The sequence below is a fragment of the Ruditapes philippinarum genome, unplaced genomic scaffold (genome assembly GCF_026571515.1).
Source record: "Ruditapes philippinarum isolate M1 unplaced genomic scaffold, ASM2657151v2 ctg2323_1_1_1_1, whole genome shotgun sequence".
Classification (NCBI taxonomy): Eukaryota; Metazoa; Mollusca; class Bivalvia; order Venerida; family Veneridae; genus Ruditapes; species Ruditapes philippinarum.
Window position 1 is genome coordinate 1 of NW_026865127.1, and position 72089 is coordinate 72089.

At 31.6% G+C, this 72089-nt stretch overlaps 7 protein-coding genes across 13 annotated transcripts in view; 3 read left to right on the forward strand and 4 right to left on the reverse strand.

Moving 5' to 3' along the window:
• Positions 1-5814: 5814 nt before the first annotated feature.
• LOC132727943 (deoxyribodipyrimidine photo-lyase-like) lies at positions 5815-16097 on the forward strand. Its single transcript, XM_060713542.1, has 6 exons — positions 5815-7119; positions 7385-7469; positions 7956-8182; positions 9422-9616; positions 12326-12563; positions 14804-16097. The coding sequence occupies exons 1-6, from the start codon at positions 5881-5883 to the stop codon at positions 15169-15171; spliced, it is 2352 nt and encodes a 783-aa protein (XP_060569525.1). The 5' UTR covers positions 5815-5880; the 3' UTR covers positions 15172-16097.
• Positions 16098-16200: 103 nt separating this feature from the next.
• On the reverse strand, positions 16201-19400 carry LOC132727946 (uncharacterized). 2 transcript variants are annotated; one of them, XM_060713551.1, is made up of 2 exons: positions 18229-19400; positions 16201-17961 (listed from the first exon to the last, which is right to left on the reverse strand). In XM_060713551.1, exon 2 carries the CDS (start codon positions 17946-17948, stop codon positions 16542-16544), a length of 1407 nt encoding a protein of 468 aa, XP_060569534.1. In that variant the 5' UTR covers positions 17949-17961; positions 18229-19400; the 3' UTR covers positions 16201-16541. The 2 variants fall into 2 exon arrangements, with proteins under 2 accessions (XP_060569534.1, XP_060569533.1); XM_060713550.1 differs by having other exon boundaries at positions 16202-17961; positions 18094-19400.
• Positions 19401-19545: 145 nt separating this feature from the next.
• Positions 19546-51522, reverse strand: LOC132727945 (ceramide kinase-like). 3 transcript variants are annotated; one of them, XM_060713548.1, is made up of 12 exons: positions 51341-51522; positions 50392-50534; positions 49825-50031; positions 49451-49579; positions 47354-47417; positions 46781-46926; positions 27693-27767; positions 23389-23535; positions 22668-22857; positions 21020-21206; positions 20042-20199; positions 19546-19758 (listed from the first exon to the last, which is right to left on the reverse strand). In XM_060713548.1, exons 2-12 carry the CDS (start codon positions 50528-50530, stop codon positions 19701-19703), a joined length of 1500 nt encoding a protein of 499 aa, XP_060569531.1. In that variant the 5' UTR covers positions 50531-50534; positions 51341-51522; the 3' UTR covers positions 19546-19700. The 3 variants fall into 3 exon arrangements, with proteins under 3 accessions (XP_060569531.1, XP_060569530.1, XP_060569532.1); XM_060713547.1 differs by lacking the exons at positions 46781-46926; positions 47354-47417; positions 49451-49579; ... (1 more) ...; positions 50392-50534; positions 51341-51522 and adding exons at positions 28313-28458; positions 28881-28944; positions 29909-30037; ... (1 more) ...; positions 30869-31011; positions 32841-33089; XM_060713549.1 differs by lacking the exons at positions 46781-46926; positions 47354-47417; positions 49451-49579; ... (1 more) ...; positions 50392-50534; positions 51341-51522 and adding exons at positions 28313-28458; positions 28881-28944; positions 29909-30037; positions 30290-30540; positions 30869-31006.
• Positions 34223-35118, forward strand: LOC132727941 (uncharacterized). Its single transcript, XM_060713541.1, has 2 exons — positions 34223-34549; positions 34735-35118. The coding sequence occupies exons 1-2, from the start codon at positions 34487-34489 to the stop codon at positions 35116-35118; spliced, it is 447 nt and encodes a 148-aa protein (XP_060569524.1). The 5' UTR covers positions 34223-34486.
• LOC132727950 (uncharacterized) lies at positions 42482-44236 on the forward strand. Its single transcript, XM_060713554.1, has 3 exons — positions 42482-42835; positions 43231-43383; positions 43736-44236. Exons 1-3 carry the CDS (start codon positions 42826-42828, stop codon positions 43891-43893), a joined length of 321 nt encoding a protein of 106 aa, XP_060569537.1. The 5' UTR covers positions 42482-42825; the 3' UTR covers positions 43894-44236.
• A 4284-nt stretch (positions 51523-55806) lies between the features above and the next one.
• On the reverse strand, positions 55807-67206 carry LOC132727944 (uncharacterized). 3 transcript variants are annotated; one of them, XM_060713546.1, is made up of 13 exons: positions 67101-67206; positions 62381-62525; positions 61689-61889; positions 60988-61116; positions 60636-60699; positions 59757-59902; positions 59168-59242; positions 58715-58861; positions 58245-58358; positions 58172-58199; positions 57755-57941; positions 57179-57336; positions 55807-56989 (listed from the first exon to the last, which is right to left on the reverse strand). In XM_060713546.1, exons 1-13 carry the CDS (start codon positions 67104-67106, stop codon positions 56917-56919), a joined length of 1473 nt encoding a protein of 490 aa, XP_060569529.1. In that variant the 5' UTR covers positions 67107-67206; the 3' UTR covers positions 55807-56916. The 3 variants fall into 3 exon arrangements, with proteins under 3 accessions (XP_060569529.1, XP_060569527.1, XP_060569528.1); XM_060713544.1 differs by having other exon boundaries at positions 58172-58358; XM_060713545.1 differs by lacking the exon at positions 67101-67206 and adding an exon at positions 66689-67005 and having other exon boundaries at positions 58172-58358.
• A 3319-nt stretch (positions 67207-70525) lies between these two features.
• LOC132727939 (uncharacterized) overlaps positions 70526-72089 on the reverse strand; it is an 8927-nt gene continuing 7363 nt past the window's right edge. For both annotated transcript variants that reach the window (XM_060713538.1, XM_060713537.1), the window contains exon 8: positions 70526-71979. In XM_060713538.1, the coding sequence (XP_060569521.1) occupies positions 71227-71979 (753 nt within the window). In that variant the 3' untranslated portion in view covers positions 70526-71226. The remainder of the gene's footprint in view (positions 71980-72089) is intronic.

The following is a 72089-nucleotide window of genomic DNA, read 5'->3' on the forward strand; positions in this document are numbered from 1 at the left end:
GGCCCTTTTTTTTTTACAGACGCAAACAAATACGTGAAATAAATTGATAAATGATCACCCGAGAGAGCGAAATGTACAGGCTGCAATATTTCACAGTGATCCGTGGTGACGATATCCTACAGCATTTCACCCGATCGGGTGTTGACAGTCACAACTATCGCAGGGATGTCGCAGTGACAATTCACCCATAGAAAAATCGCGGGCATCGGCAAACTTTGGAAAAATTGTAACAGCTGTACTGCAAGTTCTGTTGTGTAGCCCATACTCCCGAGCTGTAGAGAGCATGCAAACTAACTGTCTTACAGTTTACACATTGCAGTGGATCTTCCATAATCTGCCAATGTCCTTTGCCTTCTCAACAACATGCACATAGTGACATACCGAGGGGGAAAGTTGCCTTAACAGCTTAAGGCTTAGAGTTAGATCATCAGCAGACTGGTTTTTACACAGTGTTATAGACGAGTATGTTTAAGCCAGACCAGTAAGAGATAATCTTGGATTGGTGTTCTAATTCATTGAATTCATTAAAATAATATTAATGGCTGATTTTGGATTTCATGTTGTTGTTGTTATTATTTTCTTTTTTTATTTCAGTAGACCTAAATCTATTGTGACAAATTCAAAAATGAGCAAATTAACTTCGTCAAGTTCGTGAAATCAATTATTAAGCAAAACGTCTACACTCCTATCATATTTCATCACAAAAATTTGTACACTTACTGCAATACAAATTGTTTCCGAAAACACTTAAACTTTTAAGAAGTTTTCAAAACTTCACTTCCTGTTTGAAAATGGCGGATCAAGACCGAATACTCCAGTCAGATTCGCAAACTCCTCGCAGCGGTTACTTCCCTTGAACAGTTCAGCGTGCGGTCAATTCGTCCCACGGTCAACTCGTAATCTTTTTTGGTCACTAAACTCGCAATCGGAACAAAGTCGGCTATTATCTTATCCGAAGACTGACGGAAAGGGCCGAAAAGTTGTGATTGCTAAACCCGTCCCGTTGTCAACCCTAACCCATTTTTTATTATTGATATTTTTCTGATATTTGATAAAGTTTCAGAGAAATTAAGATATATATTTAAGAAACCTAGCAAGGGAATTATTGAAATTGAAATTTACGTGTATGTAATATGGTAAAGTTGGGGTTTATCTTTACACAAAAATAATTATACTGTATAAAGCATTATCTGACAACTTGTAAACAGCTAACAGAGAACATGAAGACGTTTACATATCATTAACATTTATTGTACAGATATCTAGAACATACTAAACGCCTGATAATAGGATTAACAACATATGTGAAAAAAGAATATTTAAATATTTAGATAACGCCTGTCTAACTCTTTAAATTGAAATTCAACAATTCACGTGATAATCGTGCCAAAAGTTCTTAAAATATGTTGTTTTTTTTTTTCCAAATAATTTCAAACACTTTGTAACATTTTTTTATTTTGAAAAATTTGTTCACAATAACCGACTTGCATACATATTTAGTATCATTCAGTTAATTACTGGTTCAAAGTTTATTGGTCACTTTTTGTCCGTGCTCTCAGTGAAAGGGCGGATGGACCCTAATTACGCATATAATACACGTGCACAAACATATGGTTATTTGTCGACGGGATAATATACGGGAGTGATATCCCGGGTGAGACCCTAATTACGCATATAATACACGTGCACAAACATATGGTTATTTGTCGACGGGATAATATACGGGAGTGATATCCCGGGTGAGATAAATATGATCCGAGGTGGTGCTAACACATTATAAAATATTAAAATGTTTATATACACAATTAAAGCGTCACATTTGGAGGTTGTTTACATTTTACTTTCATCAAAAGACGCCCTACCTAGTGCAAGTCATTATCCCGGTTATATCACTTTAATAGTGTTTTACTGGAAAACGGGACAAACCAATGCTGTCGCATCCAGCTAACAAGTTAAGACTTTATTCAAGCCTTTAAAAACAAATGCAGTCCGTTGAACTTACCGCTGACTTCCTTCGAATATAAAATACACCCAAGCTATTTTGTCCTAATAGATAGCATAGGACATTTATGGAAGAATCACGTGTAATAATTATGTTTTATCCAGTTCTGAAAGTTTGGTACTACATGCCATTTTAGGCATTACAACTTACAAGACATCATTTTCTACATAAAGTTATCGTTACAAGTGCACTTGTTCTTTCTGTGGTAGCTAACGGCATGCTAATGGAGACCATTGTTGTAGACATGTCACACGGGCAGTGACCCAGAAATGAATACGATTTAAATAATAAAACTACGTGCGCCTCTCAGGTCGAGATTTTTTATTTTATTTTCTATTTTTTTCTCAATCACATCCAGTTACATTGGCGTCTAAAGAGTGAATGTGTGTATATCCCAGAATATAAACCAGATTTTTTTTCTGTCAGCTTAAAACACTTAAGCGCAACATTGAAGTAATTCGATGTGAAATTTATTTGTCATTAAATCATGAAAAAATATCAGGTTTTGTGCGATCGTAACTTTGAGCACGGACTTAAATTACAATTGTAATATAAATCCGTGCTTTGAGACGGGTACGTTACGATACCGAAATCAACTTGATTTCGGTAAAGTTACCGAAATCAACTTTTCATTACCGAAATCAACTCGTAAAAACCAAACTAGTTAAAATATTGCTATTATTTCTTCATTATTTGATGAAAAATAGTGAAATAGACTTTCAGTTAAAAAATCTATTGAAAATATTTTATTTTAATGATGTTATTAACAAAAATGTGATTATTGAGTTACTTCCCTTTGTTCTAAACAACCCGTTATGTGTTAAGCATTACCGAAATCAACTCGTAAAAACCAACTTAGTTAAAATATTGCTATTATTTCTTCATTATTTGATGAAAAAAAGTGAAATAGACTTTCAGGTAAAAAATCTATTGAAAATATTTTATTTTAATGATGTTATTAACAAAAATGTAATTATTGAGTTACTTCCCTTTGTTCTAAACAACTCGTTATGTGTTTAGCATTACCGAAATCAACTCGTTAAAACCAACTTAGTTAAAATATTGCTATTATTTCTTCATTAGTTGATGAAAAATAGTGAAATAGACTTTCAGTTAAAAAATCTATTGAAAACATTTTATTTTAATGATGTTATTACCACAAATGTAATTATTCAGTTACTAGCCTTTGTTCTAAACAACCCGTTATGTGTTTAGCATTACCGAAATCAGCGGTGAAGTTTAAATTATGTATATAATTAGTAGATAGTAGATTAGATAACTCTAGTAGAGCTCTATTTTATAGACATATTTATGTTTTTAAGTTTCAACCATATCTAAATATTATCAATCTTGAACGGTTTTGTAAAGAACATAACAATTTTCTAAATAAAATCATATTTTTAAAAAGCTATGATCGGACTATGATGGAAAAATAAAATACTCTGTAATATGAGTTAAAGATAATTATAAATTTGTACATGTTTATGTTTTATGAAGAAAAATATCCAACTTCAACCGGAAGTTCATGATTTTCTATTATAAATTTGAATACAGATATATAATTAGACTGCTCTAAAAATGTTCCATAAAAATTGTATAATGTATCAGGCAGTAAAATTGGAAATTGGAAAGTTTGTGTCTTTCTTTTATTGAACAGTTTAACTATATATTAACAAATCACTAACATATGTTATGGGGACTCTTTATTATAATATTTTTATATTTTTGTCATTTATTTAAATGTTAATACGAAATAAACAGATGGTTCATTATAATCTTTTATCTTTAACATACAATATATGTCAACTGTACCTCCTGTCTTAATTACTTCACACCTTACTTAATACAGTAATACACAGCATGTCATATCGTACAAGTTGCAACATTTCATAATTGAAATTTGTCAGTATAAAGTGTTCCATTTTTTTCATCATATAAATATATACCAGTCATTCCATAAATTTATGCTGTTTACAGATATGAAATTTAAAATGATTTCAAATCGATCTACATAAAATCATTACTTAACACTTTTTCAATAAGTAGAATATGTAGTTAAGTATCCGGGACATCAAAAAATTGCATACATTTTTGGAACAACTGATATGCATTTTGGTAATAATAATATCAAAGCACCTTCTCTCATATACCGAAATGTTTTTTACGGAAACGTTTAGCGACTACCCCTACAAATTAGTTAAAACCGGTCTTTTGACAATTTATTTAATATAAAATTATATTTTTTACCAGCTTACTAGATCTGAAATATGTATAATATAGAACTATAAAAAAAAAGTCTTTTGATATATATTATATAGGGATGGTCGCTATACATGTATGTCATTTTATATTAAACTGTAATGTATTTTTTGTCTTAATGGAGACAAGCAGCTTTAATTTCATGTAAAATAATTATTTTGGATACTTTAAAGTTTGCATGCGCCGATGAATATTAAAGGATTGCGGTTAACGAGTATGTTAATTATGTCAACTAACACCTCCATTGTCCGAGCACGTGTATGCTTGCTCCTTATTAGTAAAGGTGTTATGATGAATGGCTACCGCTACGTCTTTTTTTTTTTAATCAAATCATAATCATTGGATTTAAATTAAATACTGTGATAATTTCCAATCAACTATTTTAATAGTGATCTAAATTAGGCGGATAACTTCAAACACAGTTTTGTTTAATCTTGTATTTTGAAATCATTAAGAAACATCAAAGAGATGATACGCTGCAATGTTATCTGACTAAACATTGAAAATAAGCGATATGAATTCAAAGTTTAAAACTCACTCAAATACCTTTTTCATAGACTTCTGAAATTCATGCAAATATTTTAGGGGTTGTTCTCATCTTTGAAATGAAATCTGATTTGATTTCGGTAATGCAACACATTAATAACAAGGGAAGTAATCATGATATATAATATACATATCCGTCTATAACATCATCATTCTTTATAATTAAATATTATTTTCCTATGTTTATGGTTCAGTTTGAATGATTATATATTAATTAATTAAACAAGACCTTTGAAAATGTTTATTTTAACTTTTACAAGCCGATTTCGGTATGGTAACATATATTTCGGTTCGTGACAAATCAGGGAAGTAATATTGATATATAGGTATTTGTTTCTAATTTCATAATTATTAATTATTCCGAACTGATTTTTTGCATGAATGTCAAACTAAACCTATTGTAATATATTATAATGAAAAAAATGTAATAGAACGCTTAATTGTGATTTTACAAGTCGATTTCGGTATTGTAACATATATTTAGGTTCGTGACAAATCAGGGAATATTCTTGATATTTAGTTATTTGTTTCTAATATCATTATTAATGATTATTTCGAACTGATTTTTTGCATGAAAGTCAAGCTTAACCTATTGTAATATATTATAATGAAAAAAATGTAATAGAACGCTTAATTGTGATTTTACAAGTCGATTTCGGTATTGTAACATATATTTCGGTTCGTGACAAATCAGGGAATAATCTTGATATTTAGTTATTTGTTTCTAATATCATTATTAATGATTATTTCGAACTGATTTTTTGCATGAAAGTCAAACTTAACCTATTGTAATATATTATAATGAAAAAAATATAATAAAACGCTTAATTGTGATTTTATAAGTTGATTTCGGTAATGAAAAGTTGATTTCGGTAACTTTACCGAAATCAAGTTGATTTCGGTATCGTAACGTACCGCTTTGAGACGGTACCGCTCAATTGTATTTTATACAGGTAACTATTTCTTACAGCGACACCGACGTATTATGTAAATAAAGGACGGTAAATAAACAAACTTACATTTTATATAAGTTGGAAGTTGAGGAAAGGTTTTCAATTAATTGCTTTATAAAAATGGATACTTCCGTAGATGTTGACAATATTTTAAAAGATTTAACCACTGGAAACTTATCTGCTGACGAATGCTTCTGTATGATTCTGTCTTTGATAGGATACGATGCAGCAAAACTACATTTTGTAGAGCATATAGAAACTGTTAGAAAAACGCACCCAAAGTTGCATACCCAATTGTATAATGTTTACCGCGGCTATTACGAAAGCATAGACGATAATTTCAACCTTCCAGATAAGTTGGATTGCTCAGTGGAAAATGGCTTTTATGCCACGGATAGCAATGATGGCCAAGACACTGGTTATGATCTTGATTTAGAATTAGCTCTGAAACTCTCTTTAGAAACTGCCAACAATGACGTCGACAATCCTTCATATGCAAGCATGTTAATGCCTTCTCGTACTAAAGATGATTCAGTTGAAAATGTTAATGTCAATAGTGAAAAAGATAAAGTAAAAATAATGACATTTTCATTTAATGACTACAATAGTTCTATTAAACAAGGAGAGATTAGTCCTTTAGATCAAAGTTTATTGTCACCAAGCCAAGCTGATGAAGCAGGAAAAAGTAAGAAGAAGAAAAACAAAAAGAAAAACAGAGTTGACAGACCATTGTCTAACCCACCAGTTGTTTATTGGTTTAGGAGAGACCTCAGACTACATGATAATCCAGCATTAGTTCAGGCTGCCCAGTTAGGTGCACCTGTTCTTCCAATATTTCTTTGGTCTGACATGGAAGAAGGACCTTCCAAAGCTCTTGCTAATGGTGGAGCTACTAAATATTGGCTTCACATGGCATTACCAACTCTGAACAGAGATATGATAAATCATTACAATAACCCCATCATCTTTAGAAAGTCTACTAATTATTCTTCAGACATATTTGATATCATAAAACAGTCAGGGGCACAAACACTTGTGATGAATGATGTATATGAACCCTATTTGAAAGAGAGAGATGACAAGATATGCAAAGCTTTGAAAAGTAAAGGAATAAAGTGTGAAAGATTTCATTCGTATCTTTTGCACCAGCCAGGTGCTATAAAAACAGAGGCTTTATGTATGCGAGGTATGGGGTCTGTAACTCATTTCATGGAGTGCTGTAGACAGTCTGACCCTGAGCCTTTGGGTATACCTGTGGATCCACCTAATATTTTACCAGTTGCTTCTTACCGACCAGAATGTATTCCTGTCTCAGAACTTGGCCTTGGAAAGTTGCCAAAGAGAAAAGATGGGACGGAGGTAAATATTATGATTGTTTAAGTTTATGTAAATGTTACTTTCAGAACATGTGAAAAAGCTATCCAGCTATATAGATGTATGTAGCATACATAATGTCAGTGGTTCTACATGTACTCTGATATACCAGATTTTATATTAAAAAAGCTGCATTGAAATGAGAGTGTATAAAAGATCTGTCGTTTTCTGAAGTTTGTGAAGATAAAAATGATAATATAATTTATATTTTCCATGTTTAAATGAATTGTCTTTTTGTTTGACTTTTCAGATTGATTGGGCAAAAGTGATTAGGGAAAGTTGGGATTTCTCTGAAGATGGGGCATGGGAAGCTCTACAACTTTTCTTAACTGAAGGTATGTCCACTATGTTAGCAATATGAAGGACTAACATATATGGACTTCCACTACGGAGATTTGTTTGCAACAAATGACATTACATTTATATATATTAACTGTCTTCATTGTTTTCTGCCCTTATTAATTAAAGCTCAATGTTCAGTGTTATAGTTTGTAAGATGTGACATTGTGTCAGATTATGTTGTATTTGATTCACTTTTTGGTAAAAACAAATTAACTTACAAAATTTTTTAAATGTTAAATTTCAAAACATTAAAAAAAAAATGTTCTCAAAACTAAAAGGAGCAAATCAAACACACCTTTAATAGTTATGGTGTGTAACTAAATGGGTTTTCATGTTTAGTTTTCATCATTATTTAGGCTTTATGACTTCTTATTTCTTTGATATACTGTATTCTTTCTATATATGATGTTCCTCATGTATTTATATTATTTCACATAAAACAATAAGTTTACATTAAATTATTAACATTATAATTTAAGGAATACAAAACTATGAAAAAGAGTCATCTAGAGGTGATAAGCTGAATACATGTAGGATATCACCATACCTTCATTTTGGTCAGATCAGTCCTAGAACTGTGTTGAATGAGGGGCGATACTTAAAGTCACCAAAGTTTCTACGCAAGTTGGCATGGAGGGATCTTTCATATTGGTTATTATCAGTATTTCCAGATCTTCCTCATGCACCAACAAGACCTCAATACCAGGTACATTAATTTAAACTTTAATTTAATATATAGTGATATATACATGTAGGATATCAATTTGGTGTTATCTGTTTGGCTGCTTATCGGTCCATCTGTCTTTCTGCTTGTCAATTTGCCAGTCTTTGACTGTAGCATTAAAACTATTTAAGTTATGAACCTCAAATTGCCTGTGTGTTTACATTTAATTGAACCCAAGTACCTTTTGCATAATTTTGAGTTATTAATTTAGTTATAAATAAAAAAATATCAACTTGAAATTTCATAAATGGATAGATATCATTAGATATCATTAGAGAGAAGTGCTGTTCCCCAGTTATTGACTTTTGTTACTACATGGGCTTAACTAAAAAAGGGTAGGAGGTGCTAATAAATATAATAAATAGATCATGTATAAGAGAAGTGCAATGTTTAATAACCATAACTCTCTTTTGAATTGTTATAGAATTGTTGCCCTTTGAATTTTTCACATTTGATTATCATACAGAGTATAACTGAAAAGTATTATAGGTATTAATTTAATACTTCATTGATTGGAAGTAGATCTCATTAAATAAAAATGTATTGTCTAAGAACCATTTCCTTAACATAATTTTAGAGTTATTGCATTGTGTTGTTTTTCATAATAGTTATTTCCCTTTGTAATACTTAATATGTATTTTTTGTTTATCATTAAGTCAACATATTGGGTGAAGAACTATACATTGTAGGTCACTTGAATGTTTTAAACTTTTAGGATCTTAGTAGTTATCCTACAGAAAGCATTGCCAAAAAAATCAGAGTTAATATTTAAATCATGTTCTTTCCTGATCTTAGTGGATTTAATGAGTTAAATAATTTGAGCATAAAGTTGCATTCTTTCACTTCACTAGAATCCTTAAATTGTTATTTTTGAATTAATGTCCCAATGACATAACATAGTGTCAAAATAAAATTGTGATATTATATCTCAATGGGACAATTATTACATGTATAATAATACTCACAGGTACGTGAAGTTATTCAAATTTTTCAACTAAGGATATAATTCAATGAATTTTCCTGTTTGTACTTTTTGTAAATCATGGAAGTATGTTTTAAAGTAAGTATCAATTGTCACAATTTATATTGGGAATATAATTGTTTTAAAGAGTCATTTTCATCTATTCATCTTCATGTATGTACGGTATTTGTAGAATTATAATTTTAAGAGATAAATCATTCGCTTATGCTATCATATTACATGATTGTATGTGTTTTTAGTATCAGAGATGGAGTAACAACAAGGTCCACCTTAAGGCGTGGCAGAAAGGAAATACAGGTTATCCATTGGTTGATGCATCAATGAGACAGTTATGGTTGACAGGTTGGATGAACAATTATATGAGACATGTAGTTGCTTCATTTCTGTTATCATATCTCCATATCACGTGGGTTGAGGGATATCTGTGGTTTCAGGTAAGATTTTTTTAGCTCACCTGTCACAAAGTGACAGGTTGAGCTTTTGTGATCGCTTTTCGTCCGGCGTCCGTCCGTCCGTCCGTCGTCCGTCCGTAAACTTTTGCTTTAAATGACATCTCCTCATAAACCACTGAGCCAATTTCATCCAAACTTCACAGGAATGTTCCTTTGGTGGTCACCTTTAAAAATTGTTCAAAGAATTTAATTCCATGCAGAACTCTGGTTGCCATGGCAACCGAAAGAAAAATCTTTAAATATCTTCTTTTAAACAACCCTAAGAGCTAGAGCTTAGATATTTGGCATGAAACATCTTCTAATGAGTGTCTACCAAGTTTGTTCAAATAAAAGCCCTGGGGTCAAAATTGGCCCCGCCCCCGGGGGGTCATTGATTTTCCCTATATGCATATAGTAAAAACTTAAAAGATCTTCTTTTAAAGAACTGTAAGAGCTAGAGCTAAGATTTTTGGCATGGAACATCTTCTTGTGAGTGTCTACCAAGTTTGTTCAAATAAAAGCCCTGGGGTCAAAATTGGCCCCGCCCCGGGGGGTCATTGATTTTCCCTATATGCATATAGTAAACACTTAAAAAATCTTCCTTTAAAGAACTGTAAGAGCTAGAGCTTAGATATCTGGCATGAAACATCTTCTAGTGAATGTCTACCAAGTTTGTTCAAATAAAAGCCCTGGGGTCAAAATTGGCCCCGCCCCAGGGGGTCATTGATTTTCCCTATATGCATAAAGTAAAAACTTAAAAAATCTTCTTTTAAAGAACCCAAAGAGCTAGAGCTTAGATATTTGGCATGAAACATCTTCTAGTGAATGTCTACCAAGTTTGTTCAAATAAAAGCCCTGGGGTCAAAATTGGCCCCGCCCTGGGGGGTAATTGATTTTCCCTATATGCATATAGTTTAAACTTAAAAAATCTTCTTTTAAAGAACTGTAAGAGCTAGAGCTTAGATATTTGGCATAAAACATCTTCTAGTAAATGTCTACCAAGTTTGTTCAAATAAAAGCCCTGGGGTCAAAATTGGCCCCGCCCCAGGGGGTCATTGATTTTCCCTATATGCATATAGTAAAAACTTAAAAAATCTTCTTTTAAAGAACTGTAAGAGCTAAAGCTTATATATTTGGCATGAAACATCTTCTAGTGAATGTCTACCAAGTTTGTTCAAATAAAACCCCTGGGGTCCAAATTGGCCCCTCCCCAGGGGTCATTGATTTTCCTTATATGCATATAGTAAAAACTTATAAAATCTTCTTTTAAAGAACCCAAAGAGCTAGAGCTAAGATATTTAGCATGAGACATGTTCTAATGGGTGTCTACCAAGTATGTTCAAATAAAAGCCCTGGGGTCAAAACTGGCCCCGCCCCGGGGGTCATTGATTTTCCTTATATACATAGCAAAAACTTAAAAATCTTCTTTGAAAAAACCCAAATAACTAGAGTTTAGATATTAAGCATGAAACATCTTTAAGTAAATATCTACAAAGTTTGTTCAAATAAAAGCCCAGGGGTCAAAACTGGCCCTGCCCGAGGGGTGTCATTGTTTTTTACTCTATGTGTATAGTAAAAACTTAAAAAATCTTCTTTTAAAAAACCCAATGAGCTAGAACTTAGATGTTTTGCATGAAACATCTTCTTATGGGTGTCTACCAAGTCTGTTCAAATAAACAAATAAAAGCCCTTGGGTAAAAATTGGGCCGGGGGGGGGGGGGGGCTATATACAGGTGAGCGACCTCAGGGCCATCATGACCCTCTTGTTTTATAAATTACAGTCCTGCTTAAAATATTCTGTAACAAAATGTTTAACTTCATGTTTCCTGTACACAACTTTTCAAGTAATGCATATGTATATCAGTAAATAGTCTTCTTTAATCTTATTTACCTCATTTAACTTAAGATTTATTGAGAAACATCTTGATAGCTAAGAGGTCTCTGACTTAAAGTCAGTTGCACCTGATCATTTTGGGTTCAAATGCTGCATAGGATATTAACTTCTGTCATTTGAGAGAGCTTTCATAAAGAAGACTGGAGGTTTTTTTTTGTGGTGCCCATCTTGACATTAAGTCACAGAATCTGAGATTTAGATAATTCTCATTGAAAGTTATTTATTGCTGGTGTTAAGAATGTTTGAAATAACCTCAAAAATGATAGCTCTATTTTGGTAGTGTGAGGTATTGACTTGATTAATTTGTTGATATTGAATAAAACTACAGAAGCTGTTTGTTCTCTAATTCTCCAGAAATAGGTTGCTGGGAAAAGGATACATTAGTGAATAACATAACTAGGATTCCTTCATATCAAATAAGTTGTCAACAAGAATTCTTTGTACAAAAAGATAACAAACACATAAAGATAGAAGGGTATTTAATGATAAAAACATTTATAATACTGCAAAAAATCTCACTTTTTTTCTCCAAATAGAATGATGCTTGCTGTATTATAAATTTGTTATAAATATTTCTAACAGGTTATATGGCCATATATAAATGGTGTTGTTTGCAATATAACCCTTGCCCAACAGCTCAGGTTATATTTCCAAACAACCATTTATATATGGCCATATTACCTGTCAAAAATCTTTACAACTAACAATGTGATAATTGCTAAGATTAATTTGAAAACTGTTCACTTTATATATATATATATATATATATATATATATATATATATATATATATTATTATTATACATATTATATTCTAGGATACCCTGTTAGATGCAGATGTTGCTATCAATGCCATGATGTGGCAGAATGGTGGAATGAGTGGGCTTGACCAGTGGAACTTTGTAATGCATCCTGTTGATGCAGCCATGACTTGTGACCCTAAGGGTGATTATGTCAGAAAATGGATTCCTGAACTTGCAAAGATGCCTGAAGAATTCATACATAAACCATGGAAATGTCCACCATCTATTTTACGTAGAGCAGGAGTTCAGCTAGGTTTGTATTTACTTTAATTTATGTGTATTTACTTTTATTGGTACTCACTGAATGATATGAATTTGTGTCAGTCAATACAATGGCAGTCTTCATCAGTCAATATAATGACAATCTTCATAAGACTCAGTCAACCACTGAATCTAATGTTGAACATCAATTAAGTGTAAGAAAACACCACACTAGACTTAATTAATTTATAAACTGTTGATCAATTTGTTAAGGCAATAAAGACAAATCTGATTGTCTGGATAGTTAAATCATTTTCTAAAGGATTTTCATTGATATATTACTTATAAAGGTCCAGTGGAATCAATAAAGATCAAAATGGTAATTAAGGTTGATGTCCTGATTCAGTTTGACTCACTTCAGTTATTGAACGCCTGCAGACTTGGGAATTGGTTTTCAGAATCTTTATGCCTATTTTTAGCTCGACTATTCGAAGAATATGAGAGCTATTGTAGTCGCCCCGGCGTCGGCGTCTGCGTTGGTTAAAGTTTTTTGTAAAGTCAAATATCTCAATCATTACTTGAGATATTCAATTGAAACTTACAATACTTATTTATAGTAACAAGGTACATCATATTGACAAGTTGGATAACTCTGCCTACAATATTGACAGAATTATGCCCCTTTTTAACTTAGAAATTTTGGTTAAAGTTTTTTGTAAAGTCAAATATCTCAATAATTACTTGAGATATTCAATTGAAACTTACAATACTTATTTATAGTAACAAGGTACATCAGATTGACTAGTTATATAACTCTGCCTACAATATTGACAGAATTATGCCCCTTTTTAACTTAGAAATTTTGGTTAAAGTTTTTTGTAAAGTCAAATATCTCAATAATTACTTGAGATATTCAATTGAAACTTACAATACTTATTTATAGTAACAAGGTACATCAGATTGACTAGTTAGATAACTCTGCCTACAATATTGACAGAATTATGCCCCTTTTTAACTTAGAAATTTTGGTTAAAGTTTTTTGTAAAGTCAAATATCTCAATAATTACTTGAGATATTCAATTGAAACTTACAATACTTATTTATAGTAAAAAGGTACATCAGATTGACAAGTAAGATAACTCTGCCTACAATATTGACAGAATTATGCCCCTTTTTAACTTAGAAATTTTGGTTAAAGTTTTTTGTAAAGTCAAATATCTCAATTATTGCTTGAGATATTCAATTGAAACTTACAATACTTATTTATAGTAACAAGGTATATCAGATTGACAAGTTGGATAACTCTGCCTACAATATTGACAGAATTATGCCCCTTTGGAACTTAGAAATTTTGGTTAAAGTTTTTTTGTAAAGTCAAATATCTCAATTATTGCTTGAGATATTCAAATGAAATTTAAAATACTTTTTTATAGTAACAATGTACATCAGTTTGCAAAATTGCATAACTCTGCCTGCAAAATTTGAAGAATTATTTGCCCCTTTGAAACTTAGAAATTTTGGTTAAAGGTTAAAGGTCTTCAAAGATATTTACTTGAAACTTTACACATGCACTTAGGGTCATAATTGGAGGGTCATAATTGTATGTCACTGACCAAGTTCCATAGCTCTATCTTGCATTAAGGCTGATTCATATCCCCTTTTCTACTTAGTCTCTTGGTTAATGTTTACATGCAAGTTTTACATATCTCAATAACTATTAAAGATATTCATTTAAAACTTCACATATGCATTTAGGGTCATAATTGTAGGTCACTGACAAAGATCCATAATTCTGTCATGCATTTAGGCTGATTTTTCTTCCCCTTTTCAACTTAGAAATTCATGGTAAAGTTTTTCTTGTAAGCTGTTATCTCAATTACTACTGAAGGGTTTGTGCCCTTTTTTGGGACAATTTTATGCATTCATAATAATAAAGCAGTGATTTACTTGATAAAACATCTTAATTAGAAGCCTATGTACCTTTTCTGTCAAATTTATGTATTCATAGGTAATTAGTATTATTATACTCAATAAAACAACCTTGTGACATTACCTTCCGAATAGTCAAGCCAATACTGTATAATTAGACTCTCTCTAAGGCCTATAACATGAATTTATTAAAAAAAAATTAGACCTTTTGTGATGTTAAAAAATTTAACATTATCAAGGCTCTTTTACTATCAAGCACTTAGAATAGTCGAGCGTGCTGTCCTACTGACAGCTCTTGTTAATATATTTAATTGTATAATTGTGCTTGTAAATGCTATCATATATGATGTTTGATTTTTTCAGGAGTTACATACCCACACAGAATTATAACAGATTTGGAAGAGGCTAGGGAACAGTCTCTAAGAGATGTTGTTGATGTTCGACAAAAGTTTGAAGAATTGATTGATCCACGGACAGGAAATGACCTTGTTAAGCTCCCTAATGGGGTCATCATCCCAGTAATCACAAGAAAGGAGTTCAAGTATAAAACTAGAAATCCAGAAACCAGAGATAACCCACACAATGCTGTACTCAGAGGCTACAGAAGTAGAAAAAGGGATGAACTTGTTGAATACTTGAATGAGAGAGATTTCATGGCAAGTACGATGAAAGAATGTTCAATGAGACATGAACGTGGGCAAAAGTCCCCACAAGCATTTGTGTTAAAATGATGATACCTGTCTAAAACTTTTAGTTGGTTTTTAAGTTAAAATCAGGGTTATATATTTATTTGATATTACAGAGAGGGGTGCAATAGTTAAGCAAGTGAGTTCATGTTCATATATATATATATTTATACTAACTACCTCCTACCTTTCTGGCTATTTATCTCAGAAGTGGAGTCAGTCAAAACATATAACTGTACAATAATTTTCATTGTGTAAAGTGATGATACAAAAAAGTTTATATTTGTGAATGTAATTAGAAACATGTGATATTTAATTGACATTTGTTTTTAATTGATTATAATTTTGCTTTTAAAATAGAACACATTTCATTTTATTGTAAAGCAGGGTCTTGTTAATAAACCCACGTGTGTTTCATAATTATGCTTTATTTAGCCAATACATGAGTGTGTTAGTTACTTACCCATATTTTAGACAGTTTTACAAAATGTACATGTATATTCAATTATGGAATTTATATATTTTTAAACCACCTACCTCACATTTTATCATAGTCATCAATTTTTTATGTACTGCAGTGCTTGCTTTGATTGTTCACATTTATTTATTGCTTGCTTTAATATTTTATCTTTTATTTACTGATGTGTCATGAAATGATCAGAGTACAAATTAAAGATATTACAAGTTCCTGCAGTTTTACAATGCATCAATTTTTTGTTTGTTGGTCCTCATGCAGTCAGCATTACATGCCAACTCATTAAACTGTCAATTATAAAGAGATTATCATCAAAGCAAATATGTTTATTAAAGTGAGACAATTTGAGCAATCAAGCACAAAATCCATAGTTAATTGTGCAAGGGTACCTTTACTCAGGGGTTATAATACTTAGTTGCTGCTCGCCATCATCCGATAATGGCTCGAAAATGATCATTATGAACTGAGGGCAGTAGGTTATAGTAATAACAAATAATACATGCTGCGTTTGCTTAAAATAAAAAAAAAACTTTTCTCATCCACTTATTTTCGAATGGTCAAGAGGTAATCGTATTATTGATGTGTTATTAATACAACAACTTGTTATGGTTTTGAATTTATTTTACTCTTCTAGAAAGGACATTTACAATACTATATTGTTTATCCAAGTATTAAACTGCACAGTCATTCATTAAAGGCCATTAAACCTCAGAAATGTTTTATTTTGTTCTGTTTTGTAAAACCATTATTTAAACGTAATGATAATGTTAGCATTTTTCACAATAGTTATGTATGCTATATTTCTAAATAAAGAAATGTAACCAATTCTGGGCTATAATGTGCCTTTATCAGAATACACAGCTATACTATGAGTCTATAATGATTATATACACATATAAATTTGAAACTGTTATTGCATTTTAGCATCATTTAAAAATTATTACATATCCATTTTGCAGGATATTTCCACGTTTCCTTTAAATACACTTCTGTTTCCGTCTCTCACTGATTTCAGTCCTTTCCAAGCATAGTCATACCTTCTTAACGCTTGTCTCACTTTTACCTTCGACTTGTCACCTTTCAACAACATTCTACGCACATAAACGCTACAATTTTTTCCAACCAATCTGTCAATTTGACTGCGAATGTCCTTTCGTCCAAAAAGTTTATTCTCCCAATTTAAGTTGTAAGTAAATCCACGGCACATTTTATTGTACGTTACGTACTTCCTGGCATGTTTATTTGTTTGTACTCCGATTTCATAGATAGCAGGCACCTTAGTTTTTCCGCCAAAAATTGTCTTAGCCCTGTAACCATGGCCGCATCCTTTTCTTGGACAGCTAACATCACTTGCAACCTGTGTTGCTGTATCTTTCACAACTTTTTTCAATGGATGGATAACAAGCTGCCATTTTGACCAGTTCATTTCCCTCAAGAGAAAATTATTTTCTGATACATTTTCTCTTCGAAGTTTTGGTAAATATTTTTCCAAATATTTCTTATGAGCGGGAAGTGGCTTCTTCTTCTTTATAATTGAAAGAGACTTTTTGACAGACTTAACAGCAGGTTTTGTTTTCTTTTTCTCTTTTGCGATTTTTAATCCCTTCTTTGGTATTTTGCCAAGTTTTACAGTTTTAGGAGAAATGTCCGTTGGTGCATTGTCTTTCAAACCGCCAAACAGGTTTTGCAAGTCCTTATTTATACCCGAAGAACGAGCTCTTACTTCTTTCTCATAGGTAAGGAAAAGGTCGTCTCCCCGTTCCTTGTAGCATACTGTCATTAAAAAGTCAAAGATATTTTTGAAGTCGCTAAGTTTAAGATGCTGCCCATCAGTACGGCGAGCAATTTCCGAGTAGAATTTGTCGGCGTTGTGTGAATGACATTGCACTGAATAGATCCGAACACGGATCTTTGCCAGCTCATCAGCCTCTACTCTCCAGTTTAATCTTAATTTGTTCTGAGGATAGTTTGGTTCATGAGGATTGCAGTCACCTATCATGACAAGTGCCCTTTGAGACCCTGGCGTCCAAGACAGTTTGGTGCGTACCTCGTGAAGTACGAGCTCATAGCATTCATCAGCATCACCCCCGCCGGTAGAGCTGACATTTTGCGCAAAATCTACAAGCTTTGTAACATCATCTGTGAAGTCTACAAATTTCGTGACATAGTTGTGTTTGTCACAATAGTCTCCGTGTGCAAAGATCGCCATTTTAATGCCGGGAATGTCAGCCTGAAGCCTCTGAGCCATGTCTGCAACTCGTCCGCGCACCTCAGCCAAACAAGAACTCATACTTCCCGTTGTGTCAAACGAGAAAACAATCTCCATCGGTCCATTTGGTAGCGCCATTTTAAATGACAATCTGAAATATAAAAAATATACAACTTTAATTATTAAAAAGTACAAATATGTGATTCTGTTGTAAGTAAATTAAACAAATGTTATTATCCTTTATAAAAATTTCAATTTTTCGTATGCAATGTATTAAATTTACCTTTATAAACACTAGGATAGACAAATCTTGCTCTTTATTTCAATTGAATTTAAAGAGTTATCTGAATAATCTGCTATGTAGTAAGTTGTATGAAATAACCGATAGTACAGGTATATATATACTGTAAAGTACTACCTCACTGAGCATGTCCGTAGGTACAGATATGTTTAGACTTGTATGAAACGTGTTTATTAGTCCACTGAGCATGCTCAAGACCGCGATAAATATATATACAACATCTAAATATAGTACATTACAGAATTGTTTATTAATATCTACAAAAGTAAACAGCTGCGTAAGTAAAATATTAAAGTACTAAAACTTTGATACTGCTTAATATAGACCAGGTGTCTTTGAAAGATAGAGTTTAATGTACTATTGAAAATGAAAACCCGTACATATATAATTATATAATATGTATACAGTGGCATATTAATAAAAAGTAGCATGGCATGCATATAATACTTACAGTAATTCATTAAGATTTTGCTGTATTTATTTTGCAATTCAGTTTTCATACATGACATAAATACATATTTTATACATGTACTTACATGATCAATATGATATTAAAACTTGTTGATATTACAGCGAAAATATTCAACACAATTGTTTATATTCAATATAAAACTAACAAGTAGATAAAATAAAACTATCAACATAACAGATGACATTAGCAAACATTTTGAATAGATAAAAAAATGTTTATGAAGTCCCCGAATGTGGCATATCAAATATTTACTGTTCGTCCGTAGTTTGGCTAATCTAGGCTGTTTTTTTTTACACATGGAGAAATTTCGTACCTATTCATTGCAGCAATACCATGTCTCACATGTAAGACATAGATATGCATATAGCTCATGTAACATTTAGAATGAAGTATATTTTTTTGTTTGTGTTCGGTCTATAATTTTGTAATTCCTACTTATTTGGAAATATAAACCTTCATAGGACGATATCTCGACGCAAGACCCGGGTCCGTATCTCCATGATCAACCATATTAACTAGGGTCATAATAGGGTATAGTTATCATGCCCGTTTAACATTCCTTGGTGGACGGCATTCACAATCATGAGACCAAGGTAGGTCAGAAGTCAAATATAAGAATTATTTTCGTGTTGCATCGTTAACATCGTCAGATCTTGATGGATTTTAAAATTACTTTGCGATATATAACAATTATATCAATGTCGATGCATATTTTTCATTTGTCCATGTCATATTGTGGGACACGTACATTTCACGCTAAGCCAACATCAACGACAGAAGCAAGTTTCTCGTAAAACAGTATAGATTTATGACGAACATCTACGGAGCATCTATAATAAATTAAAACATGTTTGACACCTTTTGAAGAACCGAAACAATATTGTCTGTTGGTCTATATTTCAAATAATGTATCAAATAGATAAATTGGAAACCTGAATACAGGATAGACAGATCCGAAAACATCATGCTTACTCGTATATTACACAAAGAATCATATCATTAAAATATAACCAAAGTACATTTCAAACACATTGTTATTGTAATTAAACTGATTACAGCACTTATTCACATAATTGTGCGTATGCAGAAACATATTAACTTGATAGCTTCCTTTCATTCATCTTTTTGTAAAATATGGCATATTGCTGAACAATTTTATCCTGTCTGTTAACAACCTGTAATCAAAAACAAAATGCACTATACAAATAATAGAGAATGTAACATGGTATGGTTACAGACAGGGAATTATATCCATGTAAACCATAAATAAGTCAGTTATATCTACAGTACGTAAAAGTGAATACAAAGTTTTACTAAAGCTGAAGTAAGGAATACAAAAAAGTGGTCTTTAGAAAGAAGACAATAAATTTTGCAATATCTCATAGTTGCTGAGTTACATAGTGGAAGCCAGTGTTATTTTTTTCCAGTTGGGCTACTGATTTTAAAAAATAGACTAACTTCGTATGAAATTCTAGTTTAGACAATCGGAAAACCTCGCCATCAATATTGATAATATGTTCAAGTATTGAATTTTCAGTTTCAGGTAGACTTGGATTTTCAAGCTTTATCTTCCACTCTTGGCCATGCAATGTCGTGATATCATCTCTTGAATCAAGCTGTGCATAATGAAAATCATAAAAGAATATTATTTGGCATTCTAATAAACATGAATAAAAAATCGAACCATTAACTGCTACATGACGGTATTTATAATTGGTCATCATTGTCCTGCTTTGAAAATAGAACTGTCCGTTATTTATGTTAAACACTTTATATATTAATATCAAAAAGCTATAATTAAAGCAAGGCCTGTCCACTATCCACTTTTCTCAGTGCCGTATAGATGAAAGAGACAAGACAGAATAGAGAGCATAATTTTGAAACTAACCTGCAAATACTTCAAGTTTGAAGTGAATACCTTAAATTGTTGTTGAGAAAAAGGCAAATATTCCAAGTCAAAATAGGAAATAATTAAGCAAAAATGGCTTTCATGATTATCTCTCAAAAGCCTCACAAAAGTTCATTTAATTGACGGTGAACAAGTACATGTACTTCAAGTTTAAAAAGAATATCTTTGATACTTATTGAAAAATGAACCTAAACAAAAACTTTAACCAAGGAATTCAATGTCAAAAATGGGATAATACTTCAAAATGTTTATAAATTAACCTTCTCTTTAGAGATTCCAATTTAAAGCAGAATTATAACAAATATAACAGCACTTATTAAGTAGAGCTAGATAAATATTAAATAGTACCTTATGTATTTTCATTATTCCTTTTGACTCATGCAAGAAATGTATTTTTAATAGAAGGAAAAAGATATTCTAGTGACACTTTATCTTGTTTTAATGTAGCCAGTGCCCTGTCATATATAAAACATTATTATGTATTTTCGAATACATAAAACATTTTGAACTATTGAATAAATATTTACCGCATTGAAATTAGTAGTCATCAGTTGAAATAAAAAGCTCATAAACTTCGTTCTATGTGAGGACTTATTCATATACATGGTGACCCTTGACAAATCTGGCTTTGTGGTCGTTGAAAATGCATGTATAGGCGAGGAAACAAATATTACAGTCCCGACTACACTTTCTGTTGTTGTTGTTGGAGCACAACTAAAAAATTCAGAATTCGAGATAATTAGTAATCAAATAGCATTTCTTTTCTTACTTTCCAGATATATTTTCGTAAAGACACTGGTGACATACCACATTCGATTTTTTTAATGTTTATAGTCAAACACATCTGAGAAGCATACTGTAATAAAGAATGCTTTAAAAACATTTTCTAGTATAAAATATAATAAAAATTTCATAACTGACCTTAACTGTCGAGGTCATTTACAGATAAAGGTCATACTGAAAAGTTATTCAACATGAAGGTGATATGTGTTTTATGAATCAACTCTGCCCATTATAATTAATGATAAAAAAGACAAAGTTGTGACAATTTAAGCAAATTCAAATAATTTGACATTGACAGTGAAGGTCATTTTAGGTTCAAGGTCATATTTGAAAAATCACGGATTCGACACGAAGGTTCTTTTGTCCAATGATAAATCAGATTCGTAAATAAGCAACAAAAGGTCAATCATAGGCCAAGGTCATGTTTGATTTACTCAACATGGTGGTTCTGTTATAAGTGTCCCAAGTATAAACCAAATAAATAAATAACAAAGTTATAGCCAAATGTAGCAAAATTTACTTATTTCACTTCTAATGTCAAGCTCATATCTAATCCAAAGGATTGCTGTGCCCTAGTATGAAAGCCATCCATTAGTTACTGACAACGTTATAGCAAATTATAGCAAAACCTGTAAAATTACAATACATTGTAATTTGACCCATAAGGTCACGGTCATTAGTTTATATAGAATTTGTTATAGTTCGTTTGTTTAGGAAACATAAGCTTTCAGATACAATGTCGAATCTGTTCCTGGAACAAATCAGTACTATGTAACGAGTGTAAAATGTTTTGCACAAGGAAACAACGGCTTACCACTAACGGGGTTTGAATTCAAGCAGTCAGATATAACGAAATTACTAGTTCAACGCGCTCATCACTCGGTCAATGTCATGTATGAATCAATGTCAAATTCAGTTTGATCTACTTAAGAGCATAGTCCGAAGGTAGTGTTCAAGTATGAAGACAATTCATTCATAAATAATAAAATCAATAATTTGATCTTCGTGGCTGACATCATTTATGAGTAAAGGACACGGTCAATTTTGTCAATTGAAAGTCTTGTCCAAAGAATTGTTATGTCCATGTTTAAAGCCAATTGATTCAGGATTAACAATGTTATAGCCAATTAAAGCAAAAATCAAGCAAAATTAAAACATTTAACCTTGAAAGTCAATGTCATTTATGAGCCAAGGTCAAGCTCAATCTGGTCTACTTAAAGGTCTTATCCAAAGGGTTCTTGTGTCCAAGTATGTAGACAATCCATTAAGAGAAAATATGAACACTGTTAAAGTTTGTGGACGGCAACAGGAGGTGGCAAGATATCTGAAGGTATAGCTTAATCATGTTCTTCGAAAAAGTCGAGTAAAGTATGTAAAAGTTTCATAACATACTTTGTACTATTTGTCCAAACGTCTGTTTCCGTCCCTGTATTATTTTCCATAGTTGTTTCATTTAAATAAGAGCCAGCCTCCGTAGTTTGTGTTTTGTTTTTTACTTGCCTTAGAGATTCTCCGCTGTAATGCTGTATCGACAACTGCAATCTTCGCTGGTTTTTTATAAACGCATACTCGGCAAAAGCAACTAAAATACAACAAAAGATGTTTATAAAACAAACATGCCCCCTCGTCAGCATGTCGGAAGTTGCATGCAATGTTGCTTAGAAAACGTTTGTCATTCGAGGTCAAAGTGACCTTGACCTTTGATTCATCGACCCCAAATTAAAAAGGGGCCCTCTAATTCCCAAGTCATGCCCCTCTTAAGTGTTGCCAAGGACACATTGGCTGTCAAGGTTTAGGTCAAAAACTGTTACGATATTCTAGGTAAATTAGACCTTGATTTTTGATCTTGCGACCTGTGCAGTTTGAGGGCCCATAGGTTTCCGAGTTATTGGTCCCCTAGCGCAGATAGTGAAGGCTTGTACTCCGTTGAAATTGCATGAAGGTAAATGATCACCACTTTGTGCTTCAAAATTAAACTTTCAAGGGCATGACTTGTGACATCAAGCGGGAACAGTACTCGACAGCGAAAGCTGTTTTTTGTGTCCTAGTTGGCGGATTGACCGTCATTAAGCATAGTCTACATACATGCACATACATACAACAGTTAACGTACTTGCATATCTAAACACTCCTTGGTTTCTTCTTGATTCAGCTGAATTAATTATATCACCCCAAAGTCCATATCCTGTCATCAAGACGCTATAAGTCAGCAACTTGTCATCACTATGAACTGACATGATATTGGCCGGGGACTCATAGCCTTTTGCAAAATAAAATGATATTTGATAATACAGTACCTACATAGTTCAGTCATATATACTCCTTCATGATAGAAACAAACGTGCCAAAATTTCAAGACTTTCCTATCGACCATAGTAAAATGTTTCATTATGTCATTTTTAAATAAGAGGACATTCAAATGCAATTAACGTAATTAGTCCAAGAAATTTGTGAAAAAATTGTGCACCTTCTGTGAAAAGCATGAAACTTGGCATGGTGTCAAGGAATGGTATTTCAAGTTATTTCAGCCTGGGATCCACTTTTTAAAAATCCAAGATGGCCGCCAAAATCCAAGATGGCCGCCAAAAGGTAAAATGTACACAGGACATGTCTAAATAAATTATTTATGACTAAAAAATGATATTAATTGACATTATAGGTCAAAAATAATAATTTCTTGGAAAAAATGCTGAAGTAGCATAGGTAGAAAATTCAATATGGCTTCAAAATCCAATATGGTTGCCATTGATGATATTTTGACAAATTTCTATAATAAAGGTAATTTGTACCATCAACACTTTTCATACATGTAACAAACTAAAAAAGTGGCATTCCTGCATAAAAACTGTATACACAGATGTACATTTACAGAGAAAAAAACTTGCATTTATGGATAAAACCATGCGAACACATTATTTAGCTTGATATTTCAAAGAATAGGGAGCAAGTGATATTGTACACCAAAGGCGTCAGCTTTACAAGTTTTTCATGCAAGTTGGTTTTGTAAAAAAATACATGATGGAATACGTTAAACCCTAATACACTTATTTTTAGCATAAAAGAAGGTCACCGTTAAAGGTCAATAACTCTATCATGGATTTTGACAGAATTATGTCCCTTTTAAATATAGAAAATTCTTCATAATCTAGGTTCTTGTTTAGCTATAAAGCACCGAGAACAGTCTAACACTTTATGATGTCCTACCAATAGCTCTTGTCAATGCGCATGATTCTGATACCATGCAAAGCCGCTGATTTTAATAATGATCCCCAGTTACATGTACCTTTTTATCAAAACATAACACACAAAATTAAAGTTAAAATCAATACAAAACTAGTTTCTTCATGCGGAAAACATCATATCAGAGAATCACCGAAACAAAAAGACAAATACATCATTTTGTGCATCAACATCTACAGAAAATGAATCCTGAGCCTATAGAATGAGGGCTCAGAATGCGTCTTCACGCTTCTGTAGATGTTAATGCATAAAAAGTGTGAATTAATCCTCTATTGTATTGTATATTTTAGTGCACACAATTCCTTAGCTTAATTGAACCAAATGTTTAGTATGATTTATACTAGTTAGTGTCGGAGACTTCAGGGTTTCTTCTCATGTCAATTCTTTTTAATAAATTTAGTTTGTATCATCCTTGTGATAGTCTTACTGCAGCCGTGAGTTCTTTTTCATTAGTAATTTAAGCAGCATATTTTGTGTCATAAATAACGGAATCAGGCTCTTATTATGTCATTATTTTGGCAAGGTTTTGTGAATAACCAAGAAAAACAGAATGATATTGAACAAAAATATCTTGGGTTTTTCTGTAATCAAACTTAAGTGTTTGGCATTATTAAGATTAGTAATTCATGACTTTATATGAGATCAAGTTTAGACTTTTGCAGCTCTTTCTATTTGATAATTTTGATATGAGATTCCAATTGTAAGATTGAGATACTAACTTACTGACTTACTGCGAATTTCGGGGCTGCATTCCAGGGGCAACACTCTTAAATTTCTTGTTAATTTCTCCCTTTTATATTTTAAAAGAGTTGAAATGCCCGACATAAGCCTTACATAAGCATATGTATTTTCTTATATTACAGTATAATAGTTGATTTATAATCTCAGTTCTTTGTTGTTTTTTTTGCATTTCAAAAACAACGGAAACTCTTTAACAAATTATAAATTGTTTACTTAGATTAAATAATTTCTGTTTGGTTTTCAAAACTGTCATAAAACGACTGTACACAAGAACTAGTGAAATCATGCCGCTTTAAGCTTGTCATTTCTTCAGCTTTATTTATTTATTTTTTTATTTACTCGTTCTAAAATCACAATAACAATGAACAATTGACCTTAACTTGACAGACATTCAGTACTAGATCAATAGGTGTTAATTTTAGATAATTGACTAAAGTTTTCTTGTTTATACTGATTAGTATTAGTTGATAACACTTTAAACATTATCTTGCTTAAGTAAGTATAAAAGCAACCTGATGTACAACTGTTGAAATATTTCTAGCATCTTCAGCAATTTACTAGCCTAGTATCCACAACTTTTTTTAAGAACTGTTCACTTTTGACTCTGAACATAAACTACTTCAAGTAGTCTTGGGTTACGTTTAACTTTTTTTTTCTTATCAAAATACGAATTACATAGTCTAGAATTCTCTTTAATTTTTATTATGAAGTGTTTTCTTTTTAGGGAAAATTACATTGCTGTTGGTAAAAATATACAAATATTTCTATACCATTCCTTTAGCACTTGCACAATGACCCAATAAGAGGTCAGCTTCATATTATATCATTGGAATAAGGCTCAGCTTAGTTTGATTGCAAGTTGCTTGAACTTGAAATTACCTAAAATTAGCAAAGAGATTTTTATTCACGGGCAGATAATGAAATTATGAGATGGTTTAACTTCCATTTTTTGTTTTATTCGTTTGTTTCTTTTGAGTTTTCGTAAATCAAGTAAATATGCTTTTAAAAAATAAATCTGAGCAATTTAATTATGAGCATGTTTCAATATGAATCGGATGCTTTAAAACAGTTTCATAACTAAATGGGTTTTTGCCACAAAACATATGTCTCCCAAAACTATGCATGGTCACTCATGTGAAGTTTCAGTAACTTGACCAGTGAAAGCCGGACAATATTTTTTTTATTTATAGCTCTGTCAACCATTTTGTGCAGCGAAGCGAAATGTGCTTGTGATGTGTGTGCACAACTAGGGATAGTTCTGCTCTCTCCTGTAAAGTTTGGTTGATATTCAACCAGTAGTTTGACCAGTGAAGGCCGGGCAAGATATTTCTGCTTTTAGCTCTTGCGGCCATTTGGTGCAGCGAAGCGGAATGTGACGGTGATTTCCACAACTTGGGATGGTACTGATTACTCCTGTAAAGTTGAGCTGAAATCCCACCTGTAGTTTGACCTGTGAAAGATGGACAAGCTTAATGCGGACGAACAAACAGACAGACAGACGGCGAAGGCAAATACAATACGTCTCCCAAAAATTTTCTTCATGCTGATATGGTTAAAAACATGTAATATAATGTAGTTGTGCTATTTTGAACTAATTTGAAAATGATTACATCTGACAAGCTAACATATTCTGAAAATTTCAACATGGTGGCCATCTTGGATTTCGGCAAGCATGTTGGATATGCAAAACCTAGATCCAAGGCTTGAATATAAATAAATATGCAATACCATAATTTTAAATTGGTCTTATTTTATGTTCTGTAATGACGACAACAGCAGAAAACTATAACATTCTAAAATTTTTAATATGGCGGCCATCTTGGATTTTGGCAGCCATCTTGGATTTGCACAACCTGGATCCGAGGCTTGAATATATATAAATGTGTAATATGATAAAGTGGTGCTATTTCATACTGACCTGTAAAGAATACAGCTGAAAAACTTTAATATTTCGAAAAAAATAATAAATGGCGGCCATCTTGGATTTTGGCGGCCATTTTGGATTTGCACAACCTGGATCAGAGGCCTGAATATAAATTTATCTGTAATATAATGAATTGATGCTTTTTTATACTATTCTAAGTATGACGACAGCTGAAATACCCAAATATTCTGAAAATTTTAATATATGGTGGTCATCTTGGATTTTGGCGGCCATATTGGATTTTTAAAAAGTGGATCCCAGGCTAAAATGAATTGAAATACTATTTCCTGCCACCATGCCAAGTTTCATGCTTTTCACAAGAGGTGCACAATTCACCCTATTTTATGCACGGATTTCTTGGACTTCCATGGAATTGCTGCACAATAATATAGTAGTTGTGTAGTAATATCAGCTGATCAGCTAGTTTATTATATATGCACATTGCGCACGCTCAATAACATATGATCAACATAACAAAAAAACAGGACATACAGTATAACTCAAATTGTTACCTATTGCAATTGCCAAAGCTGCTGTTATAACATCACAATTACCATAACAGCCTAATGCTATTCCATTTCCGGTACCTATATAAATACATTATAAACTCTTTTGCCAATCAAAATAGTTGTCTACTAATACAATTTCATATTTTGAATGAATAAACAAGTTAAATGGTACAGATGTATGATAAAATATGGAAACTGAACAATATGTACATGTAGTGTTGATAGTTACATACATTAATTCAATGTGTACTATGTACAGATGTATCGTACGTATGTATTCCATACAGGAAAAACCTAACATAATTATGTAATGTTGGCATAGATTCTGGCATCTAAAATAGAATTTAATCAACTCCTCTATGCTTAACCTAATGTAGCGAGTTTGGTACGTTGGCTAACTTGTACCACATGTATTTTCGCTCTGTGGGGCGCTAGGTAACAAAACAAAATAAAACAACAGAGATATTAGGCAGAATAACGACACAATTTGTCGTATGATCGTGGTTTCACCTAGCATTCCACCATGTTTTATATAGTATCAATCTGATTTTACATCTGCTCATAATTAACGTAACACTTCATGCAAATCAGACTGTATATTGTATATACTAGTGGGTACCTACCACATGGTATCACTCCAATAGGGATATAAATGACCGGTACATTTTCATCAGGATCATCAATATTAACATTTTGTTCTGTTGCTAGGCGTCTCATTAGACCATTTACACATTCTTGGTATAACCCGTCCCCACCTACCAACACCAATCTAGAAATATTAAAATATACATATAGTGCAATTACAGATTATTAAATCAATACGTGTCATCAGAAATGGTTCAATTACAAATACATATTTTTATATATATCATTTATCAGACAGTGAATTATTCTCTCTAAAACTTACATATTTACATAAAATGATAGCCTTCTTACATGATAATAATTATTCATCTGGAAAAAATCATTACATTAAAGATTTAAACCCTGACAGAAAAATTGTCAAACAAGTCGAATATCTTTTGGCTTGTATCCTTTCAGGAATATATGGTAAAGGTTGTTCAAAAAGCAAAATGCAAAAGGAGATAACATTATGTTAAAAACAAAGTTAATGATTATTTTTATTTCTTTTATTTCTCTCAATGTAAGTACAAAACTACACTGCGGAGAAACTTAGAGGCGTTAACTTACCCGTTGATGGAGTTGAGATCATAGGTTGATAATATTTCCTCCGTATGATGAGCTCTTTGTGTCACTATAAAATATTACGTTTATATTTATTATCTTTAAAGTATATTTACTATAAAATATTACGTTTATATTTATTATCTTTAAAGTATATTTACTATAAAATATTACGTTTATATTTATTATCTTTAAAGTATATTTACTATAAAATATTACGTTTATATTTATTATCTTTAAAGTATATTTACTATAAAATATTACGTTTATATTTATTATCTTTAAAGTATATTTACTATAAAATATTACGTTTATATTTATTATCTTTAAAGTATATTTACTATAAAATATTACGTTTATATTTATTATCTTTAAAGTATATTTACTATAAAATATTACGTTTATATTTATTATCTTTAAAGTATATTTACTATAAAATATTACGTTTATTTTTATTATCTTTAAAGTATATTTACTATAAAATATTACGTTTATTTTTATTATCTTTAAAGTATATTTACTATAAAATATTACGTTTATATTTATTATCTTTAAAGTATATTTACTATAAAATATTACGTTTATATTTATTATCTTTAAAGTATATTTACTAGTCTTATACAAAATCTTCTCTTTAGCCAACCTTGGTGTTTGCAAAAGGTACAAATGAGATAAGCGTCGTAAACTTATCTTATTTTGTTTTCTTTCTTTTTTTTGAGACAATTCATTTTTAATGTGAGTAAAATATTTTAACGTGCCTAAAAACCATAACAATAAAAGTTGATATCTAACTCGGAGTTGTGGTATTTCTTTTATTATTTACATTACAAACTATTAAACAATTATTGATGCTGTAATAATAACACTGAAATATTAAAGATACAGACGCAGTTTAATACGAGAAGAATAAGTGCTTTCACTTCACTTTTATATGCATTCTTCTCGACTTCATGTCATATGCAAACGCCCCCTCGCCACCAAAATAAATCAATGAATAAAGCATTATTTTACAAGTTAATACCACCGTACATTACCAATAACATCTGTCTCAATTCCAGCTTCTTTGAAGATAGGTGCCACCTTTTGTTCATATGTAGATCTACCTTTACTTCTTCCACTGACTGGATTAATCAACACTAATAACTTCCGAGGTCTCTGTTCAACTATAATCATATAATATTTTATACCTGACATCGAGGGAGAAACGAATAGACGTACATAAAATAAATACATTCTGAAACGATGTAATTTTAGAGAACAGTAAAAATAAAACAAACGTCTTTTAAAGAGTTACTCTTTGTCTGGTTATAAAGGTGGCTCGATCCGTATTAATATTCAATAACAAAAATCAAATGAATATAACATAGCAATGTTACGTAAGTTAAAGAACAATTATTATATAATAAAACCCTTACTTTTCCTGATTAAGGTCGATATCTGTTGATATAAGTTTGAGACAATTTGTGAATCGCCTGATGTGAATGTAACACAACATAATTTCAAAATTAACTTTTTTCCTTGTTTCACATACGAAACGCTTACACCGTTCTTGTCGATTTCTGTTTTTGTGGAGTTGCCCAGAGTTACAGCTAAAATGTCAACTACTCTGACGACTTGAAGTCCTACAAATATATACTCGCGTATGTGTGTTTTCATAAAATACCACCTAAAATGACATTTTTTTTATTTTATTAGATTATAAAAAGCTTCACTGCTTTCTAAGCCCTTGTACTAACAGTTTGAACATGAAGAAAATACATATAATGCTTACTTCTAAATTAATTCGATACAATACTTTACCTTTTTAGATTAAAATGATTTTGTTTTAAGAAAGAAAATAATCTATAGATTTTCTAAAGTCACCATTTAATATCAATATGTTACTAAGTTACTTTAATTTATGATAGTTACTTTAACTTATGATGTAAACCTTTTGTCCCCTTTGAAACAATCTACACCAAATGTATACATATTTATTAAATACATTGTTTTACCCTTCATCTGTTTGTTGCCTGCTATATGCCACCTAAATTCAGCATCTGTTAGACGGACATCATAATCTGTAGTTTTAATCTTACATGTACACTTGGCTATCACATCTTTATCAGCAGGAACCGCTTCTTCCTCTGCCATTTTTCTAAAACAATAATTTTCTTAATAATCACGTTTCGTGAATTTTCTTTTTTGTCTCGAAATTTTGAATCGCATCAAATAAATAATGGTCTTATATCGCTAACTTGAGAAAATTAAACACAGCATCTTTTTGTAATGTCTTTACTCCTATTATAATATTAATCTTATAACTAATTTCGCGCCCCAGTTAAGTCCTGACAAATCATCAATTGGCATCATTTAAATAGGTAGACACATATAATCATATTTTTAGTATAGGTTAAAGTTTATTTGTACGTATTTACAAAATTAAATTGGTCAGGCGCGGGGCAGTCGCGCGACGAATACGTACTAATAAATTAGATTGAAATAAATAAAACGTACAAGTACTCGTAATATGTTCTGTCTTGACGTGCGTAGATTTAGACATTCGTAAAGGTAGCATTTTACGGCTAAGTGCATAGATGAAAATTCCTCCGCAGCTATTTGACGCATGCTTTAAAACCGCTTGTTTTTTCCAAACTTTCCCTAGTATGGTCCATTTCTTTAAAACTTTCAAAGATATTCACTTTTTGGATATTTTTCCTCTTTTAAAAGTGAAAGCCTTTCAAAAAAGCAATAAAAATGAAAGACTAACAAGAGTGAACGACAGGCACTAAACGCAGCCTCATTTGATTTTTTGACTTAAAAAAGGTGAGCCTAAGGGATTTCCCTTTAGAATAGTTGTACTCTAAATATATTCTTTCATTTGGTTAAGATATGATAATTTTATTTTTCTAACCTCCGAAATATCTGTACAGAATACCATAACGCTTCGAAAGTGCTGGTTGCATTGATTTGACCTAAACTACATTTTTTCTCGTGAAACATAATATTAATACATAATCTAAACAAATTCAAGAAAAAGTCTGTTTTTTAATTGACTACATAAAAACAAAACTTGGAAATAATTTCTTTTTTAAATATATAATCTATAAGTAAGTAACTGCATGAATAACAGGATAAACCATACTATAGTATTTAAAGCTACATTAAATAAATTTAATAGAAAAAGAAATAGCTTCATTTCGTTAATTAAATATGTTTCAAATCGACTCCCGTTCTTATTTTGGTGTCCAGACAACCAAGATGAGTTTTATAAGCCTTAAATCTACAACCTCATTGTGGCGAAAGTACAATTTCTTTTTGCATGAGAAACTCCACCTTTAGGTCATGCGTACATCAATAGAAAATTAACAAACATTTTTAAGAAGCAGTCCGAATTTAACGGTATATTTCCGCATAAAATTACGGGTGTTTTCATACAAATTCAATCTTTTTATGAGATAATTATTTTTTTTTTTTTCAGGGCTAATGCACCGTGAAACTAAAACGGTAAAAGTTTGTTTGCACAAAAATATCTCCTATTTGCTGTGATCCACATAGTTACATTTGATTTTACCATTGTGACATAGCGAATACACGAGCTAATTATACAAGTCTTCATTTGCATGTTAAAATTCGTATGTTACCGTGGGGTTTTCATGTTAAAATCATAACTTATGAACACTTTTTAATGAGATTTACAACAATACTGTTAAAAATATTAACGAAACTATGGAATACTTTGTTTGTTAGCCGACAGGTAAAATATGTTTACATAATTTTATTTAATGTAAAGTCGACCAGCAATATAGTATGTATGTAAAGCGGAACAGTTCTAAATCCACGTTAAATAAACAACAACATTGCACATTTGAAATGCGGAAGAACTCGAGCTTTATCAAGTCTTAGAGCAAATAAGAAAAAAATAAGCCACACCACAACACCAAACAGTTACATATATATGCAACATAGAAAGATGAGTATACCAACCTGTTGTTTAAATTTATCCAATATGAAGGCCGATAATGTTTTATCAGTAAATAAATATGTCACGAATGTGTGTATTCATATATTTACACTAGCGTGAAGTAAACATCAAAAACTGATAAAAATATAACTTAAAATAACCAACTTGCTGTACAAAATTGACTATTACAAATATAACTTCCCAGGAATGTCAGTATGTATAATTTCAGTAACCATAAATGATCCTCTCAATTATTCGTAATCATGGGCAATTTATTTGTATGGAACGCCAATGTAACATAAATTCAAAAAGCTGATCATTCTGTTATTATTCGCGTCATATCCGTGCGAATACATTATAATAATAAAAATTTGATTTTCTTTTTAAATTCAGAGGTTATTTCGATTTTTATATCAGAAACCATTTCGCTTTTAAACAAATTTCATGAATCAATCATACCAGACGAGAGCATTGTTAGCTCATAAGTCGTAAAAGAAGGATGTGAAAGCTTCAGAAAATATTCTAACTAGGGCACAAACTCGCGATCTCTTACTTATGAAAGTAAGAACGCCCAAGACAATTGAGCCAAAGAATTGTTTCACTGACGCTTTTGTCAGAGGTCGTACAGTGAGTTAGCCAATAGCGGATCATAGCCAATAACGGGTCAGTCAGTTATTTAATAAATTATTTTACTAAATGTTTTGAACTTAAAAGTGTTATAACCTAACAGTCATGTGCATTAGGATGTTAATTAGCTCCTCGACACCGAAAAAAAAGTAAACATCCGGATAATTCTAATCAGATTCATTCAGATGCTTTACCAAGCGTTTCCGTTTGTCGCGAAATATTGCGCCAGTAACAACACAAATTTGCAGTCGCTGCTTTATTGCTGAAAAACCCAAAAAGATATTAGATCAAAGCTGGTAGGTATTTGATGCCCAATATGTTAACTATCTGCAGCAGCAGCCGTTTAAAAAATGCATAAGGAATTATAGTGATAGCGCTGGTCAATTAAATTGCATCACGTTGTCCATTAGCGGGTCATGCAATTTTCCAGGAAGGGACCGCCTCAAAATTATTCAATAGGTTTTAGAAACTATTTTTTAAAGCAAATTTTGGTTTGTATACAAAGAAATATAAAATTTAATTTATTTATGTTATTATTGCAAGTGAATTATGCAGTCCATGCTAAAATATGGTGTTTTATGTAGTATAAACTGCTGCAACATTGAAATATTATTGTTCTAGATTCTAAAATATTATTTTTAACTGTACAGTAACTTCTTTAGTTTTAAGTTATCCACTTTAAACTTCAAATACATGGTTTTTCATCACCTGCAGGATGTGTGACAAAATATATTACTTTAGCACAAATTTTTTTACAGAATTATTTCCCCATTGAACTTAGAATTTTGTTTAAAATTTAATAATTTTTATTATTATTATTATTATTATTATTATTACTTCTTCATTTCTTGAGGTATCTCCTTTTATCTTCAAATGTTTGTTACTTATTATCACACACATCACATGTGATAGATTTATCACTCTAGCATGAACATTTTTGTAATCACCCCCACCCCGGACTTTTGGTTATTGTTCTTTGTCATTACTCACATCATGACATGACAAGCTCATTTGTTTACTTGTTTTATTGTTTCAGATTCTAATGCCTAAGGGAAAGAGAAAAAGTGTTCAATGTAGTCCAGCCCAGAATGCAGCCTCCTCAGTGGTAAAAAATAAAGAATAATAGTTTTAAACATGGCTAGCCCATAAAAAATAAATAAATGCTTTAATGCTGTGCTGTTATTTATTCTTTTTTCCTAACTTATTCTCATTAAGATTACTTTTTTATATAAATAAAGCTATTGTTAAATCTAATTTTCCTTTATTAATGAAATAATTTTTATTTTTCAGGAAACTTCAGGACAATCCATGGTCCTTAAAAAGTCAGTTATCAAAGGGTATCACGCTTTTCAAATAAGACCACCATCAACTACACCCCCAACACGTCTAACTGTAGAGCCTGAATATACAAATATCCATGATACTGATGCCTGCTTGGTGTGGTTGCCGCCACTTGAGTCATTCCAAACATTGTTACATGATAGTGTCACTGACCAAAAAACGCAAGCTACGGTTGCGAGATGTAGCAGGACTTCCAATTGGCCATGTTCCACGAGGGATAGCTGGCATTTTTCGTACCATTATGGACAAAGGACATATCGATATGGAAGTAGATGTGCACTCAACCGTACAATCGCAACCAACCGCATTCATAAGCTGGAATGTATGCCGTAATATATTTTCGTGGACAAATTAACTGATACTAAACTTGAACGAAACTTTAGACCACATACATTTGTGTATATATCATTATGGGTAGCCATGCAGTCTCAATAATAGTTACGACTGACACCGGAAGTCAAAGCTGATTATCTGGCATTAAATTTCTACATCGCTATGGCCTACACCAATCACACTTGCTTCCAGTAACGATGAAGATGCACACTGGAACCAGTGATGGCATCAAGATACTTTGAGCCCTACTTCTTTGTATCTCAGGATGAGATATGCGTGGAGACGACATTAAATGACGTATGTAACCGACTCTGCTGTAAAACTGCTCATCAGCGGAGAAACTTTTGTTTACCTAGGCATCGTAGTTATTCGTGACTTTGAAGCACTATGTACATGTACAACCAGGGACACTGCCACTGTAGTTGATTACTCCGAGCATTCCGTCTCAGATACGGTCGTCTAATTCTTCATACCAATATGTGCGGCACTTGTTTATGATTTGTTATTGTAAAGCATGCAGTCCTATTTTAACTCACCTCAGACTCATACATTACCTAATATACATTATTATACATATGTTGTTGTATAATTAAATATTTAATATACACAAGAGAAGATAAGTTTAACACGACATAGTATGTTCCAATTTATGTTCACAGTTACTCCTTTATCTCTTGATAATGGTATATCAATGTTGTGTGTGTGTGTGTGTGTGTGTGTGTGTGTGTGCGTGCGCGCGCGTGCTCGTGTGCGTGCATGCGTGTGTGTGTTACATACGTGTTGTAATGTAGTGTTGATCTCCTTCTCTCCTTCTCTCCCTTTTAAGGCATGTATACTCAGTCTTTGTGGCATTTATTCTACAATAGAACTTGGGGGTGGGGGTGTAGGGAGATTGAGATTAAGAATGATATTGTATACATTGTAAAATTATCTCTTTGAAGACCAAAGACTAAACTGATATTTTCATCAATAGGCATACTACAAGGCTATCAGAAGTGCCAATACTTAAAGAATACGCCCTAATTAATTCAAAATAATATCCTTGCAAAGGCTTGGTGCATGAAATGAGAGGTCAAATCTTTGAAACCTTTACATTCGTATAACGTAAGTCTAAAAATAACGTGCTCGGATTCCTCCAAATGTATTGTGGGATTTATTGTTTTCTTTCCTTGCTAAATTTTATATTTAGATCTATGCAAGTTTGTTAAATGATTAAAAGTATAATTACATATTGATCACACAGTCTGTAAATCTAGTTCAAGACTAGAAAAAAACTACTGGCCCAAAAGTTGAAATATGTATCTTACTAAACAAGCAGAAAATATTGCGCTTCAAATTTTAATTTATTTTTGTTATTTTCTGTTGGTTTATACAGAATTGATTTTTGTTCGATTGTGTAGGAAGCTATAAGCCTATAGACACACTTTCGAATCCGTTCCTGGAACCAACCAGTACTGAGCAATTATTTTCTGTTGTTGCAGATCATACTAGTATATGCGATTTATAATCACGGTTCAATTTTTTTACATAAACATAATTAGGCAATTCAATTATTTTAGGTTGATTGCGACAGTGAAGAAGGTCTGAATACTTTGGAATAGATATACATGTACACAGAATATGTCGTTTTGTGTTATATCTGTTAAGTTACAAGGAAAACTATAAATTAATTCAAAGGAGATGAACTCAAGACTTGATAACGTCCAAATATTAAAAAAAAAATATTTAAAATAAGCCAAAGTACATATATATTTCTATTTACATCAGCTAGTCATCTTGTATTCCTAAATCTAAAAACCTTGGTTGCCGGACAACCATAATTAAAACAGAAAACATGGCGAAAGTGAATAAGGATATAAAAGTAGTTACGTAAATAAGAATGGTTAATAATTTGTTGATAGACAATTCAACTTAAAAATAGTGTACAAAATGCCTTTAGGAGACATTTTAGCTATTCTGTTGCTCGAACCATCATGCTCTTAATACGAATGTTACTGAATTGTTCTACATTTAAGGAAAATGGTCAAACTAAAGAATTGTTTCATCTTGAAATCTGACGCTTGTTTTATTTAGCATATTGTTGTAGAAAGGTACAAAATTAAAGTTATAAATATTTTAAGGATTAACATTAATTTTATATAAAACACATAAAATAGTGACGCATTAAAAATAAACTTCGACAGCACCGAAATAAGATGAAGTGTTAAAACGAACACAAGTTACGCTTTATTCGATGAATATGATGATCGAAGAAAATAAAAAAGTGTTTTTCAAAATTTGTTTTCAAAATTAACAAATGATTTTAAACAAGAGCTGTCACAGAAAGTGACAAATGCCCCCGAAGGATTCTCGTTATAAAGCACCTATTACATGCTAGTGTGGGGGTAAAAATTGACAGTCTTAACTCGAGCAGTGACCTCTAAGTTAGACAAAGAAAGCTCGGTCTTGTTCGCAACACATTGTCCATCTATGGTGACTTTATATTTTAAAATAAAAATTGAAACTTTCATGTATATGGAAGTTACAGACCAGACACAACAACCACCATTTATATGTATATAACATAAATATTGAAAATAGCAGTGACCTTGAACTAAGGCGTACACAGGTCTTTAGGGCAACACATCATAAATTTATAACAATTTCATATGTGAATTTAAAAAATAAAATCCTTTCATGCATATTAGTTTCAGAGCAGACAAGACCAATCTCTTCCTATAGTATATTTAAACATCAAAAAAAGTTTTGAAAACAGTTTTGCCCCCCCCCCACAGTGACCTTTTGACCTAAGTCATAGAAACCAGAGTCTTGTTCGAGACACGCCCATACATGTTAAAAGGTTTGGTTATTTCATTTATGAAAGAAAAATTGAAAATTACTTTCTTGCATTACTGAAGTTTCAGAGCGGACCACGACCACCACCAATCTATATCTATAAAAACATGTTTTGAACCTCTACAGTGACCTTGACCTTAGTTTAGAAACCCGGGTGAAGTTCTAAAAGTTCATGGCACACACAATATATCTATTGGTTTCTTTAAATAGTGGAAAGAAAAATTGAAATCCTTACATGCATACTGAAGTTTAAGAGCGAACAGGACCCACCATCTTCTATATTTATATAACACTAAAAAATGACAAAGTTGAAACCCCCACATTGACCTTGGACCTAGTTTGTATAAAGCCAGGGTTGTTTTCACGACAACTATACATCTATGGTTATTTCATATGTGAAAGAAAAATTAAAATCCTTTCATGCATACTGAAGTTTCAGAGTAGACATTACCACCACCTTCTATATTTATATAACATAAAAATTCAAAATGACAAAGTTTGAACACCCAGAGTGACCTTAACCTTAGTCAAGGAAACCCAGGTTTTGTTCGCAACATAACATACATCTATGGTTATTTAATATGTGAAAGAACAATTAAAGTCCTTTCATGCATACTGAAGTTTCTGCGCGGACACCACCACCACCATTTATATCTATATAAGATAAAAAATGACAAAGTTTGAACCTCCAAAATGACTTTGACATTAGTGGTAGAAACTTGAGTCTTGTTCGCGACATACCATACATCTATGGTTATTTCATATGTGAACTAAACCAAGAGGGCGATGAAGGCCCTGGATCGCTCCCCTGACCCATCAACCGCATCCAAGCAATGTCTTAGACAATCATCCTGGCCAAGTTTGATGCCAATTCAGTCACAAATGTGACCTCTAGTGTGTTAAAAAGGTTTTTCCATATTTGGGCAATGTGACCTTATTTTTGACCGGAGACGACCCATATTCAAACTTGACCTAGAAAATCATCAAAACAATCTTCCTGACAAATTTCCAGAATATTTGGATCAAAACTGCAGCCACTAGTATTAAAAATATTTTTCTATTTTTAGCTCCTGTGACTTAGTTTTTGACCGGAGATGACCAATCTTCGAACTTGATCTAGAAACCATCAGCGCAACCTTCCCCTGACAAATTTCAGAATATTTGGATCAAAACTGCAGCCTAGAGTGATTACAAGCTTTTTCTATTTTTCGCTCCTGTGACCTTGTTTTTTGACCGGAGATGACTAATCTTCGAACTCGAACTAGAAAATCACAAAACCCCCCTTTCCCTTTTGGAAAAATTTCAAATTTTTGGATCAAAAACCTGGCAGCCACTATAGTGTTAAAAAAAGCTTTTTCTATTTTTAGCTCCTGTGACCTAGTTTTTGACCGGAGGTGACCAATCTTCAAACTTCCTGACAAATTTTCAGAATATTTGGATATTCCCTGTAAAACCGTATATATTTATGACGAGTATCTACGGAACATAAATAATAAATTAAAACATGTTTGACACCTTTTGAGGAACAGAAACAATATTGTCTTTTGGTCTATATGTCAAATAATGAACCAAATAGATAAATTAGAAACCTAAATACAGAATAGACAGATCCGAAAACATCTTGCTTACTCGTATATTACACAAAGAATCATAACTTTAAAATATAACCAAAGTGCATTCAAACACATTGTTATTGTTTAAACTGATAACAGCACTTATTTACAGAAATGTGCGTATGCAGAAACATATTAACTCTATAGCTTCCTTTCATTCATCTTTTTGTAAAATATGGCATATTGCTGAACAATTTTATCCTGTCTGTTAACAACCTGTAATCAAAAACAAAATACACTATACAAATAATAGAGATTGTAACATGGTATGATTATAGACATGAAATTATATCCATGTAAACCGTTAATTAGTCAGTTATGTCTACAGTACGTAAAAGTGAATGCAAAGTTTGACCAAAGTTGAAGTAAGGAATACAAAAGTGGTCTTTAGAAAGAAGACAATAAATTTTGCAATATCTCATAGTGGCTGAGTTACATAGTGGAAGCCACTGTCATTTTTTTCCAGTTGGGCTACTGATTTTAAAAAATAGACTAACTTCGTATGAAATTCTAGTTTAGACAATCGGAAAACCTCGCCATCAATATTGATAATATGTTCAAGTATTGAATTTTCAGTTTCAGGTAGACTTGGATTTTCAAGCTTTATTTTCCACTCTTGGCTATGCAATGTCGTGATATCATCTCTTGAATCAAGCTGTGCATAATGAAAATCACAAAAGAATATTATTTGGCATCTTATAAACATGAATAAAAAATCGAACCATTAACTGCTACATGACGGTATTTATAATTGGTCATCATTGTCCTGCTTTGAAAATAGAACTGTCCGTTATTTATGTTAAACACTTTATATATTAATATCATAATGTTACAATTAAAGCAAGACCTGTCCACTATCTACTTTTCTCAGTGCCGTATAGATGAAAGAAGGCAGGACAGAATAGAGGCATAATTTTGAAAACATGCTTAGTAGACTAACCTGCATAAATTTCAAGTTTGAAGTGAATACCTTTAATGGTTTTTGAGAAAAAGGCAAATATTCCAAGTCAAAATAGGAAATAATTAAGATGATTATCTGTCTCACAAAGGTGCATTTCTTTGGTGGTGAACAAGTACATGTACTTCAAGTTTAAATAGAATATCTTTGATACTAATTGAAATATGAACCTAAACAAAAACTTTAACCAAGGAATTCAATGTCAAAATGGGATAATACTGCAAAATGTTTTTAAATTAACCTTCTCCTTAGAGATTCCAATTTAAAGCAGAATTATAACAAATATAACAGCATTAATTAAGTAGAGCTAAATGAATATTAGATAGCAGCTTATGTGTTGTCATTGTTCCTTTTGACTCATGCAAGAAATGTATTTTTTAATAGAAGAAAAAAGATATTCTAGTGACACTTTATCTTGCTTTAATGTAGCCAGTGCCGCGTCATATATAAAAGATGTATTTTTGAATCCATAAAACAATTTGAACTATTGAATAAATATTTACCGCATTGAAATTATTAGTTATTAGTTGAAATAAAAAGCTCATTAACTTCGTTCTTTGTGAGGACGTATTCATATACATGGTCATCTCTGACAAATCTGGCTTTGTGGTCGTTGAAAATGCATGTGTAGGTGAGGAAACATACACTACAATACCACATTCGATTTTAGTCAAACACGTCGGAGAAGCATACTGTAATAAAGAATGCTTCAAAAAACATTTTCTTGTATAAAATATAATTACAATTTCATAACTGACCTTAACTGTCGAGGTCATTTACAGATAAAGGTCATACTTAAAAAATATTCAACATGAAGGTGATATGTGTTTTATGAATCAAGTCTGTCTATTATAATAAATGATAAAAAAGAAAAAATTGTGACAATTTAAGCAAATTCAAATAATTTGACCTTGATGATGAAGGTCATTTTAGGTTCAAGGTCATATTTGAATAATTCAATATCCATTCATATACATGGTCATCTCTGACAAATCTGGCTTTGTGGTCGTTGAAAAAGATACATGTGTAGGCGAGGTAACACATACTGCAGTCCCGACTACACTTTCTTTTGTTGTTGTTGGAGCACAACTAAAAATTCAGAATTTAAGATAATTAGTAATCGAATAGCATTTCTTTTCTTACTTTCCAGATACATTTTCGTAAAGGCACTGGTGTCATACCACATTCGATTTTAGTCAAACACATCGGAGAAGCATACTGTAATAAAGAATGCTTCAAAAAACATTTTCTTGTATAAAATATAATAAAAATTCATAACTGACCTTAACTGTCGAGGTCATTTACAGATAAAGGTCATACTTAAAAAATATTCAACATGAAAGTGATATGTGTTTTATGAATCAAGTCTGTCTATTATAATAAATGATAAAAAAGAAAAAGTTGTGACAATTCAAATAATTTGACCTTGACGGTGAAGGTCATTTTAGGTTCAAGGTCATATTTGAAAAATTCAATATCCCGGAATTTTTGTCCAATTATAAATCAGATTCGTAAATAAGCAACAAAGGTCATTCATAGACCAAGGTCATGTTTGAATTACTCAACATGGTGGTTCTGTTATTAGTGTCCCAAGTATAAACCAAATAAATAAATAAATGAATAAATAACAAAGTTATAGCCAAATGTAGCAAATTTACTTATTTGACTTTTTATGTCAAGTTCATAATTATTATCTAATCCCAAGGATTGCTGTGCCCAAGTATGAAAGCAATCCAATAGTTACTGACAACGTTATATATTGTCACATTCAAGAAATACTCATATAAATTAAATGAGACATGTAAGAAATAATTACTTTTTGAGTCTAGAAATGACCAAAGCCCAGGCTATGCAGTATAGTAGGGGATATGTATCAATATATCTATAGAAATCTTGAAGATCTGATGTATAATCTAAAGAAATTATACATGTGCTGGAATAACCATAATAAACCTCCGGAATCTTCCACTCTGAACTCTAATTAACCTCTGGTTATGTTATCAATAATTGAAAATAGGATCATTTTGGCACTACCCATCCTTTCCCTCGCTTGATTTCGAAGCTGCGTGGACGTGTTTACAGATAGAGCTAAATAAATTTGTATTAGACTGCAATTTCTCAACACTGAAAAATGTAAGTAGATCTAGAGTTTTTTACTTTAATCTTTTAAATAAACCCTTCTAATATAGTTATGTATTTAAACCTGCACGGAATTAGTGTTTTAAAACCTGTTATACTATCCACGTGACCAGGTCATGTGATTAATACAAAATGGCGGATTGGTAAAAGGAAAATACTTTGATGTTTTCAGGTAAACAAGCCAGAATGAATTTGATTTTTGTAATGAAATTAAAACCATTTAATTCTATCAGTGTTTATCAGCTTAAAATATGATATGTTTATAGTTTTACATCTGAATTTATTGTGATAACTGCAAAAAAATTGCAAGTTAGTAAAAACTGACAAGCTACAATTAGCACTGCAGTGTTAAGCTCATACAATCTGTTCTGAGTATAAATAGGTAATTATGATTGATTATGAGTTATTTGCAAAATTCTGCTTTGTTACTAGACTTTTTAACAGTTACACCACTCATTGCAGTAGAATGTATACGAAACTTTGTGTAAATTTAATTTGAAGTGTAACTTCGCACTAAACACAAATTACTTTACCCGACTGCAAAAAATTGTTTTTATTTCATTTCAGACAGCAAATTTATGTCTAATTGGGAGAGCATTGTTCGCCATGTTATGTCTCACACTTTGTCCCAGGAAGTTGCCCTAGAATGCAACTGGGTTGGAAAAGGCTCGAAAAAACCATTCGAAAAACTTAGCTATAGACTTACAAAAGTCATATTAGGTTTGTATTTTTGCTTTTTCAAAGGTGATTTCACCGGTGCTAGAAAATTATTTTACACCGTGGGTGTAAGATGTGACTCTTGTGTTGTAAATGATCATCATAACTCTATTTGTATTTTGACAGAATTATGCCCCTTTTTAACTTAAAAATTTTAGGTTAAAATTTTTAATTATGTCAAATATCTCTGTTACTATTAAATCTATTGACTTGTAATTTAAAATATTTCTTTACTATCAAAGTCTTATCCCCTTAGCTCTATTTGCATTTTGACAGATTTATGTGCTTTTTTACTAGTAAATTATAAATAAGTAGTGTATATTTAAATAAAATCAGTAAACTGTATAAATTGCAGATGCTGTAAGAGGAAGAAGACAGGGGTCTACTAATAATGAAATCGAGAAGACAATGAAGGAGTGCCTAAGATATGCCAAGGATAGGGAAGGCGGGCGGAGGAAGAGATTGACTAAAATGTTGCAACAACAAAGAGAAGAAAATGAAAATGATATGTGAACAACATTTAGTAATAAATTGTAGTAATTAGTATATATATATTTTGTTCTTTTATGAAAACAAGGCATTGGGCCAACAAAGGGCCAATGTTTATTGTAGGAAACCAGTCAGTGGGCCAACGGGGGGCCAACAAGAAGAAGGGAAACCAGTTGTTGGGCCAACAGAGGGCCAACAATAGGAAGGAAAACCAGTCATTGGGCCAATGGAGGGCCAACGATAAGAGTAGGAAAGCAGTCGTTGGGCCAACCATATACCAACCGTTGGCCCAACGTTGCCCCAATTAGCAAATTGACATTGGGCCAACGCTGGCATTATGTGTTGGGCCAACAAAGCAAATGTAATTGGCCCAACGTTGGGCCAACTACTGTCTGCTATCTGGGTAGCAAATTATAGCAAAACTTGTAAAATTACAATACATTGTAATTTGACCAACAATGCCACGGTCATTAGTTTATATAGAATTTATTTTAGTTCGTTTGTTTCGGAAACTATAAGCTTTCAGATACAATCTCGAATGTGTTCCTGGAACAAATCAGTACTATGTAACGAGTGTAATTTTTCTTGCACAAGGAAGCAACGGCTTACCCCTAACGGGATTTGAACCCAAGCAGTCAGATATAACGAGATTACTAGTTCAACGCGCTCATCACTCGGTCAACGTCATGAATGAATCAATGTCAAATTCAGTTTGATCTACTTAACTGCATAGACAATTCATTCATAAATAATAAAATCATAGCCAATTATAGCAACAATAATTTGATCTTCGAGGCTGACATCATTTATGAGTAAAGGATACGGTAAATTTTGTCAATTGAAAGTCTTGTCCAAAGAATTGTTATGTCCAAGTATAAAGCCAATTGATTCAGGATTAACAAAGTAATAGCCTATTAAAGCAAAAATCAACAAAATTGAAAGTCTATGTCATTTATGAGTCAAGGTTAAGTTCAATCTGGTCTACTTATAGGTCTTGTCCAAAGGATTCTTGTGTCCAAGTATGTAGACAATCCATTAAGAGAAAACATGAACAATGTTAAAGTTTGTGGACGGTAACAGGAGCGGGCAAGATATCTGAATGTATAGCTTAATCATTGTCTTCGAAAAAGTCGAGTAAAGTATGTAAACGTTTCATAACATACTTTGTTCTACTTGTCCAAACTTCTGTTTCCGTCCCTGTATTATTTCCCATAGTTGTTTCATTTAAATTAGAGCCAACCTCCGTAGTTTGTGGTTTGGTTTTTACTTGCATTAGAGATTCTTCGCTGTTATGCTGTATTGACAACAGCAATCTGCGCTGGTTTTTTATAAATACATACTCGGCAAAAGCAACTAAAAAACAACAAAAGATGTTTATAAAACAAACATGCCCCCTTGTCAGCATGTCGGAAGTTGCATGCAATGTTGCTTAGAAAACGTTTGTCATTCAAGGTCAACGTACCTTGACCTTTGATTCCTCGACCCAAAATTAAAAAGGGGCCCTCTACTGCCCAAGTCACGCCCCTTTTAAGTTTTGCCAAGGACCAATTTGCTGTAAAGGTGTAGCTCAAAAACCGTTACGACATTCTAGGTCAATTAGACCTTGATTTTTGATCTTGCGACCTGTGCAGTTTGAGGGCCTATTGGTTTCCGAGATATTGGTCCCCTAGCACAGATAGTGACGGCTTGTACTCCATTGAAATTGCATGAAGGTAAATAATCACCACTTTGTGCTTCAAGTACTAAGTGGGCAGATTGGCCCTCATTAAGCACAGTCTACATACATGCACATACATACAACAGTTAACGTACTTGCATATCTTAACACGCCCTGGTTTCTTCTAGATTCAGCTGAATTAATTATATCACCCCAAATTCCATATCCTGTCATCAAGACGCTATAAGCCAGCAACTTGTCATCACTATGAACTGACATGATATTGGCCGGGGACTCATAGCCTTTTGCAAAATAAAATGATATTTGATAATACGTACAGTACCTACATAGTTCAGTGTTCGTACATGATAGAAGCAAACGTGCCAAAATTTCAAGACTTTCCTATCGACTATATTGAAATGATTCATTGTGTCATTTTTTAAATAAGAGAATGTTTCAAATGCAATTAACGTCATGTAATTCCTGCAGAATAATATCAATAATATAGTAGTCTTTATTGAATATTGTACAAATTTTGCTTAAGGTGAAAACAAACAAGCAGAACAATACAAAATCCGAGAATGTTCTTGAATTTGTATACATACAGCAACATCAATATTGCAAGAACTAAGGAAGGACATATAGTATAACTTAAACTGTTTACCTATTGCAATTGACAAAGCTGCTGTTACAACATCGCAATTACCATAACACCCTAATGCTCTTCCATTGCCAGTACCTATATAAATACATTATAAAATATTTTACCAATCAACATAGTTGTTTACTAAAACCATTTCATATTTTTGAATGACTAAACAAGTTAAATGGTAAAGATGTATGATAAAATATGGAAACATATGTAGTGTTGATTGTTACATACATGAATTCCATGTGTACATATGTATCGTATGTATTCAATACAAATATTAATATAATGATGTAATGTTGACATCATTCTGGCATCTAAAATAGTGTTTAATCAACTCCTCATTGCTTAACCTAATGCAGCGAGTTTGATATGGTGGCTAATTTGTACAATGTATTTTCACTTCGCGTGCGCTAGGCAAAAAAAACACCAAAACACAATAGAAACTTTAGGCAAAATAACGACACAATTTGTCGTATAATCGTGGTTTCGCCTAGCACCCCGCCATGTATTATAAAGTATCAATCTGATTAAAATCATCTCATAATTAACGCTACACTACATGCCAATCAGACTGTATATTGTATATACTAGTAGGTACCTACCACATGGTATCACTCCAATAGGGATATCAATGGCCGGTACAGTTTCATCAGGATCATCAATATTAACATTTTGTTCTGTTGCTAGGCGTCTCATAAGACCATTTACACATTCTTGGTATAACCCGTCCCCACCTACCAACACCAATCTAGAAATTTCAAAATATACATATAGTGCAATTACAGATTATTAAATCAATACGTGTCATCAGAAATGGTTCAATTACAAATACAAATTTTTATATATATCATTTATCAGACAGTGAATTATTCTCTCTAAATCTTACATATTTACATAGAATGATAGCCTTCTTACATGATAATAATTATTCATCTGGAAAAAATCATTACATTAAATGTTTAAACCCTGACAGAAAAATTGTCAAACAAGTCGAATATCTTTTGGCTTGTATCCTTTCAGGAATATATGGTAAAGGTTGTTCAAAAATCAAAATCCAAAAGGAGATAACATTATGTTAAAAACGTTAAAAAGTTAATAATTATTTTTATTTCTTTTATTTCTCTCAATGTAAATGCAAAACTACACTGCGGAGAAACTTATTGGCGTTAACTTACCCGTTGATGGAGTTGAGATCATAGGTTGATAATATTTCCTCCGTATGATGAGCCCTTTGTGTCACTATAAAATATTACGTTTATTTTTATTATCTTTAAAGTATATTTACTATAAAATATTACGTTTATATTTATTATCTTTAAAGTATATTTACTATAAAATATTACGTTTATATTCATTATCTTTAAAGTATATTTACTATAAAATATTACGTTTATATTTATTATCTTTAAAGTATATTCACTATAAAATATTACGTTTATTTTTATTATCTTTAAAGTATATTTACTATAAAATATTACGTTTATATTTATTATCTTTAAAGTATATTTACTATAAAATATTACGTTTATATTTATTATCTTTAAAGTATATTTACTATAAAATATTACGTTTATTTATATTTATTATCTTTAAAGTATATTTTCTATAAAATATTACGTTTATTTTTATTATCTTTAAAGTATATTTACTATAAAATATTACGTTTATATTTATTATCTTTAAAGTATATTTACTATAAAATATTACGTTTATATTTATTATTTTTAAAGTATATTTACTATAAAATATTAAGAGGATATTTTTTCGTTTTGAGTGAAATATGGAAATATATTTTTCACGAAACATGATAAAATGCCACATATTTTCACGAGCCGGTACGGCGAGTGAAAATATGTGGCATTTTATCATGTTGAGTGAAAATATATACCATATTTCACGAAAAACGAAAAAAATAACCTTTTTATTTAATTTCATTATCAAAGAAAATGGTAACGAATCCCCTTGCTTGCTACCAACTGCAATTGTACAGCGCGCAGTAATTTATGCGTAAGCACGCGCTGCTTGGCGCAACATTGTGACGTCATGTAAAACAACTCTTTAAAACGTCTGTACAGCGTCAATTACTGAATAAAAGATATTGGGCGTTCGGATTAATTTTCTTAGTTAGACCATTTTCTATCATTCTAGACAGTTTTCAAAACAAAATTCAAGAAAAAGTTGTTTTGTATTTATCAGATTTTTCAAAAGAAAACGGCGAAAGAAGTCCGTTAAAATAAATATGAGTTTTGACTCCGCCCACTTTCATATTTATTTTTCATATTTATTTTTAAAAAATATGAAATATATTTGACTGATATAGCACCATATTTCATGGGTAAAATTAAATAATACGTTTATATTTATTATCTTAAAGTATATTTACTATAAAATATTACGTTTATATTTATTATCTTTAAAGTATATTTACTATAAAATATTACGTTTATATTTATTATCTTTAAAGTATATTTACTGTAAAATATTACGTTTATATTTATTATCTTTAAAGTATATTTACTATAAAATATTACGTTTATATTTATTATCTTTAAAGTATATTTACTATAAAATATTACGTTTATATTTATTATCTTTAAAGTATATTTACTATAAAATATTACGCTTATATTTATTATCTTTAAAGTATATTTACTATAAAATATTACGTTTATATTTATTATCTTTAAAGTATATTTACTATAAAATATTACGTTTATTTTTATTATCTTTAAAGTATATTTACTATAAAATATTACGTTTATTTTTATTATCTTTAAAGTATATTTACTATAAAATATTACGTTTATTTTTATTATCTTTAAAGTATATTTACTAGTCTTATACAAAATCTTTTCTTTAGCCAACCTTGGTGTTTGCCAAAGATACAAATGAAATAAGCCTCGTAAACTTATCTATTTTGTTTTCTTTCTTTTTTGAGACCAGCATGCATGCATTTTTAATGTGAGTAAATATTTTAACGTGGATAAAATCTATAACAATAAAAGTTGATATCTTAATCGGAGTTGTGGTATTTCTTTTATTATTTACATTACAAACTATTAAACAATTTTGATGCTGTCATAATAACACTGAAATATTAAAGATACAGACGCAGTTTAATACGAGAAGAATAATTGCTTTCACTTCACTTTTATATGCATTCTTCTCGACTTCATGTCATTTGCAAATGCCCCCACTCGCCCCCAAAATAAATAAATAAATTATTAAATAAATAAAGCATTATTTTACAAGTTAATACCACACTTCTATACCAATAACATCTGTCTCAATTCCAGCCTCCTTAAAGATAGGTGCCACCTTTTGTTCATATGTAGATCTACCTTTGCTTCTTCCACTTACTGGATTAATCAACACTAATAACTTCCGAGGTCTCTGTTCAACTATAATCATATAATATTTTATACCTTACATCGAGGGAGAAACGAATACACGTACATAGAATAGATACATTCTGACACAGTGCAATTTTAGAGAACAGTAAAAATAAAACAAACGTTTTGTAAAGAGTTACTCTATGTCTGGTAATAAAAGGCGGCTCGATCCGAATTAAAATTCAATAACAAAAATTAAATGAATATAAGATTACGAAAGTTAAAGAACAATTATTATATAATAAAACCCTTACTTTTCCTGATTAAGGTCGATATCTGTTGATATAAGTTTGAGACAATTTGTGAATCGCCTGATGTGAATGTAACACAACATAATTTCAAAATTAACTTTTTTCCTTGTTTCACATACGAAACGCTAACACCGTTCTTGTCGATTTCTGTTTTTGTAGAGTTGTCCAGAGTTACAGCTAAAATGTCAACTACTCTGACAACTTGAAGTCCTGCAAATATATACATGCGTATGTTTGTTTTCATAAAATACCACCTAAAATGACATTTTTTTTATTTTATTAGATTATAAAAAGCTTCACTGCCCTTGTTCTAACAGTTTGAACATGAAGAAAAACACATATAATGCTTACCTCTAAATTAATTCGATACAATACTTTATTTTTCTAGATTAAAAAAGGTTTTGTTTTCAGAAAAAAAAAATCTATAGATTTTTTAAAGTCACTATTTAATATCAATATGTTACTAAGTTACTTTAATTTATGATAGTTACTTTAACTTATGATGTAAAACTTTTGTCCCCTTTGAAACAATCTACACCAAATTTGTAGTACTTAAATACATTGTTTTACCTTTCAGTTGTTTGTTGCCTGATATATGCCACCTAAATTCAGTGTCTGTGAGACGGACATTATAATCTGTAGTTTTAATCTTACATGTACACTTGGCTATCACATCTATATCAGCAGGAATCGCTTCTTCCTCTGTCATTTTTCTAAAACAATAATTGTCTTAATTCTCAACATACGAATCACGTTGCGTGAATTTTCTATTTTGTCTCGAAATTTTGAATTTTAGCAGAAGGTAGCATCAAATAAATAATGACCTTACATCGCCAACCTGAGAAACTTTAACACAGGATCATTTTGTAATGGGTTTATTACTCCTATTAAAGTATTTATCTTAATTTTGCGCCTCAGTTATGTCCCTGACAAATCATAAATTGGCATCATATTAAAAAGGTAAACATATGTAATCATATTTTTAGTATAGGTTAAAGTTTATTTGTACGTATTTACAAAATTAAATTGGTCAGACGGGGGGCATTTAATTTTGTAAATACGTACTAATAAATGAGATTGAAATAAATAAAACGTACACGTACTTTTTTCTCGTGAAATATAACATATCAAAACATAATCTAAAAAAAAAATCAAGAGAATGTCTGTTATTTTATTATAATAATACAGTATTGACTCTACATAAAAAATAAAACTTGGACATTTTTTTTTAAATATATGAAAATATTTCTATTATAAAATTACTGCATGAATAACAAGATAAACCATATTTAAAGTCAACCAGCAATACATGTCAGTTCTAAAACCATCATTGAACACGTTAAATAAACATTACAACAGCACATTTAAAATGCGGAGGCACTCGAGTTTGCAATAGCCATGAACTTTATCAAGTTTTAGAGCAAATAAGAAAAAATACGCCGCACAACAACACCAAACAGTTACATATACATTGTAGATGCATTCTTATTGAAGAACATAGAAAGAAGAATATACCAACCTGTTGTTTAAATTTATCCAATTTGAAGGCCGATAAAGATTTATCAGTAAATATATGTGTCACGAATGTGTGTATTCATATATTTACACTAACGTGAAGTAAACATCAAAAACTGCTAAAAATATAACTTAAAATAACCAACTTGCTGTACAAAATTGACTATTACTGATAGAATTTTCCCAGGAATGTCAGTATGTATAATTTCAATAACCATAAATGATCTTCTTGAAACACCTCGCCGATTATTCATAATCATGGGCAATTTATATATGTATGGAACGCCAATGTAACATAAACTCAAATAGCTGATCATTCTGTTATTATTCGAGTCATATCCGTGCGAATACATAATAATTATTTTATTTTGTTTCAAATTCAGTGCTTATTTCGATTTTTAAACCAGAAACCATTTCATGAATCAATCGTACCAGACGAGAGCACTGTTAGCTCATAAGTCGTAAAAAAGATGTGAAAGCTTCAGAAAATATTCTGACTAGGGGACAATACTAATGAAAGTAAGAACGCCCAAGACAATTGAGCCAAAGAATTGTTTCACTGACGCTGTTGTCAAAGGTCGTACTTATCGGTTTGGAAGTAGATATGCACTCAACCGTACAATCGCAACCAACCGCATCCTACAAGCTGGAATATATGCCGATATCTATTTCCGTGGACACATTAACTGATACTAAGCTTGGACGAAACTTTAGCTAGACCACATATATTTGTGAATATAACATTATGGGCAGCCCTGCAGAATATAATATATCATCTCAATAATAGTTACGACTGACACCGGAAGTCAAAGTTGATTACCTGGCATTAATTTATACATCGCTATGGCTACACCAATCACACTTGCTTCCAGTAACGATGAAGATGTACACTGGAACCAGTGATGACATCAAGATACTTTGAGCCATTATTTTTTGTATCTCAGGAAGAGATATGCGTGGAGACCACATTAGATGACGTATGTAACCGACTCGGCTGTAAAACTGCTCATCAGCAGAGAAACTTGTGTTTACCTTGACATCATCTGCAACTCATTTCTGAGCACAGCTATCACCACTAACGAGTAGCAAGTTGATCCACCAGCTGACATGTAAGCGGTGCAGGATATACTCTTGGCCCCCACGTCAAAAGTTACCAAAAACTGCATAACAAGCTACCGTTCCCAGCTGCAAACGCTAATCGTGGAAAGCTTCAGGATTTCCTCCTCAAATCCTACCTGTCCAGGACGTTTACCACATGTGAGCAGTGCGATAGATAGACCTTATGATATAATGTACGCTGTCATCGGTTTGTTTCTCAAAAGATTACCAGACTGAAACTAAAAAACTATGTTGCGTTATCTGCATTTTCTGTGTTTGAAAGCCTGGATAAGAAATCTGTTATTCTGGTATTCCTTGTGTTGTTTTGAAATATCTGATACATTACGCCAGATATGATGCTCTTCAAACTGTAGACGATACCGACTTCGTTTTGCGAGGAAGTTTTCTCAGATTACGCGCACCAAAGTATGATTTCGAAGGCAAAGTCATTAATGTTTTGACTAGGGACCTGTCCCTTCATTAGATCCGCGGTCTAGTTACGGTAACTATAAGCGCACAGCCCCATCAAACCCATGTGTGACATCCGCTACACTATCGTCTCCACTCTCCAGACTACCCATTTCACTGTGAATATATACTACTAGTAAATTATATATACTTCTTTTACTTCAGGAGATCAACTTATCTGGCCGTCATAAATGACCTATAATAAAACAAAGGATTGTGTTGGACAAATGACCTGATACCGACACTACGCCATGTCTTTGTGACGTATGGTATTCCTGATTAAAAATTAGAGAAAACCGGAATCCCCAAAGAACGCACAAAATGATGCCTGGCATGAGACACTATGGACACGACACGTGCAGCTCCTTTAATGCAGCGCCACATGAGTATTGATGAACGTCTGTTTACCCATACAAAAATGCTATTCACACATTTTGTCGGTAATCATGTTGTAGTGCAGAATAAGACAGAACCACGTCCTTGAAATTGGAATAGACTGGTCAAGTCATTAGTTTCGTCAAATTGACCGTTCAGGCCCGGCGAAAGGAGGGATAAGAGAACAACATGATGTTTCTTCGCAAATTCATCCCAGTCAAGAAGTCATCAAACGGAATTATCATCGACGTTGACATGGGTCTGAAGAGACAATAATTCAATATAACCACTCACACTAAGCAGTCATAAAGTCAATCCTAATAATCACCAAAACACCAGTCTGCCAGTCGGGAAGGAGCTATCATCAGACAACCCTCAAGTAGTCAGTCAAGTACTGCAAATATCACTTTGCAAAGGTTACCACTCATTGAACATTAATGTCCACCAAAACCCCGCTTTGATGATTCGATATGTGGCCAATGTACGTCGTACACTGTACCACCTTGATACTTTCTTCTTGATTCCTCAACATCTTTCTCTAGTTATTCGTGACTTTGAAGGATACTGTTTACCGCATTTCAACCAGTGACACTGCAACTGTAGTCGATTACACCGAGCGTTTCGTCTCGGATATAGCTCCGATACAGTTCTTTCTACCAATCTTTGCGGCACTTTCATGTATGCCTTGTGATTGTAAAGCATACAGTCCTACTTTAACTCACAGTCTGAGACTGTCCCCAGACTCATACATTACACAATAATATACATTATGATACATATATTGTTGTATTATAAGATATTTTATATAAACAAGAGACGATATATAATACACGATAGAGTCCATTTCCATTTCCGTTCACAGTTATTCTATAATCTCTTGATAATGGTAGTGTTACATATACCGGTGCCTCATATTTCCGTGGTACTAACTGTACAACACAGACAACGAAAATTAGAAGAATAAAATTCGGGAAAATATGTTGAATATTGTAACAAAGTCACGTCAATTAGATCATAGTTTATTCCATTTAATGTTTACATGTAAGCATTATTATGTACATAACATGGCAATTATAACACCTCTCTGTAAAGCCGTGTTCTCATATTTCCAAGGCAGTTTTAAAAGCTAAACCAATAGTAATCTTTATTTTTAAGCACATCTTTACCTAGCCCCGTCTGAAAGTGGTGATTTTCTCTATGGCACTTATCAAATATCTCAATGGTTGTTTTACAAACACAATTGTCTTAAATGGTATGAAAACTAAAATGGTGAAATAATTTACTTTGCTCTTAATCTGAATAAAATAATGAGTTTCTCAGTCGTATATGTAACATTTTGATAAAAATACAATAAGAAAGTGAAAGTTAAACTTCTGGCAGGTGCATGAAGTCTAGGAGGCACTTTATACTGTTTATGCCTAATACCTTGGAATTATGGGTACCACGGAAATATGAGGCACCGGTATAAGTATTATAATGTGATTTTGATATCTTTTCTCTCACTTTTAAAGCATGTATACTCAGTCTTTGTGACTTTAATACTACAATAGACACTGATCGGGGTGGAAGACGTAGGGCTTTAGGGAGATTGAGAATGATATTGTATATATAGAACAATTAGTCTCAAAAAGACCAAATATTTAACTGATATTGTCATCAACAGGCCTACTACAAGCCTATCAAATGTGTCAATATTTAAAGAATAAGCCCTAGTTAATTCAAAATAATTTCCTTGTAAAGGTTTGGTGCATGAAATAAGAAGTCCAATCTTTGAAAGTATAATTACATAATGATCACACAGTCTGTAATTCTAGTTTAAGAGTAGACATAACTACTGGCCCAAAATATGTATCCTACTCAACAAGCAGAAAATAGTATTGCGCTTCAAAATTTAATTGTGAATTTCATTTTTTTATTTTCTGTTGTTACAGATCATACTAAGATATGCATTTAATACTCATGTTCAAATTATTATTTTTACATATACATAATTAGACAAATCAATTTTTTAGCTTGACTGCGACAGTGAAGAAGGTCCTAAGACTATGAAATAGATACAATGTACATTGTATGCTCATAATATGTCGTTTTGTGTTAGATCTGTTAAGTTACAAGGAAAACTAGGATTTAATTCAAAGGGAGATTAACTGCATAAAAAGACATCATTGATTTTTTTAAACATTTATTGAAATGCGTTCTCTCTTCGAACTATTAAATGCAACTGAATATACTAAATGTATTTTATCTTTGAAATGTTTAAGATGATCTCACACGGTTCTTTGAGTTTTGTTGGAGAAAAGGGATAAATTGTGTAGTTCATGTTACAAGACTTTTATAGTTTCACTTGTAAGGTTAGTTAAGCGGGTCTACAAATATGTATAAAACAATTGTTACTGTTATACCAGATCTCGATGAAGTATTTTATTGTTTTCTGAGAATTAATCGACAAGGTCTTCCGATACACAGGACAGAGTCGGCATATATAGATAGTAGCAATATGACTTAGAAATAAATAAAGTCAAGACTTGATAACGTCCAAATAGTAAAAAATTTATTTAAAATAAGCCAAAGTACATATATATTTCTATTTACATGAGCTAGTCATCTTGTATTCATGAATCTAAAATCCTTGGTTGCCAGCAACCATAATTAAAACAGAAAACATGGCGAAAGTGAATAGGATATAAAAGTAGTAACGTAAGTAAGAATGGTTAATAATTTGTTGTTAGACAATTCAACTTAAAAATAGTGTACACAATGCCTTTAGGAGAAAGTTTTAGCTATTCTGTTGCTCGAACCATCATGATCTCAATAATAACAACACGAATGTTACTGAATTGCTCTACATTTTCAGAAAATGGTCAAACTAAAGAATAGCTTCATCTTGAAATCTGACGCATGTTTTATTTAGCATAGTGTTGTAGAAAGGTACAAAATTAAAGTTATAAATATTTTAAGGATTAACATTAATTTTATATAAAACAGATAAAATAGTGACGCATTGAAAATAAACTTCGAAAGTACCGAAATAAGATGAAGTGTTATAACGAACACAAGTTAAGCTTAATTCGATGAATAGGATGATCGAGGAAAATAAAACGTTTCTTTTAAAATTTGTTTTCAAAATTAACAAATGATTTGAAAAAAGCGTAAAATATGAATGATTATACAAATACATGTATATGACAACCAGTTCGTTAGCTGTTGTGTCTCGTTAACTTCTTGAAAAAAAATGCATAAATGAAATTGTTAAAACAATAATCCTCTAATATGGCACAACATTTGAACACTGATAAAACCGTATACAGCTAAAAATCATACACTAAATATATAATTCTTAATAGTCAAAAAATAATGATCTGAAAATGGGTGATCTCTCAGAAGCAGTGAAACAACAATATAATATGAAAAAAATAGACTCGGTTTGTTTGAGTCTGTTAATGAGAGATAATGTAAAAATGCAAATTCTCTCACGCCCTCAAGCACCGTCTTGGGAGGTATTCAATATTCAGCACTAACGTGCTGTAGGAACTAAAAACTAATAACAACACTGACATGAAGAAGGGGGCAACATTTACAGCTGTCACACCCATCACTTGACACCTGCTGCCAACGAAACATCGAAATATAAATGAACACCTATATCTTTTTCATAAACCTTTTTGTAGCATATGGCATATTGCTGTATAGATTTAATTTGCCTGTTAACAACCTGAAAATAAGTATACAATTTATGAATTTTAGAATAGAGCAATGTTTGAAAAAGGATAACAAATTAACACTTGATTTAGATAACCAAAGAACTTGACACACTCGAATAAGTCATTTATATAATTCATATTTTACGTGTCAACTACTTGAAAAGAAGATTTATCGATTTTTATCATATAGATAAACTTACTTCGCTTGATATTCGGGTTTCGGTATTGTAAATGCTTCTCCATCAATGTTCATAAAGTGTTCTACCTCGTAGTCCTGTGTGTCAGGTTGACTAGGTTCATCTAACTTTACCTTCCATTGTTGGCCAGGCAACACAGAAATATCATCTCTCGCTTCCAGCTGAAAATATAACATTTCATTTGAATCAAACTTTTGAGTTGAAGAAAAAATAAATAAATTTGTCGTAGAAGCAATAATTTCCTTGTTCAAAACAACGTTAAAACTTAAAAGTAACAATGAATGTAATATCCACACTATCTAAATACAGCAGTTTACAGTGTGATGTTTGATAACAGTTCAAGGTGACACGGAAAGTGACGAATCATTTCTCGTATAGTTAAATAGATTGCCTACAATATAATTACCTTTCAACACTGTACATTAATGTATGTTCGCCCTCTTTTAATAACATAAGAAACGTATCAACAATACAAATGTAAATGCCTTAAAATTGTATGAGGGGCACACACAATTAATGTCAATTCTAGTTTATAGTTCGAATTTACACATGTTGTAAGAGTATACAGGAACTATTTACCACTGCTAAGTTAAGTGTCATCAGTCGAAACATAAAACTAATATATTTCGTCCGCTGTGCAGATTTGTTCAAATACATAACTGCCTTTGACAAATCCGGCTTTGTAGTCATTGTAGAGTCATTAACAGGTGTAAGCATGAAAAGGATTGCCCCAATTGTATTCTCTTTAATTGTTGTTGACTTTGAACTGTAAAGACAAATATTCATCAAACTATATTATGTCAGCTATCATTTTAAAAATGTAAGATGTTTGTTTTCAGCAATTTTAATAGCTAGTACAACTAGTACATGCTTATTGTCTGAGCGAACATAACTAAGTAAATCTATTGAAAAAAACCTTTAAACTTAAACACAAAATTTCTAATGAACGTCAATAAAACTTGTTAATGGTTATTATAAAGGACTATTATCTAGTACCTTCGATTGCTGGCATTGCTATCGTCTGCAACCTCAGTAGAACTGTTATCAGTTAATTTTACACCATCGAGAACATCATCAGTATCACGTGACTCTGTAGCAATGTTCAGATCTTGATTCGATTTGTACTGTACTGTCAACTGCATTCTTCGTAATGTTTTAATGAACATTTGTTCCAGAATAGCAACTGCAAATTAAGCATTAATTACTATAAACATTTTAAAAAAAGTTTTACTTAATATTATATGACTGATCCAGTAGATTAATTAGCAAAGCATTTCGTTTACCACATAAATACAAACGATTTACAAAATACATTATTAAGAATAACTTTGTTATAAATTATAAACAAGTATTCATTCCTATTATTCAAGGCGCAAAAACACATTATTAAGAATAACTTTGTTATAAATTATAAACAAGTATTCATTCCTATTATTCAAGGCGAAGAAATATTTTTAAAAGTTTTCTATTACATGACCTCTAAGAGATATTGTTTACGCTGCTTACGTTATTTTCTAAAGCTATAATATGAATACATACTTGGATATCTCATTCTTCCTTGACTTCGTCTAGATTCTGTTGTATGAATCAAATCACTCCAAACTCCATAGCCTACCAATAAACTGCTATAAGCAACTAACTTGTCATCACTATGAACGGACATCAGGTTGGCAGGCGAAGAATAGCCTTTTTTTAAGAAATAGATTTCATAAACTTAATACAGCAAGTGTAAGCATACAATTAAACAAAAAAATAACAGCCCATCTCCATAAGATATACTGGCAGCGATATCAATTAATTCATTATTATTAATACAATTACATCTATGTTATGTTATTAATTTAATGGAATTGTTTAATGCATTGTTCTTTGAAGAGTTTAGATGGTAAATTAAAGAAACAATAAAGTTAAAGCTAATAAAAAACTATTTAATTCAATAATACTCGTAATTTAATAAGACACAAGAAATAAACAGCAATGATCAATATTTACCTATTGCTATCGCCAACGCAGCTGTTTTTACATCGTAATTTCCATAATAATTGTACGCTATTCCATTTCCAGTACCTATATAAAACATTCAACTTTACTACATTACAAAATTTAGTTGAAGATACGCTGTGTAAACATGCCGTTTCTCAAACCTAAACATATTTCATCTCCTAATATCAATTTTTGTCTTAAGTAAGAAAAAAAACCACATCAATCTTTTGAATGCAAATAGTCCATCAATTGTCTGCAAAATGTCTTGTCTTCAAAGGTATTAAAACCACAAGTTAATGATGAAAACATTAACATCTTAATGCGTATAGAGAATTAATCTGAAAATCATAAGAATGCTGCATATCTTGAAATTACGGTGCGCATGCATCATCTGGCTATGTATTCATAGCGTCACACTCAACCCATAATCACAATAATTCAAGCATTATGTAATCTGTGGAATTATTTGTAAAAGCTTGTTCAGATCCCGTAAGATCTAGCTCTTCTACAGTGTGAATTACTGATTTTTTAATAAACAACAACAACTCAACTAAACATGCAGCATGGAAAAATAAGATTAACATATGTATTTATATACCACATGGTATCAACCCAACAGTGATATCAATGGTTGGTACAGTAACATCAGGATCATCCACATTTACATTTTGTTCTGTTGCTAGGCGTCTCATTAAACCATTTACTGCTTCATGATACAATCCATCCCCGCTAACTAACACCAATCTAGAATCAATATTATAATGTATAAACAATAACAAATTTATAATTAGCAAACATAAAATTTCAAATTAAACAACGAATGTAAGAATTAAATTGTAGCATAGTACCCAGTATATGACATTGTATCAAATGTAGATGTACCTTTTATCATCCATACATTGAAGATGTATCATCCATGAGATGATGCATTTAAATTGATGTAACACAATTCTATTTGAGACTGCATCATCCATTTGTATGTGATAAAATACATCAAATATAAACCATCGCATATAAACAACACTTTGACTTTTAAAATACATTTCTATTCAAATTTTAAAGAGCTTTTTAACGCAATACCATGTGTTCTGTAAATTTAGACAATAAACCATAGCTATGAATGTTTTATTGTACTTCTCTACTACACGTTACATATGTATACAGTAACATCTTTATAAATGACAAGTTACATATAATTGGATTAAAGCACTTAATCATGCAACATGGTTGTATTTCATTCGGAATAATACATGCAGTGTCTATTCTAGGATTCGAAAAACGGGGGATTTTTATCGAAAAGTGAGAATTTATTACATTTGTTGATCTTTTTCCCCCCTTCCTCTCAAAAAATAGGGGTGAATTCTCAAAAATATGGGTGAAACCCCCCATCGCCCCTCCTAGAATAGACACTGATACATGTAAGATTTATAAGCTATTCTTATTTGAGAATGCCAGAAAAAGGAGAAAAGGGACTTACCCACTGATGGACTTGATATCATATGTTGACAATATTTCCTCCGCGTGATGTGCTTTTTCAGTCACTATAACATGATACATATACAATACAGTTGTGATTTTCTTGTACAACAAATAGTATGTACATATTGCGAATACTGTTTAATCTTATTGAACTTAAATATTACATCAGGAATATTAATGTTACTCCTGATCAATGGTTTTCATACTTATTATCCTTATTGTTTGGCTTAAACTATTTCCACAATTTGATTTTGTCTTTTTTAAATCTTAACTTTTACATTTTGAATATAAGAAATGTAATACTAGTAACAGATTAACATAACAGTATAAAAGATCATAAGTTACAATACCAATAACATCTGTCTCAATTCCAGCCTCCTTGAAGATAGGTGCCACCTTTTGTTCATATGTAGATTGACCTTTGCTTCTTCCACTGACTGGATTAATCAACACTAATAACTTCTGAGGTCTCTGTTCAACTGTAATCATATAATATTTTATACCTGACATCGAGGGAGAAACGAATAGACATACATAGAATAAATACATTCTGAAACACTGTAATTTTGGAGAACAATGTAAACAAATCAAAAGTTTTGTAAGAGTTACTCTATGTATGGTAATAATAAAAAAGTATACTTGTATCATAGTTTGGGGACCTTTCTGTTGAAAATGTGTCAGAGTTAAATCGCATACATATACATGCACAGCGCGTTTACTGGAGTGCAGGTATTAGTTACCCGTACTACAATTGATTGGCTCATTTTTTATGGAGTTAACTTTATTGTGACGACAGAGAAATGGATAGCGATAGAAATTTCACATTCAGATGCTCGTTCATTGGTTACTTTTTCTGGGGTTCCATATTGTGACAACAGGGAACCTGTTTTATTTTTGACCTTGATACAAAATAGAAAGAACATCAAAACACTCTGCAGTCTAATACAAATCAGATAGCCGTGCGTTTCGATGCTCTTTCTATTACTATATAACTTGAAACCGAAGATCTGTTTCTTTCCTAAGAAATAATTGCATAAATAGAAGCCATTACTTTTTCTAATCAAACCCGATATTTGTTGATGTAGGTTTGAGATAATCTGCGAATCATCATGTTTAAATGCGACACAGCATGATTTCAATATGAGTTTCTTTTCCTGTCTCACATAGTTGACACATAAATCGTCATTGCTACTGCCCACAGTCTTCTTCAGAGATACAGATAAAACGTCAGTAATGCGGACAGTTTGGAGTCCTGAAATATAAAACTTGATATTGCTAATGTTATTTCTTTCTTTTCCTTTCATACAACCAAGGAATGTTACAAAATTATTCAGAGATATAGTCAATATGTGTCCTTCTGCTGACTGTAATCCTGAATAAATCTAACATAAGTAATTTGAAGTAAAACTTGTAGTATTATCATCATATATGATGAACTTGAACGGACTTTTTGTACAATACAACAAAGCGTTCTTAAGCGGTATTCATACCTTATAAAATATGAATACCAGCAGTATAATTATTATCTTGGTTAATACTGAATTCTGTATATATCCGTGCTTGGAGTATGCACGAAAATAATCACTTGTATACTTAATCATATCGTACATTTTTTATTGTTGTGCGACAATTTACTTTTCCATAGTTCAGTGCTAAACTGATATAAAATACATATATAAAACAATTAGAATAAGAGATGTTTAGTTTTCAGTGATTGAATAACTAAGAGTAAAACTTCTTCACCTTTTTGTTCAGTGCTGCCTGCAATATGCCATTTCAACTCCACGTCTGTTAGTTTAACGTCATAGCATTTATTATTTATACTGAATGTACAATGGGTTAAAACATCTGTATCACTGTGAGTTACCGTTACTTCTTCAGACATTTTCTGAAATATAAAATGTTTAAATATAACTTCACTCTAAAATATTTTAAGGTAACATACCATGCTATATATAGCAATATCACTGAACTTACAAACAGTATGATGTACTAATATCTGACTCAAGTGAAAGAACATTGTTACTACATTAACTTAAATAATTTCAGCACATACATTTATTAAAAGTAAAGTTATCATGATAAAAGATTAATATATCACTTCAAATATACTAGTAGCATACCTCAGATCATTCTAGGTTTATAAGAATGTCAAAGATATAGCTCTTGGATATATGCTGCGCGTATGCACAGCAAATATTGGACGAAGTGACCGTGGATGATGTCAACTGATTACCATACATACAAATTTCACATATGAATCACAATATCAAACCATGCACCAACTGACTGTAACCTCTCCCTCATAACAGGAGAATAGCAAGGATCTTGACTTGGCTTTTTAATCCTTGCTAAAGATCCCTTTTTACGAAAACATGCAGATGGTAAATCCCCCGCAATGCGGTTGAGAGTACTGCCGAACTTATCTCCAGCTAATTTGGCTTCAAAACAACCATCACAATAAGCTGCCAGGCTAGGTAAAATTCGGCTCAGTTCATTCGCAATTCCTGTAGCAAGATCGAACTTTTATTGGTGCATAAGGAGGCATGCAGTAGTTTCGATCTGACCAGGTTCAAATTTACGAATAAGAGACAATTTTGAAATTGAATTCGGCATTTGAGCGTCTACATATTTCAGGTTGCTATAGTTCAAGTTTCAGGGGTGTTATGATATCAAGATCAGATAACTCTTTACATGTTTAGTTGTATAATGGGATTACTTCCCTTTACTTGATTGGAGAGGTCATCAGACCTCTCCATAGTGTTCAGACTGATTGCTGGCGGCATCCATTTTTGCGTATCTGATTGCAGAGAATGAATCTCATTTTAAGCGTAAAATCATAAGGAGCAGTCTACAAAAATTGTTTTGCCCATGCCCCGTTTTAAAACACGGCTTAACTTAAACGAAAAATTAACATCGAAGAGAACAAATCGGTACATAGAAAAATCGGAAAATATCATTTACGTTACTTAACACTACGTGCATGGATGCTTCATTCCGTAACTGTATAAATCGATTACCGTATTGTTTTCTGAATAACGTTTTATTATTTCATGTTCTGATAAATAGATACAGTGAACACTATAGCTACAATATCACCATGCACTATATATACCACCTCCGTGGTCGAGGGGTTAGAGTCGATGACTTTTAATCCAGAAAACTCTCTGGCGTGGGTTCGATCCCCGGGAGATGCTTCTTTTTGTTAGTTTAGCGCGGAGGAAGGTTGTCTAGTACTGGTGTAACTCTCCAGGAACGATGGTTAGGAAACTACCCGCCTATATGACTAAAATACTGTTGGGAAAAGGCGTACAATGAAACAAACAAACATGACCGAGTGAACCGTGTATAGAACCGGTATATCTAAATAACGCAAAGGGAGATTTTTTTGGCGCAAATGGCACAAATTTTATCTCAAGTTTGATTTTCTTCTAATATTGTGGTTGGAGGCATGAAGCTTTATATACTGTTTATTCCAATAAACAGTATATAACAGTATAATTATAACAGTATTTACTGTTTATTCCAATCAAATGATATCAACATTTTTTATGTAAACTTGTTTGATTAACATACTTTATACTCGTTTTGGAAAATGTAGAGGAAATGCTTCCTTATATTTAACAAAACAGTGACCGAAAATTTGCTTATTGAACTTTACAAGAAACTTTTATTTTGAAAATACTTTTAATATATATATAATTTTTCTACAAAGGGAACTGAATTTAAAATACAAATGTAAATGATATATATCATTTAATTTACATTTAGTAATTTAACAATTTTTTTTGTAGAAAAATTATCTAATGCGCCAAGAAAAAAGTCCATTTCTCCGGCATATAATCTTTTAAAACATTAAAAAAGATGAAATGTAAAACAAACTTTCATTGCAATATATATAATAAATTATATTTTGTGTAATAATTGTAATTTATAAACATTCATTGTGTCTGTTATGCAAAAATATCCCCAAATATTTTCGAATTAAACAAATCTTCCACAGCAGCAAAAAGACCTCTCGCAGGCTTCTTTTTAAAGAAGCAAACTTGTATTCATTAATGCTATGTTATTGGCGTCCGCGCCGAAGCGCGGCGCTCTTATGGAATGAGATCAGATTTTGTGAAAGGGCGACAGCAACTTCTCGAGCCTTTTAGTCGGTCATAATAAAAGCCGAAAATTCCGATCGGTATGAGGGTGCTTGATTATTAAATAAGAATGAAATGTCGCGATATGTTACAATGAATTTTCGCAATGCAAACATTTACAAATGAAATAACCTTTTCCGTCAATAAATCGCGCTCTTCGGGGTTTTTTATTTATCATTTTGTAGTACACAGTCGGTTATCATGTCATGGTATGTTATTGTTGTACATGTATCCTAGAATGATCAGTTGATGACCTAAATATTCCAAAAACCTATTTATAGATATATCTTTTTATCACTCCTATCGGTAAATGCCGGTCTCTCCCGGTCTATTTTGACCAGGATTTACTAGTGACCGGCGAATAGTACCACACGTTTATTGTCCGGTCTCTCCCGGTTTTGGAGTAGATGTTTGATATCGTTACAATTAGAAAAAAAAACAACAATAGCATGTTTCATTTTATCTATATGAGATAAAAACAATAAATATGTACACGGATTTATATGTAATATAAATCCGTGATATGTACAATAATTGAGAAAAAGGTACATTTTTTATGGTATTAAAATGACATTATCAACTTTGAAACATTTTATTTAATAATTCAATTTGTTATCCGTGTTTAGTAAAGATGCCGAGGAATTATTCAAAGTTACAAATTAGATTTTATGAATTATTCAATTGATCGATAATTTAAAAAATGATAAAGAAAAATACAATGTACATGTACATGGTTTAAGAATAAACAATATTATATATTGAAAGATAAACCATAATTTACTGACTTTTTCCAGTTAAGCTTTGACTTATAATCGTCGGTCAATATGACAATTGAATTCTTAAAAATTGTTTTACAATTTTAATAAAAAAGAGTAGTAAAAACTCAGTATTAAAATAGCACATAAAACACAAAAAAGAATAAAAGAAAACAATATTCATAAAATTTGTATTTTTTTTTAATTAAAATTAATAGATATTACAATTATTGTATAATAAACAATTATGCTCAACATGATCAACATGGTAATATAACCAGTGTCATATTTTTACTAACTTAAAGTGTGAACAGATACCTTAAGGGGGTCTTCGCTAATAGCGATAACATGTACATAATAAGGGACAAATGTGTGGTACGTGTTGATCATGCATTACACATATGGATTATAAATGATTGCATACATGTATATCCGTTGCTATTAATAACCACGATCATAAAGAAATAACAAGTAATATTCTAATCTCTAGCATGCCAATCAAAGTTCATAATGAACAATGTCTTTCGTCCGCTCATTCATAAGTGGTATACATTTCTGGTAGTTTATAAGAATATCTTGTCATCATTTGTGTACTAGTTCATCTTCACTTGCTGCATTTCTTGCTTGGACGCCCTTTGATGCTTTGCATCAATGCTTTTCTTGTATATATGTTATTGAATTATAGTTTGTAACGTGGTATATATATGTGAATATTATTGATATTATACATATATATATTTTATAGTGTTGTGTTTCAATTATAAAGTAAAACTTATTTAAGTGGTGTTTGAACCCATTGATTTTAAATTAATTATTTGCTGTGATATAAATATATATGTATATGTAAATTATGAAATACATTTATTTCAGGTGTTTGCTTGATTACAGACTTGTGTGTTTTAATTGCGATTAGTTGCTTGCCGAGAAGCCTTGAAAACTGTGTATTGCCCACTAATGCGCACTGAAAGTTGTTTCAAGTATATAGGTTAATTTTAACCTCAGTAAATCTGAACGTTTTCAAATTCACGCTGTCGATTGATCACGGCGAACTGATCATTTCTGTAGACTTTTTGAAATTTCATGTTTGCATTAAAGTCATAACAAATATCAAATAAACCATTAAGGCAATTAAAGCACGCGACTTAGCTTACATCTATAAGATATGTTATGAAGATGTCATTTTCCAGTATACGTGCAAAACCGCTTGAAAATCTGGCACAGAGTAATATGCAGAATTATATGTACATACCCTATAGGAAACCCGTCAGACGGACTCGCATATTCGGCGCGGAAACATGCTACCACGTTACAAACTATAATTCAATACGCAAAACATTATACTGAAACATAAAAAGAAATATAACCATAAAGACAGCTATGGCTTTCCATAGTGATACAGACTGGATAACTGCTCTCTCTATATCCATTGATTTTATCAAAGCTGGTTTCAGTAGGTCATGCGGAGGGTAATCAAATTAAACTCGCAATACATTGAAATATATGCAAAATGTATTTACAAATAATGTTACTTTCTATACATTACAAGGTAATAATTAAATTGACCTGCATTCGTGTATTCCTTCTTTATATTTATCTTCACAGACTGCGTCAGTTTATTTTGTTTACTTTGTTTGCGCTTGTAAACCAGTCTGAGGTCAAAAATGATAACAAACATCAATGTTTCTATAAATACTCAACTTACTATCAACAAAGTAAGCTTTACATTTAGACTAAATCACATTTAGAATAAATAATATAAAATTATAATAATGCAGAAGAAAAAACAAACAAACAAAATAACAACAACAACAACAACAACAACAAAAAACACAACAAGAAATATCTTTTAAAAAAGATACTCGGCCGAAGTATAAATGTTTAACATATAAAGTACAATGTATATGTTAATTTTTAAGTTTTCAATACAAAAAGAAATGTTAGCAATGCTTGCATAACAATAACATTATAATTATTTTTTGTAGCTATTAAGAAAATACCCATTTTGTAAACATTGAAATTAAATTATTGCATATTGATGATTTTTTTCAAAGAAGAACATGCAAGTTCCATTTAAGGTGTCCTTTTTTTACTTGTTTTCCGTTTGACTACATGAATTTTGTAATCATTTACAAATTAACCTAAAAATTAAAAAACTCATTCCGGTACATTTTATTTTACGTTGACAAAATCCCTTACATTTTATCATAGAGTTATCTTTAAAATTTTATTTAAGAATGGCAAGAACTATCCTTTACATTTATTTAAAATGGTTAGAACTGACCTTTACATTTTATTTTAGAATGACCAATGAGATTCATCGATCTCAGTTTGTAATTTTAAAATGACCAATGAAATTCTTCTGATGTTCAACCCTAGTAAGTCAAACCGGTAACAGACGGACTTCGTCCCGAAGTAAGAAAAAATATTTAAGTCTATGAACGGAGTAAACAATTATACATTTAGTTTATACGATTTTTTAAGTTCCATTGTGTTGGAATAATAGAATCTGTCATTGGGTTTGATAGAGGATAGGGAAATCCCAACCCGAGGGTGATCGGTTCCATCGGGAACGAGCCTTGGCGAGTTCCCAATGGAACCGATTGCCCGAGGGTTGGGATTTCCCTATCCTCTATCTAACCCAATGGTTGATTATTTTTCTCACTCACCTGGACACACAAATATCAGTTGCGCATTACAGCGTACATATATAGTTTTGAAAAGGGGGCGGGGCTTAGGCGCCTGACTTTCTATGATTAAAAAGCATTAAGTATGTCCGCAAGAAATTCTTCTGACCAAGTTTATGTGTGAAAAATTTGATGAAAATAAATTCAAATGAGATCCCTCATCAAAAAGCAAGGTTATCATGATAAAACACATTTATATTAAAAACGGAAAGTGCCATAATATAAGTGTTTATAAGGAATTCAGTCCATACCAATGGTTGACAAAAAAACGTTTACTGTTTGCAAAGATTTTTCTACTTTTTCGGTTATTTTGGCCGAATATTCAATTAAAATATATCAAAATGAGATTCGTCATCAAAAAGCATCGTTATCATAACAAAAAACATGAATGTTTTTCAGGCAAAGTGTCATAATATCCGATTTTACGAAGAATGTTTCGACATTTTTAAAGTGTGCTATTTTTTGTAACAGATCGTTATTGGAAAGGGCGGATCTAGGTAGAGTAGGACTCATTGCAGTGTGAAAGTTAATATCAATCTATTTTGATTCCGTAGACAATTTAATAGATTAGCTCACAAATTTTTAATACATTTTGACCTTTTGACGTTTCATTTTAGCTCGACTATATGAAGTATATGGAGAGCTGTCCTACTCGCCCCGGCGTCGGCGTCCGCGTCCAGATTTTAGATTAAAGTTTTGGTGCAGTAAAATATTTTTCACTATAACTTTGTCATTTCTTAAGGTATCAACTTCAAACTTCAAATATATGTTCCTTATCATCAACCACATCTTATGTGACAAGGTTCATAACTCTAGCACCAATATTTTCAGATTTATCTCCCCTTGAACTTAGAATTTTCCTTAAAAATACTATTTTTTACTGATACTTCTTTATTTCTTAAGGGATCAACCTCATACTTCAAATATATGTACCTTATCAGCATCCCCATCTTATGTGACAAGGTTCATAACTCTAGCACCAATATTTTCAGATTTATCTCCCTTTGAACTTAGAATTTTCCATAAAAAATATTATTTTTTACTGTAACTTATTTATTTCTGAAGTCATCAACTTCATACTTCAATTATATTTACGTTATCATCATGCACATCTTATGTGACAAGGTTCATAACTCTAGCACCAATATTGCAAGAATTATCTCCCCATAAACTTAGATTTATTTACTAGAAAAATGTTATTTTTTATTTTAACTTTTTTTATTTTTAAAGGTATCTACCTCAAACTTCAAATACTTATTCCTTATCATCAATTACATTTTATGTGACAATGTTCATAACTCTTGAAGCAATATTTACAGATTTATCTCTCTTTGAACTTATTTTTGAAGAAATATAATAACTTCTTTATTTTTTAAGGTATCTACTTCAAACTTCAAATATATATTTCTTATCATTACACAAATGTTGTGTGGCAAGGTCCATAACTCTAGCATGACTATTTCTAGAATTATTCCCCTTGATCTTGGAATTTATGTTAACAAATGTTATTTTTTACTGTAACTTAATACATAATTATACATAATTGATTTTCTTTCATAATTTTGTCCTCCTTACTGCGTCCAGTATTTCATTAGTCGAGCTTCGCTGTCTCCTGTGACAGCTCTTGTTGTTAAAATAGGAGTGAATCGCGTATTATTTAGAAGTGCTGCACGTTGAGTGTGAGATAAGCCCATGTGAGATAAGATTTTCCAACACCGCTATTTTTAGTAACATAAAATTTTAAGGATTTTTCTATCTGGTTAGTGAGAAGCTATAGGCTTATTGCTGACGGAAACAACGGCTAGCATTAATTTTTTTGCTACAGTTTAATAACATTGATGTTTATTGCCATGTACGTAGGCCTATATATCAATTTACAGTAAGACATATCATGCTTCTTAAATTTATCTTTTAAGTTAAAGGTCCATATTATGCCCCAGAAATGCTTTTTTTATTTTTATTTCTCGAAATCATTGTATTTTGGTACCTACATGTATTGATTTCCAAAAAGTTTGTCATTGGTCATTTATCTGTAGAACCATCTTCTGGGTTTTTTGACAATTTTGACAATTAGTACAGTTAAAAGGATTTACTATAGAAGTCAAAATACTACTTTTTTACATTTTACTACTTTTATGTTAATAATTCAACATTCAGTGCTACGTTCTTCAGGTGATAAGCATTTATCATGTTTGAAAACCATTATTTAAACATTATAAAACGTGCCCTGTCTAATACGTACCCAGTTTCTTAGGCCTTTTAAAGGCACACAGATATTGAAACATGGACAACAAATTACCATAATTTGTATGTTTATCGACTTTATTCATTAACAAAACTAGACATATTACCAACACATAAACATAATCACCTGTATTTAACGATTCCTTTTATATTGAAATCATTCATTAAAACAACTTGAACTCTGTTCTGTCTTAGTTTTCATCACTGTTTTATTTATATGTATTCAATATTGTCTTATATATAAATTAATGTACTATCATGAATTATATCTCAGTGTTCAACAATGTCTAATATATCAGTGTTCAACAATGTTTAATATATCGGTATTCAACAAATGTTTAATATATCAGTATTCAACAATGTAATAATATATCAGTGTTCAACAATGTTTAATATATCGGTATTCAACAATGTATAATATATCAGTGTTCAACAATCTTTAATATATCAGTATTTCAACAATGTCTAATATATCAGTGTTCAACAATATATCAGTATTCAACGATGTCTAATATATCAGTGTTCATCAATGTCTAATATATCAGTTTCAACAATGTCTAATACATCAGTGTTCATCAATGTCTAATATATCAGTTTCAACAATGTCTAATATATCAGTTTCAACAATGTCTAATATATCAGTTTCAACAATGTGCCGTATTGAACCCAACTGATATAAAATTACCAACACTTATACCTTATAAATATATAACATTTATTTACATTTTAAAAAAAAGACGTTTAGATGTATATTTTCTCTCCTAGTTATGGTCTGATTTTGGTCGCCAGCCTTCATATATTATTTTTTTTAGTTTGAATATCTCTAGTTTACCAAGAGAAAATATTTCTGAATTTTCGATATCGAAATTCCGAAAAAATGCGCCATCAAGTTTATTTGTACTACACTCGACAGCAAGTCTCTCAAGGCCACACAATTTAAAACATTCGACTAGTTCTTCCACAGTGTATGAAAAGAAATCTTTGTCAGATTGGTTTGCTTGTGAAAGTTTCTTTAAATCTGGGTAAGCAGCTAATGTGTCAAGTTTGGGATCAGGCTTCTTCTCCTGCCTTACATTTTCCAAGTATTTATGAAATTCTTCATCTTTTTTATCAACATCGTCATACGGAACTAGTTTATCGTCGTCGGTAACATTGATCTCGCCTTTGGGAGGTAACGGTAAAGGTCTATCTCTATTCACTTTGTAATGTCGGGATAAACGTTGAATTGTCTTATCATCTCTGATAGCAATATCATCTCTAATGAGTGATGGCTCATCAGGAGAAGTTTCCTCATCAAGACTCTTCGGGTCATTTGATAGCATCGATTTTCTCTTTGGCTCGAGCTTTAAACCTGATTCACTTTTAGAACGGCTGTACACCACTTTCCGTTTTTCTTGGTATTCACCTGTCTCTAATTGTTTCTGTTTATAACGTTTCAGTAGTTGTTCATGGACTTTGTCGAAACCCATCTTTGCTCTATCTTTGATTTTCTGGAATATGTCATCCTTTCTCACCTGTAATAATATTCTTATTGTCTTGATATTAGAGTAATGAATGAATGTAACGAAATTGTGCAACTTTAAAGGCGCATGATACAGTTAAATATAGACATATAGCAGATTGA

Coding starts and splice junctions, on each gene's coding strand:
- LOC132727943 (XM_060713542.1), top strand. CDS start 5,881: ATGGATACTTCCGTAGATGTTGACAATATTTTAAAAGATTTAACCACT. Junction 7,120..7,384: donor AGAGAAAAGATGGGACGGAG/GTAAATATTATG, acceptor TTGACTTTTCAG/ATTGATTGGGCAAAAGTGAT. Junction 12,564..14,803: donor TAGAGCAGGAGTTCAGCTAG/GTTTGTATTTAC, acceptor TGATTTTTTCAG/GAGTTACATACCCACACAGA.
- LOC132727946 (XM_060713551.1), bottom strand. CDS start 17,948: ATGGCGCTACCAAATGGACCGATGGAGATTGTTTTCTCGTTTGACACA.
- LOC132727941 (XM_060713541.1), top strand. CDS start 34,487: ATGCCTAAGGGAAAGAGAAAAAGTGTTCAATGTAGTCCAGCCCAGAAT. Junction 34,550..34,734: donor AGAATGCAGCCTCCTCAGTG/GTAAAAAATAAA, acceptor TTTATTTTTCAG/GAAACTTCAGGACAATCCAT.
- LOC132727950 (XM_060713554.1), top strand. Junction 43,384..43,735: donor ACTTACAAAAGTCATATTAG/GTTTGTATTTTT, acceptor TATAAATTGCAG/ATGCTGTAAGAGGAAGAAGA.
- LOC132727945 (XM_060713548.1), bottom strand. CDS start 50,530: ATGACAGAGGAAGAAGCGATTCCTGCTGATATAGATGTGATAGCCAAG. Junction 47,418..49,450: donor AATTGAGACAGATGTTATTG/GTATAGAAGTGT, acceptor AATATTTTATAG/TGACACAAAGGGCTCATCAT. Junction 21,207..22,667: donor GTTTGGACAAATAGTACAAA/GTATGTTATGAA, acceptor TGAATTTTTTAG/TTGTGCTCCAACAACAACAA.
- LOC132727944 (XM_060713544.1), bottom strand. Junction 61,117..61,688: donor ATCGGGTTTGATTAGAAAAA/GTAATGGCTTCT, acceptor ATATGATTACAG/TTGAACAGAGACCTCAGAAG. Junction 60,700..60,987: donor AATTGAGACAGATGTTATTG/GTATTGTAACTT, acceptor ATCATGTTATAG/TGACTGAAAAAGCACATCAC.